The 71,368-nt window shown below is 32.6% G+C and overlaps 6 protein-coding genes and 1 long non-coding RNA gene across 14 annotated transcripts; 4 read left to right on the forward strand and 3 right to left on the reverse strand.

Moving 5' to 3' along the window:
• Positions 1–5,649: 5,649 nt before the first annotated feature.
• Positions 5,650–6,656, reverse strand: LOC133700768 (uncharacterized). The gene is made up of 3 exons (XM_062124424.1): positions 6,243–6,656; positions 6,116–6,160; positions 5,650–6,033 (listed from the first exon to the last, which is right to left on the reverse strand). Exons 1-3 carry the CDS (start codon positions 6,550–6,552, stop codon positions 5,876–5,878), a joined length of 513 nt encoding a protein of 170 aa, XP_061980408.1. The 5' UTR covers positions 6,553–6,656; the 3' UTR covers positions 5,650–5,875.
• Positions 6,657–12,664: 6,008 nt separating this feature from the next.
• LOC133701769 (uncharacterized) lies at positions 12,665–15,058 on the forward strand. The gene is made up of 2 exons (XM_062125850.1): positions 12,665–13,078; positions 14,260–15,058. The coding sequence occupies exons 1-2, from the start codon at positions 12,948–12,950 to the stop codon at positions 14,741–14,743; spliced, it is 615 nt and encodes a 204-aa protein (XP_061981834.1). The 5' UTR covers positions 12,665–12,947; the 3' UTR covers positions 14,744–15,058.
• A 450-nt stretch (positions 15,059–15,508) lies between these two features.
• On the forward strand, positions 15,509–16,835 carry LOC133701771 (uncharacterized). Its single transcript, XR_009843623.1, has 2 exons — positions 15,509–15,919; positions 16,481–16,835. It is a non-coding gene; the product is annotated as an uncharacterized LOC133701771 (long non-coding RNA).
• A 309-nt stretch (positions 16,836–17,144) lies between these two features.
• LOC133701770 (probable calcium-binding protein CML11) lies at positions 17,145–19,376 on the reverse strand. Of its 3 annotated transcripts, XM_062125854.1 has the most exons (3): positions 18,859–19,375; positions 18,100–18,709; positions 17,145–17,490 (listed from the first exon to the last, which is right to left on the reverse strand). In XM_062125854.1, the coding sequence occupies exon 2, from the start codon at positions 18,612–18,614 to the stop codon at positions 18,120–18,122; it is 495 nt and encodes a 164-aa protein (XP_061981838.1). In that variant the 5' UTR covers positions 18,615–18,709; positions 18,859–19,375; the 3' UTR covers positions 17,145–17,490; positions 18,100–18,119. The 3 variants fall into 3 exon arrangements, with proteins under 3 accessions (XP_061981838.1, XP_061981837.1, XP_061981835.1); XM_062125853.1 differs by having other exon boundaries at positions 17,145–17,441; positions 18,100–19,376; XM_062125851.1 differs by having other exon boundaries at positions 18,100–19,375.
• A 4,173-nt stretch (positions 19,377–23,549) lies between these two features.
• Positions 23,550–26,098, reverse strand: LOC133700367 (plastid lipid-associated protein 3, chloroplastic-like). The gene is made up of 3 exons (XM_062123873.1): positions 25,371–26,098; positions 24,307–24,502; positions 23,550–24,053 (listed from the first exon to the last, which is right to left on the reverse strand). Exons 1-3 carry the CDS (start codon positions 25,982–25,984, stop codon positions 23,742–23,744), a joined length of 1,122 nt encoding a protein of 373 aa, XP_061979857.1. The 5' UTR covers positions 25,985–26,098; the 3' UTR covers positions 23,550–23,741.
• Positions 26,099–33,355: 7,257 nt separating this feature from the next.
• LOC133701093 (homeobox-leucine zipper protein HDG5) lies at positions 33,356–39,357 on the forward strand. 5 transcript variants are annotated; one of them, XM_062124890.1, is made up of 12 exons: positions 33,356–33,551; positions 33,966–34,231; positions 34,346–34,515; positions 34,844–34,961; positions 35,467–35,649; positions 35,787–36,266; positions 36,465–36,563; positions 36,717–36,929; positions 37,116–37,284; positions 37,608–37,876; positions 37,986–38,081; positions 38,327–39,357. In XM_062124890.1, the coding sequence occupies exons 2-12, from the start codon at positions 34,091–34,093 to the stop codon at positions 38,813–38,815; spliced, it is 2,427 nt and encodes an 808-aa protein (XP_061980874.1). In that variant the 5' UTR covers positions 33,356–33,551; positions 33,966–34,090; the 3' UTR covers positions 38,816–39,357. The 5 variants fall into 5 exon arrangements, with proteins under 5 accessions (XP_061980874.1, XP_061980872.1, XP_061980873.1 ...); XM_062124888.1 differs by having other exon boundaries at positions 33,356–33,531; XM_062124889.1 differs by lacking the exon at positions 33,356–33,551 and adding an exon at positions 33,575–33,880.
• A 20,887-nt stretch (positions 39,358–60,244) lies between these two features.
• On the forward strand, positions 60,245–67,849 carry LOC133701439 (lysine-specific demethylase JMJ13). 2 transcript variants are annotated; one of them, XM_062125354.1, is made up of 11 exons: positions 60,245–60,707; positions 62,006–62,390; positions 63,192–63,348; positions 63,429–63,648; positions 64,469–64,522; positions 64,604–64,683; positions 64,788–65,065; positions 65,198–65,593; positions 65,712–66,118; positions 66,220–66,498; positions 67,015–67,849. In XM_062125354.1, the coding sequence occupies exons 1-11, from the start codon at positions 60,705–60,707 to the stop codon at positions 67,375–67,377; spliced, it is 2,622 nt and encodes an 873-aa protein (XP_061981338.1). In that variant the 5' UTR covers positions 60,245–60,704; the 3' UTR covers positions 67,378–67,849. The 2 variants fall into 2 exon arrangements, with proteins under 2 accessions (XP_061981338.1, XP_061981339.1); XM_062125355.1 differs by having other exon boundaries at positions 66,226–66,498.
• The last annotated feature ends 3,519 nt before the right edge of the window (positions 67,850–71,368 follow it).

Consider the following 71,368-nt stretch of genomic DNA (forward strand, 5'->3'; position numbering starts at 1 on the left):
TTTTTACTTGGTTGTAATTTTATAAGGGTTTTTTTTTTAATGTTGTTTAGTTATTGAGATATTTTAGGTTTTGTGTATATAAAAGAAGGTTATTGACGTGTGCTTGTCAGTTGTTCCGCCACTTTCGAATAACATATTGAGCTGATAAAGGTGGTTGAAATCAACCTCTCGCCACATCGTTTGATGTGTCTCAACGTCATTTTCCTCTCTAGGCGGCCCGTGTATAATAGTAAAGTCTGGTTTGGTGCCAATTAATTTTTTTTCCCTTTCTTTTCCTTCTCATTTTTCATTGAATTGCGTGTTGATCATATAAAAAATTATATCAGTTGTTCAATTTTTTTTTCTTTTGATTAAGTTATTTTTCTCTTTCTCTTAATTGCAATTGTTTTATTTACATTGATTGTTTCTAATTGGATTTTATTTTTGATTCATCCCTAGTTATTTTATTTTGTTAGTTTTTTTTTTAATCAAATTTGATCTTTATTATTTTAATTACTATTTATTTTTCAATTATTTTCTTGATATATTTGTCCTTCTTCAATTCAATTCTTGAGCATATCTTATAATTGAATTTTTATGTCAAATTCGGTGCCAATTATTTTAATTGTTATTTTTTTAATCATTTTCTTAATTGATTTGTTTTTTGTTTTCAATTCTTTCCCTTAACATTTAATTTGAGTTGGTTTTTATGTTGAATTTAGTCCTAATTCTTTTAATTTCTATTTATTTTGTTTTGCATTACTTTTTTATTTACCTTTTCCCCTCGAATTTCATCCTTAATAATTTTTTAGTTAAGAATCTTGCTTCTTTTGTTTTGTTCAGACTTGCCTTTAATGGGGTCACTTTAGTCTCGGGACCCAGGTCATATATTTAAAAGATTAACCCGGGTCGACCTTGGTCTTTTTTTAAAGTATTTTTTTCAAATATTTTTTGCTGGTATTTTTTTTCGCTTTGCTATTTATGGGGTCATCTCAATTTCATGTTTTAAGTCATATGTTTGATTTGTCCACCCGGGTTGCTTGACGGGTTCACTCAAAACTTTTTTTTATATGTCTCCATCATATCGGTAAGTGTCAATTCCTTATATTTTTATGATGTGTTCGGCCTTTTGTAATTATTTTTTTATGGTGTGGGTTTATTCAATCATTTTTGTTTGTATATATCATTTAATCCATGAGTTTTTTATGGTGAATTTATCTTTTATTTATTTAAATAAAAATATTTATTAAAAATAATTGGGTATATATGTCCTCTTTGTTGTTTCTTTCTTGGTTATTGTCAACAAATTTTTCTTTTACATAAATGGTTATCAATTTATTTAATTAGATGATTGCATAAACTTTTCAAATGATACTTTTTTATTTTTCATGTAAAAAACACATTGGAGCAACCTGATACCTAGTATTTAAAAAAAAAAAACATTTATCACATGCATGCCAAATTCATGATTTTAATGTTTTTTTAGTTTTTTTTCTTTACCCTTCTTTTTTGAAAAAAAAAATATTTTTATTTTTAATATTTGGCCTATTTATATCATTTTTTGTTTATTTTTTTTATTCTTCTGTGATTTGTTTTTTAATGTTTTTTTCTTTACACTTTTTGTTTGTGGAAATTTATTCTACACAGACTAAGAAAATGGTATTTAGCTGTAGCAATTGCAACATTGTTTTATTTTTTCGGCTACATTAAAAATTAACTTGAGATCTTACATATTTTTATTAATGCATGTGCTCTTTATTTTATGTGAGCGTTGACTTTGTGATTTATGATTATATTTTTTACATGATGTAAAAAAACACATTAATTAATTTGCATTGGAAAAAAAGTATTCGACATACAACTAGACAAGTTGAATGGATGCAATAACTCTTTGTTTTTTGTATTTATTGACACAAATAATTCTCATATGCCTTTTAATTTCTATTTAAAAAATTAAAAATAAATAAATTTAAAAAGCTTGCATTTTAAAAAAAAAAATTGACCTCATCCACAACGAAGCACATATCAGATAACTAGCTGGATCATTTGTAAGTAAAGAGACATTTGAGTGGATAGAGAAAGAGGGCGAGGTGGTAATTCACCTGTCTATCTCAAGCTTCTGTAAACAATATTAAAGTATTTTATGGTGATTTTTTCAATTTGAATAATTACATATAAGTTTAACATGAAGAAAATTAAAATTAAAAATAAATATTTTATATGAATAAAAATTATTTATTGTATTATTTTTAATTATTTTTTGAAAATTTTTTTTATTAAAAAATATGCTATTATTAAAAAACATGTTTTATCAAGATAAATACGAGAAATGAAGTTTCATCTCAAGAAATATTTTTTTATCCTGAATAGAGAAATATGTTTTCTCCTTTAGAATTTAGATCCTTCAAATATTTGCAAATATTTATTTTAATTATTATAAAATTAAATAAAAAACTAGTTTTCTATATAATGATTAGGATAATAATTATGGCTCTGAAAACAAGCGAATCACGAGTCAATCCCAATTCAAGAATGAAGATAACTGTTGATACAACTATTGACACCCGTGATAGCAGCTCGCCGGCAAAGTAGCTAGTTTATCTCTAATTAAGATTACGTGGTAGCACACTAATTGGGATTAGTGTCACCTTTTATAGTCTATTTGTTTTACAGGAAAAATAGTTTTGTAAAAAATGTCTTAAGAATTTTTTTTTTCAGTGTAAAAAAAATGTGAAAAAATAAGTAAATGAAATATATTTTCCAATCAACCCTGGATAATTTTAATTTGGAGAAAAATATTTTAACCCTGTGAAAAAGGAAAAAATATTTTCCCTGGTACTAATAACTTGTAATATTCATTATTAATGTAACCAACCCTTAATAACTCATTATTTAGGAAAATGTTTTTTCTTTGAATAATACTTCTCACAGAACAAACCAACCCTTAATGTTACATAAATATTATTGTAATAATTCATGGTTTGAATTTTTTTTATTAGAAAGTTATGAATTGATCATTCTTTAGTATTTGCTATACCATCTAAATTAGCAGTTAATCTTGGAGATTAATTGTAAAACAGGAGAAATACAAAGATTTAAAGCCGTTGATTAAGAATTTGATTTTAGATCTCCATGGTTTAAGGTTCACAGGGACAAAAATAGCATAGAACAGGGATGGAAAATATCAAGCTTATGCTATTCCATTCGTTTTTTTAATTTAACGTGAGTGTCCAGAATAACTTGGGTGTATTTAGACTAGTTTCACAGATTTTAAAATTAATATTTATATAAACTTTCAATGAATATCATATTAATAATTATAAAAATCAAAACTAAAATCATATGAGAAGCAACTTTTTTAATCCAAAATTATTATCACTGCACACCTGCTAGGGTATTTAAAGCTGGGTCTGGTGGACGAATGCACGCTCCAATTCGTGCATTCTCCTGTCGTTTGTAGTTTGTACTCTTCTTCCATTTTGGTAGCTGCAGTGACGAGCTGGGCTCCACCAAATAAAACAGCCTGTTAAACATGCACGAGAACGTGTCGTCAGGCTCCCACTCGTGACTGTAGAGCGGTAGAGCCCAATCAACGGGAATCACTTTAGAGAAGAACCCTTATCTGTTCTGTTCCTCGTGATAATGACGCCAACAATAGATATATAAAATCACTATCAATCAAGCTATTTATTCAGTGGATAAACACAACAATCTCCTATATGAAATTATAAAAACCGCCCGATATGTTTATTAATATTTTTAAAATAATTAAATTAAATAAATTAAAAACAGGAAAGGATATTGATTGAAAATTAAACTAAAAAAACAAAACTATTAAAAAAAACTAGACATTGCTTAACCATTTTTGGAGCTCTGATTTAAAAAAAAGTTTTAAAAAATATTTTCAACTGTAATTTTTTAAAAATAGATCTATAAAAATTATATTTAATTAAATTTGCTGTGAGATAGATTTTTGTGTACAAAATAAATAAAAAACCTTGTCTCCATAAATAAAAAAAATAAATTATTTTATCTTTTATAAAATCAAGATTTGAAATATAATTATATACAAAATACAATGTAAAAAAACAGAATCTATTTACGTAATCAAACAATTTTTTCCTTGTAACTGGAAAAAAAAATATCACAATACAATACGGTATCTTAAAGGTTACACAAGTTGATCAATTCCATCTGTAATCTGCAAACCCAATACGTGTTCTATCGTATCATAGAGATACCCTTAACTGGGACCCATATTTCATCGCCTTGGGGTCCCAGAAGAAGCGAAAAGCGATGCCGTTCATCACCTACATCTACCCCTTCTTTTCATGATGCATTATTATGTTGACACCTGTCATCAAAAGGCAGCCCGCGATCAGAATCGTCATCATGCGCCATCATCAATGTCGGATTATTCATCCATTTCCTCACCGAACGGGATGTCTAAAAAGAGAGGAGCTTTTCCGGGAAAAACAGAAAAATAACGTGGCACGACAGGTCTCATTTTTTTTTTACGAGGGTACAATGATTGCAATGAAGTCGACATATTTACATGCCTGGGAATTGGGATACGACAAAGCGGTCTTCACCCTTTCAATATCCACATTTAATTCTACCATTCTTCCAAATAACCTATGTTATTGTGATTGTAATTATATTTTAAAATATTTTTTTATTTAAAATTATTATTTTTATTTTTTAAAAATTATTTTTAATATTAGCATATCAAAATAATCTGGAAACAGTAAGAAAATATTAATTTAAAATAAAAAAATAAAAACATTTCAAATTTTTTCAAAAACACTATTTAAATACAAAAACAAATAAAACCTAGTAAACCTCAACAACAAAATTGTCTTTTAAAGATATTTAAAACACATTTAAATTTTTATTTTATTTTTTTATCCGCTTCAAAATTTTTTAATATTTTCAAATTATTTTAATAAGCTCAATTGAAAAATAATTTTTATATAATATAAAAAATATTATTTAGTACATTTCTAAACTTGGAGAGTAAGTTATCCTTTTGTTAAAAAACATCTTTTTATATCAAGTTCATTTTAAAAAAAGGTTGCCTAACTATTCAAAGGAAAAGGTTTATGCATATATCAAGTTGGCAACTTGTCCTTAACATGAAGATTCCCTTGCATGATTTGCTATTAATTAATATATGAGATTCCATTTTTAGATCCAGCCAGATGCAACTCGCGGTAACACCAACATGGAAAATTTAGAGCGGTGAAAGCTGATAGGAAGGGAGCTGCCAGCCATGGATGATGGATCATGAAACTACCATGAAATTGGGGGTTAGGTTATCAAAACAGTTTATTTAACAAGAATTAAGAAAAAGTCACGGGGACCGTGAGTATCCGATACTATCACAGTATCACTCACTACCCTACTTTCCAGCTGGCTTCCCTAAAATCCCAAGGCTAGTATTTACTGCTATAACGGTCCTCTTCTCCAGCTGGACTCCACCCACACACCCTTTAAGCGCACTCTAACCTATTTCATCCCGACAAAACTAACGTGCGCCTTTCCCAACGCATCATAACGATCGCAATTATGTCACCCCTCCCCGTATCTTCATGTTTTCTATATTTCTCTGTAAAAAATCTCTCGCTGTTTTGCGAGCCTCCATGAAAACAATCAAACAAGCGCCACGGATAGAGTCTCTCTCGCCGGATGTAGATAAAATATCATTTTAAAAAAAAATACAGGGAGATGGAATTAAATGCACACGTGCGAAAATATTCAAAAAGAAAAAAAGATATACAACGCACGTGCAAGAAGACGTCGCACGCGCATGCCACGCTGGGAGACAGAGAGGGCCTGGAGCCTGGAAGAGGCGGACAGCAGAGATGGTGAGAAAGAAAGAGGCAGGAAATGCGGCTTAAAAATGGGCGAATTTTCGGTGGGAGCGAACTTTAAGGGGCGCGCGCTTGTCGGCAGCAATCTCTTGCAAGTTCCTGAAACTTCGAACCGCCAGGACATCGCCTCGTCTGACCGCGCTGAGTCCACTGACGTCACCGACACTCTCAATCGCTTCTTCTACGATTACAACCCAGAAAATAAAAATAAAATACAAAGAACAATAAATGAAGAGAATAAATTAATTCAAACTGCATTATACCTATATGGTTGGAGACTCGCTTGAATCCATTAAACTGCGCCAAATCTGCGACAAACAGGCCAGGAGAAAACAGGTAAATAATTAAGAAAGATCAATAAGAGAGCTACTGATTCTGATTTATTAGTACCTGATTGAGAAGGATTATGGGAGACGAGGAAGAGGACAAGGAAACAAAAGAGGGTGAGGAAAGGAATAAGGTGGATGAGTTTCTCCGGGGCTGGAGCCGGGGATGAAAGTATTGATGATAATGAAGAGGTTGAAGAGGATGAGAATCGGCGTGGTTTTATTGATTTATGATCCAAGTCGTCGGCGTCTGGTGTGAGTGAACTAGAAGGTAGGTCTTTGAATAGTAGTTTATTATCGCTCGACGATAGAGTGTCGGCTCCTCCATTGGTGTGGAGCTTGGTTACTGGTGAGCCTAGAGATTGTCTTTGCATTGCCCAGATAGAGAGAGAGAGAGAGAGAGAGGTTGCTTTAGTTTGATTGATTGTTTAGAGAGGGGCAGCAGGCAACAGTCACGCTCTGAGTTTTTTAATAGGAGAGGTGGTATTTACTTGTCCGTTAATCCTCGTTGCTAAAAATATTTTCCCTTTCTTTAATGCATTTAAAAAGTGACGATAGAGACGTGGATTGAGTTTTTTTTGTTTTTTTCTACTGTCAGGGAGGGTCAAGGGTGGGTGTGGAATTTGTCAATGGAATGTATGGGCTCAGCGTTCCTTCTTTTCCAGGAAAGAAAAAGGAAAATGATAATACCTAATAAATATATTTAGTAAAATAGTTCTAGAAAATAGAAAATAAAGTCAAGCGGTTAAAAAACAAGAAAGGCAATCCCTGTAGATGCCTGACTTAAATATATTTACATATTTGATTCCTCGAATTAGTTCCAGAAAACTTCAGTTTAACTAACCAGTCTAAATTAGAGCTTCTAGAAAGTATGAGTGGTTTACTAGTTAGAATCATTCATCACTCACATGACGTGGAATTAACATTAACTTAACAAAATTATGAAAAAAAAAAAAGAGGATTTGTTATGTTCATCTAGTGTTCATATGAACCATGAATTCCCTTTATATTTAGAGTTTTTATTTTAGCTTGAAGTTTTATTTTATCTATTTTATAGTTTTTATATTATTGAAAAGAAAGGAAAACCTGTTGAAAATCAATAAAATTGTTGTTTTACCACTATTCAGCCACGAAAAATAAAGGTTTTTTTTTCAGTAAATTTCTCTTCTTAATAAAAGTTTAATGAAAATGATTTTTTTTTCTTTAACCATTATAGGAAAATTAGATTGAATTTGATTTTAATTTTAATTTTTCTTCAAATGATTCTAGGATTATTAGGTGGTTTATATATGTTTCATGGTGTTTTTTATATGTTTTATGTTTTTGATGTGTTTTTGATATGTTATTAAATATAATTAAGTCTGTAATTTGAATTAAAAACTTAACAGGTCTGATCAGTTAATTATAACGATTCTAGATTAATTAAGAAGGTTGTAATCTTAGTATTTAAAAAAATAACTTTACTTGTTATATATTACATTTTGAGTTTTTAAAATTTTACTTGTAAATAAAGAATACATTACGTATATTTGTTTTTTACATTTCAAAACAAAATTTTTGACTTCATGTAGAAAGAAGAAAGAGCGGAGAAGATTATCAATACCTTTAAACTTAAATTCATGTTTGGGGACATGTTCCCTCAAAGTTTGATTTTTTTATTTTTATTTAAAATATTTTTTTATATTTTTGAATCATTTTGATATATTAATATTAAAAATAATTTTTAAAAAATAAAAAATATATATATTTTTAAATAAAAATACTTTAAACCATCATCCTATTACAATCTCCCACACACCCTGTATAATCGTTGAATCTTAAATACAACAAGCCTGTGTCATCGTGTCCATGTGCTGGTCACTCACGGGCGAGTGAGTTAATGAGTGAGAGATGTATTGCAAGACAAGTTTCTATTTTGGAGCTTCTTCGAGGAGTACAAAAAAAAGAATCTATTCCTTGAGCTCGTTGTCGCCTCTAGACAAATTTCATTTTGAATTGACAAAATCCAAATGTATATTCTTTTTATATATATATATATATATATATATATATATATATATATAATAAAATCCTATTAAAACTCCATATAAGGCTAGACCTGGGTCGAAAGTTTAAAAGCCCAAATAATTGGGGTTTTAGGGCTTGAATGGATCTGTACTAAAACTGGCCCACCCTCGTTCGTGAACATTCTGATTTGTAATATACAAAATTTGAAAGGAAACAATGCACTCATGCAAATTGCAAACTATCATGCAAATTAAAAAAAAATTTAATTTTTTTAAAATAAAAATAAAATTATATTTTTAGATTGTTTTGATGTGACGATGCCAAAAATATTTTTTTTAATGTATTTTTAAGTGAAAATCACTTTGAATCGTCATTGCTATCACAATTCTAAGCATACCCTTCATCTAAGCTTGCGCTTATATGGGTTAGAACAAAAGTTTTTTATTACAAGAATAGACAATGATGACATTTTTAACATGTTTTATGACATTAAAGAAAATTTTAAATTATAAACCAATGGCTAAATGATCAAGAAATATATGCACAAAAAATATAAATAAAAAAATTAGTAGCGTTGTCAAAGTTCTAATATAGAAAGCTGAGAGAAAATTATAGATAAAAACATTTGATCTTAAAGTGGATCATAAATCTGGTTGTGTTTAATAATTTTTTTAATTAAATTTTTATTTAATCAAACAATAATTAAAATAAATATAGAAAAGTGATTGAATAAAATTAAATAAAATAAATATGTATGGAAACAAAAGCCCACTGATATTTAAAAAAAATGCTTCAAAGTCCCCCTAATTTTCATTTTTTTGCCCAAAATAAACTTTTGAATCGACACACAAAACTTCCATATTAAAAGGACCGAAACAGATATTTTTTAAATAAAATCCAGAGGAAAAGAATTCAAGAAACACGCTGACAAAACAGCGCGTGGGAAATGAAAATAAAGCCTTTTGCCCCAAGCCTCTCTAATTTAATTTTTTGTGCTAACAACGACATTTTTAAAAAAAATCAAACATCAACCCATTGACATGATGCTTTTTTAACACCGTAAGAAGTCCACACTAACCAAATTAAAACAAAATATCAATATCAGTCCCAATCGCAAATCACTTCGATTTAATTTTCTGCCTTCCACTTCAATTTAAGTCCCTCCATTTGTAATTTTTCACAAATAAAAAATTTAGATTCTTTTTCGCAAAATCAAACTTGAACCCACTGTCATGAAGCTGTTTTGACGATGTGATAAGTCCAAACTAACCTATTCAAAGTAGAATATTACTCTGATTTCAAAGAATTTCAATATGAAAAGATTCAATTGCAAAAAGAATAACACAATAAAAAAACAAAAAGGACCAAACCGAATTTTGTCCAAAAGACCAAGGAGAAAAATGAATAAAATCGCTGACAAAGCAGTGTAAGAAAAAAAAAAGGTAGATTTTCCCTTCAATATGAATTCAAGTCCCTCGATTTGTAATCTTTTGCACAAAAAAAAATCGATTTTCTTTTTTGTAAAATCGAATATGAACCCATGCTTTTTTGACAACGTGATAAGTCCACGCTAGCCTGAATATCAACTTGAATATTAACTCACTTCAATATAAAAGGAATCATTTGCCAAAAAAAAAAACAATTGAAATAATAAAAAACAATAAAAAGGACCAAAACTGATGTTGTCCAAAAGGCCAAGGCAAAAAAATTGACATAGCAAAAAAAACAATAAAAAGGACCAAAAAATCGATATAACAGTGTCGGAAAAAAAAGAGCCAAATTTCAATTCAAGTCCCTCCACTTGTAATCTTTGGCAAACAACAAAGTCAATTTTCTTTTCAAAATCGAACATGATCCCATTGTCGGTACGATGTTTTGACAATGCAATAAGTCCACACTAACCTAATAGAAGTAAATATCAACTTCAATTTCAAAATCACTTCAATATAAAAAGATTCAATTGCAAAAAAAATGATATAATAATTTTTTAAAAAAAGAAGACCAAGACCGATATTGTCCGCAAGGCCAGGGCAAGAAATGAAGAAAGGTTCTCACACAACAGTGCCCAAAAAAGAGAGAATCCATAATTTTGCCGACAATTTCAATTTAGGTCCCTCCGTTTGTAATTTCTTGCTAACAACAAATTTGATTTTTTTTTTTTTTGCAAGATCAGACATTAACCCGTTGTTGCAAAATCAAACATGAACAATGATTGTAATTTGTAATGTAATTATAATTACTGAACAGTGAAGCTCGGTGAACTTTTCCAAGTGTTTTAGAAATATAAGGTAATTATTACATTCATGACCCTGACCTGATCAATTTTTTTATATAAAAAAAATATTAAGAAAAAAAATTAAAACTCGAGTTATTGATACAGTTGGTAATTTAAATAATATAAATAAAAAACACAATAACAATAAAATAAAAATAGCCAAAAAAAATAATTAAAAAAATGACCTGGACCCATATGGAATATGAAAAAATCCAATACCGAAAGGAGAAACTAAAAAAAAAGAATCATAACAAAAAAGAATCCCAATTAAACCGGGTTGATTCCCAAATCTTTTGATCACAAACATAATATTGGGATAACCTTATTAAAAAAAAGCATGAAAAAATGTTTGGATACCAATCAAATGAGAACATGATAACTTTATATAAAACGAAATGAAAAGGAAAAAGGTTGAAGCTCAGTCTCTAGCAAATAAAATATTATATGACAAAAATCAAGAAAAAAAATAAAAAAAACCTTATCCAAACTCGTCAGAGTCAATATGCAAAATCTTTGACCGAATCCTGATACCATAGCAACCATGTTTAGAAGAAGCAAACAAAATAAAATCATAAAACTTAATTATCAAACAATGTTGTGTGTTAAGGGACAAATGTTTTTTTTTTAAAGCAACAGAAAAAATACAAGTCAACTCGGGTTAACTCTTTAACCTCATGACCATGAGCACAACATTGGGACAACCCATTAAAAAGAAAAGGAAAAAACGTATAAAGATCGATTCTAATAAATCAAATGTTGAAAAATAAAATTGAAATAAATCAATTTAAAAAAAGACAAAAAAAATCAACCTGTGTTGAGTTTTGAAATTAGTGACTCTGATCATGAACTCGAGACTAACCTCATTGAAGGCAAATTATAAAAAAACACAAAACTCTAAATTTTTTTTTTAAAAAATACAAAAACATGAGCTTAAAAAAAGAAAAAAAATAAGCAAACCCAAACCCGATTTATTCTTTAGAACTTGCACTCGTGAAATCCTGGACTCAGGTTCAATTAATAGGCTTAACTCATAATCAATTTAACTTTGAAGAATAAAATCATGAAAAAAAAATCAATCTAAAAAACTTGTCAAAGTAAAAAAGATAGCAATAAAAAAAAACAAGGATAAAATTTGATAGAAAAAAAAATCAAAGGAGAATGAAATTGTAAGAAAACAAAATCTAAAAAATGATCCAAAGAAAAAAAATAGCAATAAAAAAACAAGAATGAAATTTTAAATACTAAAAAATTATTGGGGTGAAATTGAAAAATATTTTTATTTTAATAGATTATTGAAAATTAAAAAAAATTGCAATAAAAAGGACAGGGATCAAATGCGAAGAAAAGAGAAATTGAAGAGGTTGGTTTGATTTTTGAAGGGTTGACATTGAATTTGAGGAAGAGAAAAAGAAGGAAGAAAAAAAAGAGAAATAATCGTTAGCCCAAATTACAGGCATGTTTGTTCTATTGTGTAAGGGGTGCCAGGATATTTCAAATGCCATCCTAAAAGCAGCGGTGGTTGAACGGCTCCGCACGCGTAGCATGAATGACATGGGAATCGTTCACATCTGGCGCGCGAACAATATATTTTTTTAAATTATATTTAATATAGGTCAATTATAATAATATTCTTGATTAACCTTTAAATTTACAACAAAACTAATGTAAGATGATATAAAAAAGTGTTTATGAGAGAGTTATATTGATTTTTTTCATTAAAAGTATGAAAAATTACACAATTTTAAAAAATTTAAAAAGATCAAAACACTCGAGTAATGAACATTATATTTGTTTATTTAAGAGTTAAATTAATAATTTTATTGTGCAATAAAAAATAAAATAATTAATCTAACTTCATATAATTTGTAAAAAATAATTATACCATGGTAAAAAATCTTACCTCAAATTTCTAATTACAAAGTTTTTGATCTATGAATAATTTAGTCAAATCACTATTATAATAAATAGTAAATTATTCCTAGAGCAACGTAACTTCTCCTTTTCTTTTAGTTTTTTCCGTTAAATGTTCCAGAATCCAGACCCAACTTAGCCGGGGCGAAGAATCCCGAGGGTGGAATGATACCGAATCTGAGTGAAACTGTGGGCTTGGCCCAATTATCTACATCTTTTTATTAGGAGCTGGCTATATCTCAGACCCAATCGTCTATGGTCCAGATTTTAATAACCTATCAACGGTTGAGATAAACTTCTGCTCCATCGGTACCGCTACTAGAATAGATAAAAAAAAAGAAAAAACACTAACGTCACTGCAATCGAGAATTCTGGCGTCTCCACAGCTAATCCATTTCTTCTTCTTTTTCTTAACTTGCCCAAAACGAAACCCATCGTTTTTCCACTAACATGTAAAAGAAATATAAGACCGCCCATGGTTTGATTCTCAGAGACCACAAAACAAACATTTCATAGGCAGCATACGTAAACAAAAGAGAGATTAGAAGTTTCTGGAGAGACAGAATTAAACACAAGATGGTGCTATGGGAGATCACATTGGGAACTGCGTATTTTTTGGGTCTGAAACGGACTTATAGACTGGCTGTAAGGATTCAACGTAGGCTTATAAGCCCTAAGTACCCTAGGATCCGTCAGTTTGTTCAAAGGTATGTGTTGTTCTTATTTTGTTGATACGATCTTTGATGGATTAGCTCTTTTGATGTATCTGATTTTGTTGTGATGGCACTGCTTGCAATAGGGGTTTAATCAGTTATTTGATCGATTCATTTCGATAGAAAATTAGTAAGTGGGTTGCTTTTTCTTTGATAAATTTGGGATTTTTTTAGCTGAACGTTTATTTATTCTTATCTTCATCTGTGGGATTTTATAAATGGACATTCACACGTTATTGAAATAGTTGTGCCTATTGTTTAATGATTCTGCTTGTCCATGTTTTGTTTGATAGAGAGTGCTTGCTTCGTGTAGACTTAATCCAATTTTCCCATCACATTACAAGTCCTTAACCATTTAATTTATATTTCCTTGAGTAAATTGGGATAGTTTGAGATGAGGTTTTGAATGTCGACACTCATGCACTAGCAGTATATCTACTTCATGTTGTCGATTAGGATGCCAAACAGATTTGCTTAAAACGTTGATCAGGAGCTTGCATCTGATGCATTGAGTTCCATTTTAATCATTCTTTCTGTAACTCTGATTTTGTAGTCTCTTGTATATTAGCTGGACAACGTCCATTGGCAGTATCTCTTTCATGACTTCCCTTGTGCTAGAGTTGTTTCCTTGCATGTATGCGCACTGTACAGTGTGCATGCCAAAACTGGTTTCATGTTCCCTTGCAAATGGTCATTTCCACAATGGGTATCTGTTCCAAGGTTGTGAAGAGTGAAATCATGCTAAGTAGATTTCTTTCTAGTTTGAATCCGGACATACCTGACTACACAAAGTTATTCCAGAACCACTACAAAATTTTGATGACTGATAAAAATCAACACAGTATATACTATTTGATGCCAGACAACTGTTTGGATGACTATTAAAGATATGAATGCATGAAGTCAATGTAACTGAGACATATTTGGATGCCTAAAAGGCTCGGAAGGTTCATTCAGCATGGCTGTAATGCCGCTCAGCTTTCCATTTCCTTACCAGCTTGGTTTGCTTGCTATTATGTACTGTTCATCTATTTCTCGTTGGTGCTACTATCATTGTTATTTGTTGCATATCATTATGCTGCCAGTATGTTGTATTTCTTTATGCCTCTTGGTTGAAACTTTTTCCAGGCCTTGAAATAACTTAATATGCTCCTTTCTTTTTCCCAACTTCATAGGCGAACACGTGCTGTTTTTGATGTTGCTCTGAAAGTTCACCTGAATATACAACAGAGAGACATAGAGGTTGGTCGGCATCTTGGTAACAGGATCCTGAGGTGGTTGGACCGAATGAAACCTTCTGCTCAGATTCGTGGTCCCCCACCTGTGAAACCCACAAATGGTGCTAGCTCAAATACAAATGTTACAAAGCAGGTAACCAACAACACTTCCCACCTGAAAGCTCCGAGCATTGGCCAGACATCCAGGCACCAGGAATCTGATAGGCATCTTTTCACCTCAGCAAGAAATATGTGGTCAAAACCATTTCCATCTATTGCAATGATGATGCGGCCATCGAGACCTGCTGGAACTTTTACACAGTACAGGCACTTGAGCATCCAGTGCCCTGAAATGTCAAGACCAAACTACAACATTGGCGGGGGAAGTGGATATCAGGGGGTTTTCCGGAAGGACATAATGCAGTATATTCTGCAAAACTAACAGTCGCAGGTATTTTCTATCTCGTGTTTGTTGTGGAGCCTGACTTGATTCTGAGATGTAACTGTACAAGAAGTTTTGTTGAGGTGTGATTTGAGGGGACACAACGCAGTCATGCGGAAACTGATAGCTGAAAGTCTGAAACCTTTGGTCCCAAGTTTCTTTTCCTCGTTCGGTTTATAAATCGCCCCCTTTTCTGGTTGATGCTTCTGAGCCTCTTTTTCCTCTCTTAGAATTTGCATTAGCTTGGCCTCATTGACATTTTTGTTCATTCAAGAAATAATGATATAAAAACCGGATGTTTTTGTTTTTGATTCTGATGAATGTTTATTGATTTATATATTTAGGCCAATTGTAATGCTGCACAAACAATGATCTATGATACCCATGACCTGTGAAAGGACGCACATAATAATACTAACAAGTCTCTGAACCTATCACCAATAAAACGTCTCTGAAACTGAATAATCAACCACCATTTCTCCCAGTATTAATTTTCAAAACAATTCAATTCCAAATTTACAACGTCACGTCACGTCCTTTTCGCAGCCCGGACCACATTGTGCATGTCTCAAACAAATCCTGCTCTGTGAAGCCAGGACCGTGGCCAGCTGCTCATCAGGCCTGGCATTATCCTGACTTACCGAATAGTGGCTTGTCCCGAACTAGCTGCAGCTCTCTGCAGCCAGCACCACATCGTGCTACTTCAAACTAGTCTTTGCTCCCTGAGGTCGCTCTACTAGCCAGGACCCAGCAGCAGCAGGCCTCCATACTAAGGTCAGGTTTATATGGACCTATCATGCTGGTTCAGCGAAGTCCCATCGCTTTAATGCCCCACTAGATCACAAACCACCGGTGATCTGGTCCTTCACTCTAATCACCACTAGCTTAATCATTAGCATAGCTTGTTAGAAGATCAAAGAAAACCAAAAGGGAATGCTTCGGTGAACCAAACCTTAATCATTTTTCCCTAAAGGATCCTTAAATACTGTCGTGGTTTTTTTTTTTTTTGTTTAATGCGAACGCTTTATAGAGAAAAAATGACAAGGCCGGTGTGGTAGCCCAAATACGTAGCGAATAACCATCTGTCCACTTTTATCTGTAATGCTCCGCCTTTGGAAAGAAAGCAACCGGCTCCTGCACTGCAGAATCCTCTACTCGTTCAAAAAAAGAGAACAGGTCCGAGACCATACTAAATCTTACTGCTATCTTACAAGTGTGTTCAAATGGTATTGCATTACTCTCTGATCGTGTTATAGAAAATTGGGATCTAATATGGTGGAGTGCAAACAGTGGTAAACAATTTGATTGATTGCCTTCATTTTTAAGTTGGTGAATTCCCACTTGATTAATTGAAATCTTGCTTGAATTTCATCTGGGTTGATTAGTTTTAATGACTGTAAGGGCATGAGTTTCTGGGCTCTCGAAGAATGTTCTGCTGGCTCTTAAGCTCCATAGTTTTATGACATCGCCAGTTGTTCTCTTCACTCGTGTTTAGCAGACTTAGACCTTGATCGTTGTACCAAGCACAATAAAATATTTCGAGTTTGCTGATTCTATTCGTTCTCTTAGGTGTACTCATTGCTTTCATTTCCTTGAATAAGCTCCATTGTATATGGTTTTGTATGTAGTATTGTGCCACCTTTATCTTGGTTTTTTAAGTACACCCTGCTTGTCTAAAGAGGGATTCTCTCTCCCTCTCTCTCTCGGATTTTGAATTAATATTTCTTGTTTTTACAGGCATAAACAACTGCAAACACTGGCATAGAGTTAGCAGACAGGGCAGTTGGGTTTTTGTTATCTTTAATCTGCATATTGATCTCCACTTAATATACTTTCTGGGCTATCCGTGGGCATTTTTTAAGCTTCCTTCCCTCCACCACCTCGGTCTTTTCCTCGGGCGTTTGTGTGCGTGTGTGCCTGTATATTTAGGCAGCTTACATAACGTTGAGACTGATTCCGTTTTTCCAATATGATCGAAGACAGGCTCTGTCCACACTCTTTTTAATTACATTTGTCTTCTTCTAAAAACATATCACATGTTTTTGTTGGTTTTGACTTTTCTGCTCTAATATCAAAAGAAAATTCAAACCTACCATCTACAGGGTTCTTTGCTTGGTTATCAGCCAAGGTTATTGTTTACTTGCAGCCATCACATTTAGTGTTTGAGATGCTGACGCATACAATTTTCTCCTCAATTATCTCTTCAGCATTTGAACAAGTCACTTCGAAGGTAATGAGCAGCGCAATCTCTCTGAATCTGACCATGTCAAATAGCATCATGTACTTTCCATGTATAATTTTTTTTTTGAGACTCAAAACTTGGTGTTTGTGTTGCGGGCAAGTTCTGGAACTCTTCAAACACAATCCAATATACACAGAAGTAACTCAAGACACCTGCAAGTTATTCATGTTCAAAATGGATATCTATTTCTCAAAAAAGATTGGGGAAAAAAAAGGTTTCTGCGACCCCGTTGATCATTATGCACCTGTGAATGCCTGAAGAGCCAACAATCACACATTCATATGAAAGGGAAGATCTCAAACCTAAAATCTCAAGCATGTCTCAAAGGGACAAGAAGAGAGACCTAAGATTAAAATGCATACATTATTCTGACTCGCCTGAAACACTGATACTTTTTCTGAACGAACTCGTGGCAGAATCATCCAGCCCTTCATGATCCGTATTGCGCTGTGGGTGCTGGAAAGAAGATAAAACTGCTTAAAACTGTTTTGGAACGTTGTTTAACCTGGCATCAGACAATACATAAATCGACATCTTACTCATCTTCAACATTTTGTTTTCTATGCAAGTTGAATGCTTCTATGTAAAGCACAAAACACCTCCAAATCTTCTTGTGTCAGGTAGGATTTCATCAATCAAATTGTTAAAAATAATTCGGCTAGGTCTTACATTTAAATGTTTCAGATTTTATGAGAACACAAGTTGCTGAATGTAATGCAGTTGTAAAGCAACACCTTCAAAGAGATGGCGGTACCTTTTTGCATGGTAAAGTGTCAATAATCACATTGATAAAGAGCTACGGTGGAGAAGAAAAGAAAAGAAAAAGGGTGTCAAGATGCACTCTGTACCCACTGAGATGATACATTCTTCCAGAATGTAAATTAACAAATCCCAATTCATCCTGTTGGTTTGTTGAATTAGATTAATTTCCAGGGTGCCTGGCTCAAATTTACTGAGTAAAAAAAAAGGCAAGGGACATTTCAAGCAGAATCACATTATTCAACCTGTAACCAACAATACAACATTCCAAGCCGTTCCATACAAACCAGAAGACTTTTTTGCCAAGAGCTACTAGCATTTAAGAGCGATATGAACCAAAAAGAACAGAACATACCAGAAGCAACTTCAGTGGCTTCAAACCCAAGAATTATCAAAAGCAGCTGATGTGATTGCCTGGGAAAACTCCTGGAAACTTATTCTTCCATCCCCGTCAGTGTCTGCCTCCTTGATCATCCCTGTCAATTCCTCTGCTGTAAGAGCATGCCCAAGTTTTGCCATCGAATGTGCCAACTCGGCTGCTGTAATAAACCCATTACCGTCTCTATCAAACATCTTGAACAGATGCTTTAGCTGCTCCTCGCTATACGGTGACTTCTCCGGAAGCAGTTCTGGTGCCACCAGAGCCACAAACTCTGAGAACTCAATTAAACCGTTGCTGTTTGTATCTGCCTTATGAATTAAGGTTTCAAGCTGGTCAGGACTAGGTTTTAGTCCTAAGGACCGCAAGAGTGAGCCTAACTCAAGCTGCGTTAAGCTTCCATCATTGTTTCGATCAAAAGAACGAAATATTTCCCGTAGCTCAGAAATTTGCTCATCATCTAGCTTCACAGCTGGTTGCTTGTTGCTCATATTGTTAACAAGAAGAAAAAAAACTCCCTTTTTTCTACTCACTTTCTTTACCGTTTCTATCTTTAAGTCTTTGCAAATATGATCAAATAACAGTCCTGATACATAAGACTAGATAATATTTGAACAAACAAAAAGCAAAAATATTTCGCTACTAAGGTATGAACAAGAATTGCAGGATGACAAATTCTGTGTTTGAATAAAATAACATTCACCTCTGCTCTTGACATAAGTATTTGAACCATACCTTTCTTTCTTTCATTTTCAACATTGATTCACTTCTATCCTCCCAGTGGCATATATCATCAGTTATAGATGTCTCTCTTTCTCAGCAAATCCTGGGAATGGATGACTTCTTTTTCCGTGACCAATAAAAAGAGATTTGAGAGATCCAAGATTTGCCTTGATAATCGTTCTTTCTCGCTTGGATCTCTCCTATTTACAAGTGATCAAACCCCAACCCAATTATCGGATCCAATATTGAAGAGAAAAGGATAAACAAAAACAGACATCCGAAGGAAGAAGCCAGGATTAAGAAACTTCGGTGATGCTTGAAAAGACGAACACGTAGTACAATGTTAAAGACTTTTTCGTAATTTTTGTCTCAGTTGATGCAGAGTCAACACCAACACCAAAGACAAAGAATGGATTTAATAAATGGTGGGTTACAAATACAATTCAAATATTCCATGAACTATTTATTTGCTTTTGGAAAGAAGAAATCCAGAGCGGCAAAAGAGGCGCCAGTTCCGTGATTGGTGCACGTCTTGTTTGCTACAGAGTCACCTTCTCAATGACTTTGTCAACCAACCCTTTTTTTTTAAAAAAAAAAAAGAGAAAAAAACAATGCTTCTTCCAATCCAACCAAGTGGGGTGTTTGCAGACAAATGGGAACGAAAACAAATCATGTTTTGCCATTTGGCATTTTGACCCATCAAGCATTTGCCCATTTGAAGAAGCACAAAAAAATAAAAATAAAAAAGAAGTTGAACCTCCCATTTGAAGAAGCACAAAAAAATAAAAATAAAAAAGAAGTTGAACCAAGGTTCTTTATTTTGAGTAACATACTTTACAAATAAAAAATATTTTATATGTAAAATTCTTTTTTATAAAATATTTTCTCATAAAATCATGTAAAATACTTTTCAATGGTAATAAAAGAGAGGGTGGTGATGTAGTGGTGTTGATAGAGAGAATGGTGATGAAACAATCATGATAATGGTGAAAGAAGAGGTGATGATGAGATGACAATGATGTTAATAAGATAGTCGTGGTTATGGTGAAAGAGATGACAATGAGATGATGGTAATGATGATGAAAGAAGAGATTGTGATGAAGGAGGAGGAGAAGGTGGTCATGAGATGGTGATGATTGTGAGCTGATGACGAAAATGATGAAGGAGACGATGATGAGGTGATGGTGAAATGGTGGTAATGATAAGATGATAACGGTGGTGATAGAAGAAACGATAATAAAATAGTTGTGAGATGATAGTAGTGGTAAGATAATGATAGCAATGATGGAGTAAATGATGATGTGGTGGAATAAAAAATGGTGATGATGAAAATATTATATTTGAAATAGTTGAATGATATTGTAAACATATTATTATTTATAAAATATTTTATGAAATTTAATGAGTTGGAAATATTTTTCAACAAATAAATTAAATTTAAAACTTGATTGTAAACTATTTTTTATTAACTAGTTTTTTTATAAAATATTTTATGATAAACAAAAATAGAAAAACATATTCTGAAAACAAACATAAAAATGATAAAAAAAATATTTCCCAGTAAAATATTTTATAAAAAAAAAAACACTGGTTTGGTTACTGTGAAGGATAAAGCATCCAAGGAGGGAGGATATGCAGAAGGAAGGGGAGGGGCATGCACTCACGACGGTGATGGTGGTGCAGTCCTAAATTATTTGGTTTTGACTTTTGAGCATTTTAGCATAATATTAATCGGTGGATTTTGAAAGGACAGATGCAAGAATCCAACCTTACTTGTCAGGATGACGGTCGAATTACTTCTACGCTAAAAAAACTTAGAAATGACTATGTAGCTTCACTCTTTATATGGATAAATTTTATAATATCCATGAAAAAACTAGTCTTATCCTATTATGTACAGTACAGTGGAGCGCTTCTTTTTTCTATTTTCTTTTCATTTCCCCTTGTTTTTTTTTTATTCTTTTTAACAATCTCCTGAGTTGTTTTTGAATTGAACAAATCAATATAATTATATCGAGATAATTTTCATATTATATAATTTTAAACTTGATATAAGTAAATAGTCAAGAGCATAAGGTTTTTTATGTTAGTTTTGGTTTTTTTCAATCTCATCTTTACACTTTTTATTATTGTTGATAACGTTGTTGTATTTGAACATGCCAAGTCATATGAATCATGTTAAAATAACTCTCACATAATTTAATTTTAAATCTAGATTAAACAAGAAGTCAAGTTAGGAGTTTCTTTCCCATGGTAATTTCATTTTTTTCTCAATTCTGTCTTCAAACTTTTTTAGTCGGTTGACTGGTTATCTTTAGATTGGTCAGGTTGACTTGGTTAAGAAAGAAAATCTCTATCAGATTTAATTTTAAACCTGGGTTAGGAAAGAAAACAGGTCAGGAGGTTTGTTTTATATAATTTTTATTATTTGTTTTTCAATTCCATTCTCGTATTTTTTTTCTGGCCGATCAGAATGTCTTTAGACATGCTAAGTTGATTGAGTCATATTGAGAAAACTCTTACACGATTTAATTTTTAACCCGGGTTAAGTAATGAGTCAAGTCAAGAGGTTTTTTCATGTCAGTTTTTTCCTCAATTTTTTTTACCATTCGATCAAGTTATTTTTAGACCAGTCAAGTCAATTGGATCATGTCAAGATAACTCTTATATGAACTAAGCAAGGAGTCATCTTGAAATGTTTTATTTCTGTTAATTTTTTTTTCTCAATTTCATCCTCATATTTTTTTTATTGGTTGATCGAGATGGGATGCCTTTGAACTAGCCAAGTTGACTTAGTCATGTCAAAAAAACTCACACGATTTAAATTTAAACTCAAGTTAGGCAATGAGTTAAATTATGAGACTTTAAGATTAAGTTGTTGGATTTGGTTCAATAAAAATATCAAATAGTTCTAGACGACCTAAATACTTTTTGACACATTCAATAAAATTTTGATCCAACCCACAATCTTGTGCGGGCTTGAAAACTATAAGAAATTTGTTCGACATCATCATTTGGTTAATACTAGTTTGTATGTTAGCGCTACGCTACAAGGAAACCGAAATTTTTTTAATTATATATATATAAAATTCCAGGTCTTAGGAAATTCTTCGGCATTGTCATTGAAGCCGGAAAATATAATTGTTTTGATTTTTTTCATAAATATAATTTTTTTATGAACGTATTTCTGTTTTATCTTATCCAGTACAATATTTTTAATTAGAATTATTGTTTCCGCTGATACACACACTTAGTTAAAATAAGTTATCAAAAAATATCAAGAATAGTATGCCTATATTTTTTATGATTGAAAACTAAAAAATATATAAATATGATCAAATCATGTTTAAAATATATTTAAACATTTTAATAATAAAAAAACTAATTTCAATTAAATTTTCATGAACAATTTATTATTAGTATTATTATTTTGAGATCAAATACGTAATAATTAGAAAAAAATTATTAAAATTTAAATAAAAATCTATAATAGTATTTAAGAGTCTTTTCAAAACTAAAGAGTAAATGGATTTTGTAAAAACAATTTGGAGTGTAATAAAAAACGAAAAAAAGGGGAGAAAAAAATCAACAACAGAGCAGGCCCGATGCTTAGTTCACCAATAGCAGGCTAGGGGTGCTTAGCCCTGGCCTGCGTGTCTTGTTATTTCATCTCTCTTTTATGGTTGCTTTTTATTAAAAGTTAAATTTTTTTATTTCAAAATTTTTTTATTTTTTTTATGTTTTAATATGCTAAAAATAAATTTTAAAAAATAATAAAAAATATTATTTTAATATATTTCTAAAAAAACATTTTAAAAAACAATCTCTATCATATCACTAAATCCATGGGCCCGAGTACCTCTTATTTGATCTTAAATCTACTCGTGAACAACGCAATGATGCAGTAGCATGAACTATGAAGAACATTCCATCTCACCAACCTACAAAAAATAGAATTTTCAATTTTCTACTGACGGAGTTAAATGCCAAATCCCCTGTGCGTGATCTGATAAAGAAAGAAACTGAAATCAGTAATAGATAAAATGACAGATAAACCATGCTACGAAATAATATTTGCTATTTTTCCTGTATGTTTGTCCATACTGTATTTTCGGTGTGATAATCTTCTTGTTTTCTACGGATGTATATTACACGCTAGTTGCTTCCCCCTTCTGTGGCTTTGCTAGCCTCCTACCTCACAGCTTTGTGCAGTACAATTTGCTCAAAGAATACAGAGTGAGGTCTAGATACATGGTTGAGGAGACTTCGAAGGGTATCAAAACTACAGTTGAAATATTTGTTGCATAGTTTAGATATAGTTCCATCTGTGTTTTTTGCCACCAAGAAAACTAAGAGCAAGTTTTAGCAAAGTACATAAAGTTTTGCTACCAGAACTTTAATAAAGACGCCTTATGTTGGACTCTCCTCCAAATGCCTTATGGTGGACTCTCCTCCAACTTGACTCAGTCATATGAATGTGTGATGCAATTTGTGTTCTGCAGCGTTAATTGACATCTTGATTTCATTTATCAAAACCGTAGTCCTATACACACATTGAACAGATAGGCAACCAATGCATTTGAATTCTGCCTGCCCACTTTCATCTTCATCAATCTTAATCTCTTAAAACTTGAGGATGTTACCAAGCACCTGCATTTTAATATCTTCCTTTGGAATTATAATTTTACATGTAGAAAAACCCATTAAAAAAATGTGTAATCTTATAATTATATCGGAATGTAAGGGTTTCAAAGTTTCTCTCTTTTCCTCTGCTGGATCTAGGCATCTTATTCACCATTTAAACCATTCCCTTTTCTACAAGGTCAAGTATAGAAGAGAAGACACTGTACATCCAATTTATAGATAGCACGTTGCAGGTTGCAGAATGCACCTGGCTAGAGTTCTAGAAGAGGGCTTCCTTCTTTAGCAAGAACGAAAAGACCACCATCCCCTCTTGAGATTTGGAGATCCTCATCAAGGTAGGTAATGAGAAGCCAGGTGCTTGCTCGGTTGCCTGGAATGGGTACCTTAAGCGGTGGCTGGCCAGAAATGGTTCTTCCAATATTTGCTGCTGCCTCCTGCAGAGGACCAAGAGATTGCTGGATGGGAGACAGATTGATCTTTTGCCCAAAAAGATCAACATTTTCTGGGAGTTCTACGCTGGAATTTATCTGTGGAGGTTGCAGCACGCTTTCCTTAAACTCCACCTGAGCATATTGAAAGTAGAGGAGACTAGTAAGGTTTAGTCAAATCCTAATGCCAGAAGTTCGAAGGGGAAATTTTGAGAAACCAACTCTTCGCAAGAGGGGCCACAAAGCTTAAACTAAAACAATATCTTTCCAATGCAATCATTTTTTCTGCTTTCTTAAGAAGATGCTATATTACTATATTTTTCTAGTTTTCTTTCCAATTTTTTTTACATAAAAAAGACAACATTGTTTCAACAGTTTTAAGAGGTACCTGTATTCTTGAAGGAGTCCGAAACTCAAAAGTAGCAGAAGCGCTAAAGGAGAAAGTAGCAAAAGGGCCTGACAATGTGGTTGAGTTCACTATAGATAGACTGCTAGCATCAATTGTTTGAGATATGCTTTTCACTTTCAAGAAAGGTGTAGCACCTGCTGCCAGAAGTGGCAACAGCTCTGAAAATGCAGTATACCTGTCAATAATAAATCCAAATTAAATAAAAATAATTCATATTTAAAGACAATATAAATGACAAAAAAATGATCTAATTTTTGTCAATTCACCAAGATGATTGTTACAATGTTTTCCATCATGCAACTTAAATCACCAGCAAAAATCTGCATTTTTCAGAAACTCTCTGGAAGCATAACCGCAGTTCCACCGAAATGTAATCCTCATGCATTTCATTTGGTATGTGCCAACATAAAGGGTGGCAAAGAAAGCAGTTTTATGTTGATAGTTTTAGGCCAAAATGAACACACATTTAATGTGGTGAACTTCCAACATAAGACAATGCTTCCTATTGATTCCATTGCAAATGGTCAAGCTGGTCTTATTGTGGTTAATTTTGCAGCAAACAAACCGAGTCCATGTAATTTTGTCAACAGAAACATTAAATATGAAATACAAATGACTATTTGTTCACTTCATTTTCAAGCATCACAGCAGTTTAAGAAACCAGTTTCCCGTAATATGATAATCCCAACTAAGTTGTTTCCATCGAAAAACCTATTCTATAACTTCAATCAAATTTCCAATGGTGAATTCATGGTGCCCCTAATCAAAATGCCAAAATTGAATTTGAGCATTTAAACAACAATCAATAAGTCTTGATATTCAATTTCATTATTCAAATGAATGCTCGACAATTTAGTTACTAAATCCTCAATCTCGAAAGTAAATACATAAAAACATAGATCCCAAAATCTCAAAGTTGTCTCTTATCAATCTAGAAATTCCAATTTTATTTTAACCATTTATAAAAAGACACAAAAATAAATTCACGTGATACGATCAGAAACTCAAAAGAGTGATCAAGTTCAAAAAAACAGCAAACTTACACCAAAACCCATTTGCCATCAAGCACCCCAGTAGCATCCACAGGTGCCGGAGTTGGATTTACAACCTCCAGCTGATTAACCAACTCCAAAGCCTCAGCCCGGATTTCCTGGCTGGCCCGAAACCCAAAATCAGTACCATAGACCGTATCTACCAAACTCCTCTTCAACTCCTCAACCCTCTCATCCTTCTCCACGACCACAGCACTGCTGGAACTCGGTGCCGCTGCGTTGCCATTTTCCACGGCAACAAATTCCCCACCCCACTCGTCATCATTTCTCGGAGGATCCAAGTCCGCAGCTTTCGGGTATTCAGGTTCGAGTTCGGGTTCTGCCTTCTCACCCCACTCGTCAGTGATACCTACCGGAGGTGAGTTTGGTTCAGGATCTGAGTCAGGTGTCGGGTCAGAGGAGGAAGAGGAGATGTGTGTGAGGAGGGTCCGGAATTTGGGTTTTTTAGTAATTTGAGTCAGGAAACGGAGGGTTTGAGGGGGTTTACGGAAGAAAGAGAGAGATGGTAGTGGTGGGGTTTTGGAAAGAGGGAGTGGGTTGTTGGGTTTTTTGGAAGAAGAGGGGGAGAACAGGAGGGAGGAGTGTGAGGTGTAGAGAAGTGCCATTTTGTGTGCGTGTGTCTCGGTGCGTCGGTGTGATTTTGAAGTAAGGCGTTCTGTAGTCTCAAGAACATCAAAAATCTGTTTTTATTTTTGGCGTTTTTCAGATTTTTGCCGACTTCAGTGTCTGAGATTGTCGTTTATGTTTGGATTTTGGCTCCATATAGCGTGCTTTGACGGATCAAATTTTTTTCAATTAAAGAAGATGATGTTTAAGTGCAATTAGTGTTTTTTAAAAGCATAAAAAAAATTCTGCAACTTAGTTATAGACTTTTATAGATCCTTTAAAAAAATTTAATTTAATTATATGATAAATAAATAACAACAATAAATATACCGAGTCTAAATAAAAAATAACAATGACATGCAGGAAAAAAAAAATTGTCAAAAGAAAAAAAATTTCAAAACAGAATTTCAAGATAATCCAATATTAAAAGTTAAAGTAAAAAACAATTGAAAAATAACAAAAAAATAAAATCTTGAGTAAATCAAAGTTAACATGGCAAACTAGTAATCTAGGTTGTGAGGTCAGACACCATTCTCGTACAATACAAATAAAAAAATAAAAAAACTTGATTTTTAATAAATTTAATATTGAAGGATGAAATTGAAAAAAAAAACAGTATAAAACTAAAAAAAATAATGATATCACCACATCAAAAAAAATTACGAAGCTCAAAGGCCCTTTCTCAATTTCATCATTCAGGCTATAATCATTGCACTGAAACAATTATAAAGCTTAATTTTTAACTAATTCGATATTGAAGAATAAAATTAAAAAATAAAATTAATTTCAAAAAGGGATCCAAAGAAGAAAAAGACATTTGAAATAATGAGAATAATATCTAATATAAAAATAAAATGACAAGAAATGAAATTGAAAAAAAATCAATTTAAAAAATAATTTTAAAAAAAATAACGATAAAAAAAATGATGACATATTTAATATAAAAATAAAATAAAATAAAATGATAATGGATGAAATTAAAAAAATAAATAAATATAAATAAAATATTCAAAATAAATAAAGAGGAATAAAAAAACAAAGATTATAATTGAAGAAAATAAATGAGAGGATAACTTTTATTTTTTACTAAACCAGCGTGAATCCTAAGAAAATATAAAAAAAATTTCATCACCGTCAAACCACATGAATAACACTACATGCGCCACCCTATTGGATGCACCTCCACCTGATGTTTCGAATGTCATGATAATTGGATATTTTTAGTTGTCAAAGGAGGCCACACATTCTGCTTGAAGGCTACAAATGCCTACCACCCGTTGGATTTTTTTGTTTGTTAAATTACTAGGTTGCCTTTCAGTAAAATTATAATTACAAAAAAAAAATCAGTGTAAAAAGTAAAAACGAAACCTTGGGCACAAGTTATAAAACTCGCTTTTAAAAGTATTTTAATCATTTTGTAAAAGAAAGTGAAATTTCAGAACCCTAAACTCAAGTTTAATTATTTTCACTTTCAAATACAATCTAGTATTATTATTTACAACAAAAATATGTAGAGTTTAAGATTCCTTCAATTAATTAGGTAATAACTAATTAAACTTGTGAAAATTACCGTATTTCAATATGGGAAGTAAGTGATGTGTTTTGAGAAGAACAAAGTGTAATGACCTAAAATTTCACATTATTTTTAAATGCATTAAACAATAATATTCATGTAAAATAGGCTATTTTTTAAAAAATAGGTTAATTTGATTGTTTTCTCCAAAGAGTCCAATACCATTTTAACTTATGTAAATAACCTTAGAAAATGGTTGGACTCTTTCTCGAAAACGGATCGACCGTTTTAGCCTCTTTCTTTTTATTCTGGAATTTGGATTCTTTCTTTGATTCATCATATCATCCTTTGGTCTTATTCGAGTCTGTATATGCTTATACCCTGATATAGAAGCAATTTGGTAAACGGAGTATTCATCATCATGCTTTAGTTTATCACGAGATGGACCGATGGATGTAATTTGATGAGCACGTAATTAGGAACAAGAGATGACTTTAATTGAATTGCTAATTACGAGGATGAAATGTATTTTTGGAGAATTAGTTTGATTGATAAGTGGGTAATTTATTCATCACCTTATGATCATTTAAAATTCTCTTTCAATTGGATTATATATATATAAAAGAAGTAAATTCCTGTAAATACACCTTTTAGTTTAAAATTAGATCATAAAATGTTCCCTTTCAATATGCAAAATTAGATGGAGTATGCTTAGAGGTGAGAAAAAAACCGATTAAACTGGAAAAAAAATAACTGAAAAAACTGATTCGATTTTTTAAAAAACCAACTTGTTCAGTTCGGTTTCGTTTTGATAATATTGAAACAGAAAAAACCGAATCGAACCGGTTCATTTAAAAAAAAAACTATAAAAGCCCTTTCTAAAATTAGGAGAACTTCCTTTCGCATCCTCACAAGTTACAACTCTCAAATCTCAATCTCTCACACTCTCAGCCTGATAAAAAATAAATTCTCCATCATTTTACAAAACTTGATGCCCCGATCTAGACTTTTAGTTGTCTAACAAAACTTCAATAAGGCTTCAATCTTTATCTGCATCTTCATCTCCAAATCTAACAAACCAGGGACACCTCCCTCCCCTGCATGGGCACGACACACACCACACCTAACCTTTAAATCTAGCAAATCAGTCATCTCCCCGACTCCCTCTCTCACATCAGACATTGAATCTTGCCACGTCTTGTATGATTTTTTTTTCTAACAATCTCTGTTTTTATTTTTTTAACATATGTTTTGTGGTACTGTGATCGATAGGCTTCATGGAAGACTGTCAATCTCTGGTTTTTTAACATGTGCTCTGTTTTTACTATCTCTGTATCTCATATGCTCTCACCTCAAGATCTAGCAGACTGATATCAGGGTAGATTAATATGTTAAGAAATAATTGTGTAAGATTAGATATATATTTTATTAATGAGTGTTGCTATTATGATCATTTAAAATTCTCTTTCAATTGGATTATATATATATAAAAGAAGTAAATTCCTGTAAATACACCTTTTAGTTTAAAATTAGATCATAAAATGTTCCCTTTCAATATGCAAAATTAGATGGAGTATGCTTAGAGGTGAGAAAAAAACCGATTAAACTGGAAAAAAAATAACTGAAAAAACTGATTCGATTTTTTAAAAAACCAACCGGTTCGGTTCGATTCGGTTTTGATTTGATAATATTGAAACATAAAAAACCTAATCGAACCGGTTTATTTAAAAAAAAACTATAAAAACCCTTTCTAAAACATGGAGAACCTCCTTTCGCATCCAGTAGCTGCTCCTCCCCCGCCCCAACCCTCACAAGCTATAACTCTCAAATCTCAATCTCTCACACTCTCAGCCTGATAAAAAATATTTTATCCATCATTTTACAAAACTTGATGTCCAGATCTAGACTTTTAGTTGTCTAACAAAACTTCGACAAGACTTCAATCTTCATCTTTATCTTCAAATCTAACAAACTAGGGACACCTCCCTCTCCTACACGGGCACAGCACACACCACACCTAACCTTCAAATCTAGCAAATCAGTCACCTCCCCGACTCCCTCTCTCACATCAAACATTGAATCTTGCCACACCTTGTATGATTTTTTTTTTCTATCAATCTCTGTTTTTTTTTTTTTTTAACATATGCTTTGTGGTACTGTGATCGATAGGCTTCATGGAAGACTATCAATCTCTAGTTTTTTAACATATGTTCTGTTTTTACTATCTCTGTATCTTACATGCTCTCACCTCCAGATCTAGCAGACTGATATCAGGGTAGATTAATATGTTAAGAAATAATTGTGTAAGATTAGATATATATTTTATTAATGAGTGTTGCTATTAGATTGTTTTTGTGTCTGGAAATTTTTTTATATAAAAAATCCTTGCCGTGAGATTTTTTGTTGATTAAGTAAGCATTTGAGCCTGATTTGTGTTCTCAGTTGATGTTTATGGATTCTCCAGAGCTCCTGAAAATGTTGATATATACATATATGTTCTATAATTAAACCACCAACCAGCCTTTTTTTATATAAAAAAAACAAAATTACTAACCAGTTTGATCTGGATTTCATGACAAGTCAGCCCCATATGATATGCTATGAATTAGGATTTTGTGGTGAAGCAATCCATGGCCTTGAAATAATTTTGATCTGTGCAACTGCAAACAGAAGCAGGAGATTCTGCAGAACTACAAAATAAGCAATATTTTTTTTTTTTAATTTTGACATGCCCATTTGAATATTTTGTAGAACTTGAATAATTGTTATAAATTATTTTGTAGCATGAATATTGTTGTAATTTTTTTTATAAACTTGCAACTTTTATTTTGTGATTTATTAATTAAAGTGTTTTCAATCATTTAACATGTCTAATTTTTTATTTTGTAGAATTTAATGGAAAGTTACATCTAGCAACATATGATAATTAGTTTAAAAGTCAATTAGATGATAAAATACTATTTTTTTTATTTTTATATCTTCTAGTTTAATTTATAATGTTATAATTCTAGATCTTGAATTCCAGGTTTTGATGTCAATAGTATTAAGAAATCGATCAAAGTGCAATGTTCTTGATGTGTTTTTTGATTGGGATGATTTGCACAATGAAAATATATATTTTTTGCATGAAGTGTTTTATGACAAGGTTATTTCTCATTTGTTGTTTTTTTAAGCCTTTTTAAAGGCAATGTTTTGTAATTTAAATTTGAACTTGGTGTGTGTTATTTAAATTAACTTTAATGTAGGAGTCTTACTCCAAAAAAATTATTATGAAGGCTTGCAGCATATTGAACACAATATTAGCACTAATAATGCATTATAAATGAATATTCAGTATAAAAAAATTAAATATATTATAGAATCTTGTAACAAAATTAGATTATATTAACATCAATTACAAGCCCATCAGAAAGCTCAAAAACAGTCCAAAAAACAATACAAGTTTTTTTTTCTGTTCTTTAGTTAAATAACCAAACCGAAACTGGTCGGTTGGAACTAGTTTTGTTTTTTTAAAATAATTTTTAATTTGGTTATTTTTGTAGGTAAAAACAGAACCGAACCGAAAATGATTACCCCTAAATATACTTACCAAGGTTTTTTTTCAAAAAAAAATAGAGATTTTTAAAAAATAAAAGAGATAATGATAAATAAATTTGAGAATATAATATGTTAGAGAGATTTTAATATTTATCTCGTATTATTTCGAGTCTCATTAAAAAATAAAAATTAATCACATTCCAAGACATGATGATAATGATGATGAACTACCCTCGAGTAAGAATTTATTAATATATTGTTATCTTAAATGACAATTATTGAAGAATACAGTGAAAAAAAATACTTGACAAACATCAAATTCAAGAAAATATATAATTATATGCTATTTAATTGTGGTGAATCAAGACATCCTGTTCAATAAGTAAATTTTATAATTATATAATTATAAATTTTTTTTTATATATAAACAACATTATCAATTATTGTTATTTTAAAATTCAAATACTATCAGAGTTTAAAATTTTCAATTAGAAAAAGAATAATTTATCACATGCCTTGATATATATATAAATATTTAACCATTTATAAATTTTAAGAATATATTTACTTATGTTTTTTCTTTTATCGACTTGTAAATACGTCCTTCTTGTTTAAAAAACTAGATCAGAAAATGTTCCATCACAATATGCAAAAATAATATACTTACCGAGTTTTTTTTTTCAAAAAAAGAAGAGAAAATGATAGATAAATTTGAGAACCATGTCGCTCTTTGTACGTACGAGCATCATTCTGAAACTTGTTTATTGTGGTAGCCTTGAAACGAGTCAATGACGCGCGCACAACGCCCACGTGGCAAACGACGTGCACAGGAAATCAAAGAGTGTACCGTAACAAAAATCTTTGTGATCTCAAGTGTATTCCCATTTAAATTTGAAGCATGTCCTGTACCGAGCAGGTATTTTTTTTAAAAAAATATTGATGTTCAGATTAATTTATTAATATTTTAATTAATTTTATGGGATTTTGAAATTAATAAAAGGGTATTTAATAGTGTGTCAATAATTATTTTTTAAAATATTTTTTAATTTTAAATATTTTAAAATAATATTATATTTTTTAAAATTGAACAGTTGGGTAAGCTTAGTAGCAACCACCGGCTACTCAATAACGATATATACCCCCCTGAATGGCATATTAGGCCAAGACGAGACCTTCACAAAAGAATGAATATATGATACCAAGGAGATTTTAGAAACAAATTAAAAAGATCCCTTCATTAAAATTGCACGCGAACCGAATCTAAGTTTCCTCGACAACTTCAATTCACCGAATCAGGATATTCCAAACATTATCCTCCCAAAATCCATATTTTCGGACAAAAAGGTCCATTTAAGACGAAAAAAAGAATCATGAAACCAAGAGGGAGACACCCAAATTCTCGATTTCATAAAAAAAAAAATGTCCACAGAAGAAAATCATACCACAAAGGAGAAAAAAAATCATAATCATGAAGTGCTCCGAAGAAAATGGGGTTTAATTCTTGGACCGAAGATAAAGGCTGGTCTGGTCCCTCCTAGCCCTCTTCCATCACACAAGAAACCATGTTTAAATGCAGTGTACGTTATTGGGTGTTATTTTTGTTTTGTTTTAAATTATTTTTTTATATTTTTTAAATTATTTTAGTATGGTGGTGTTAAAAATAAATTTTTAAAAAATAAAAAATATTATTTTAATTTATTTTTAAATAAAAAATATTTTTAAAAATAATTATTATTATGTTTCAAAATAATATTAAAAAATTTTGTTTGAAAACGTGTTCAAATAATATTTTTTTTAATTTTAATATATAAAAAGCACTTCTCAATTATTCGGGCACATAAATGTAGATCTCTCATGGGCCCACAAAACTGACGGCTATGATTTATTGACCCCTTCTTTGACTTTTCTACTAGCTTTTATTCTTTTATCATTTCCTCCACCGTCTCTAGCCATCTCTAGCCGTGCATCGACTCTTTTAACCCAATCCAAGCCCTTTCGGTCTTCCAGCCATAAGTGAAAAAGAAGCCCTGAAAACTACCATGAGACAAAAGTACAGAACCGCCCGTCGCTACAACGCGGATCGAATGTAACACACGGACCAATCACAAGACATAATCACAAATTTGGCGAGTAAAAGAGGAAAGGTTTGACTTAGGGTTCTTAGACTTGGGGAACGCATGAGAGCCCATCAGTAATTGGTGTTTTATTGGTTTCTGTCAAACCCAAAAAATTAAAATCCCAGTTTTAACCCTATACAGTATACACGGTGAAAGGAATTAATGGGCGCAATTTATGACAAAGAAGGAGAGATTATGGGGAGAGAGAAAGAACAGTTGCAGACTAGCTAGCAGTGATAAGAACGAGATATATAGAGAGAGAGTGGGGCTTGCTTTCGGAATAAAAAAGGAGAGATTTCTCTTCTTTTTCTCTCTCTTTCAAATTAACTCTTCAATTCCAAAAATTCTATAGATCACAACCAACATATCATTGTTGGTGGTATTAATTCTCACTACTATGTAAATATTTTCTTTTCCGTTTAACTTTGTTTGAATTTTGTTTTTTGCAGCTTCGTAACACACACACACACACACACATATATCCTCATGAGTCTCTCATGGTGGTTTTTGGAACTTTACAGGACTTTGAATTTTACCTTCTTCTTTTTTTCCCCCTTCAAGCCATAGGATAAGTTCGTTGTTGTGGTGTAAGAAAATCGTTACAACCTTTTCTTATTCTTCTTTCAGAAGATTTTAATTGTTCTCTTACATCTCAGCTTCTTTCCTTTCCTTTTGTCCTTGCTGTGAGGTTCTCCGTGTTTGGAACTCCATGTTTAGATTTGATTAAGGTTTTTCGCACAAGGATTTGTATTTTTTTCCCCATCACACTGATCTTTAATTTTTGATGCAGTTTTCTCCTTTTATGTAATGCAGGCACGATATTCAAGTTCATCTCTTTTTATTCCAGTGAAGAAGTAAACAACACCAAGACCTAGTTGGAAAAGAAAAACAGTACTTGGTTTCATCTCTTCACATATATCTCAAAGAACCAAGCAAAAATGTTTGGTGATTGCCAAGTTATGTCAAGCATGGGAGGGAATGTAGTCTCTTCTGATAACCTCTACTCATCGCCGATCGGAAACCCTAACTTCAGCTTCATGTCAAGCATGCCCTTCCACACTTTCTCACCCATCATCCCTGTAATCTCTAGAGTACTCTTTGATCTCCTTGTTTCTTTTATTTTTTTGTTTTCTCTCTAAAATCCCAAGGATAATAATAAGAAAATTTCGTACAATGTGGTTTCTTTGGTTTAGAAAGAAGAAAATGGGTTAGTGATCATGCGAGGGAAGGAGGAAATGGAAAGTGGTTCTGGCAGTGAACAACTTGAAGACAGGTCAGGGAACGAGCAAGAAAGCAGCGAGCAACCTCCAAAGAAGAAACGTTACCATAGGCACACTGCAGCTCAGATCCAAGAAATGGAAGCGTATGTCACTAATTTATTTTTGCACATCTCTTAAAAAATTATGAATATATGCCTCTTACACATCAAAATTGCCACGCAGAACCCTCTGTACTTTTTCTCTGTCAACAAAATCATTTCGTCAAAACCTAAAAGAGCACGCTCTCTTGATTTTCTATCTTCATGCAAAATCTTCTTATTTAGACATATGCAGTGATCAGCACATGTTATTCTGTTTTAAACAATCACATTATACATAAAATATTACTTCTAATGGAAGCAAACTAATTAATCACTCTATGATCTCTAACCTTTTTTAGCTATCTTATTCAAAATGGTTTTGGTTTTGCAGCATGTTTAAAGAATGTCCACACCCAGATGACAAACAAAGAATGAGACTTAGCCAAGAACTTGGTCTAAAACCACGCCAAGTTAAGTTTTGGTTCCAAAACCGCCGTACCCAAATGAAGGTAAAACATATTACCTCTCTTTTTTTTTTCCTCTTCATCTCTCTCTCTCTCTCTCTCTTAGATCTTTCACTTTCATGGTAACCCTAAAATGTCCCAACTCTTAATGAAGCCGTTGAACTTTTCTTTTTCTTTTTTTACACATGGTGAACGCGATTCCCAACAGGGCGCGTCGTCCATTGATAACGTTTTTACCTGGCCATCATCATGAGCATTGTAGCAAAAGGATCGCATTTATAACTTTGGGCGACTGCCTCATCGCTTGCAGTCTCACATACATATATATATTATCTACTAGATATACAGTCTGTCACCATTAATATCCCTCTGGGACATGTATTAAACCCTTACCTGCACATCTGCTTCCCAAAGAGTGCACAGCTTTCAATGCGATATGGGTGGCATTTAGGGTTACATTGACAAAGTAAGTCCGCTAGCTAGGTTTCTATGAGTGTAAGTACTGTTAATGTTGGTGTACATTTTTTGTTACCTACATCGAATTTAATAGGCACAGCAAGACCGGTCGGATAATCTTATACTCAGGGCAGAAAATGAGAGCTTGAAGAATGACAATTACAGGCTACAAGCGGAGTTACGCAGTCTTATTTGTCCCAATTGTGGGGGCCAAGCCATGCTTGGAGCAATTCCTTTTGAGGAACTTCGACTTGAAAATGCAAGACTTAGAGATGAGGTATATATATATTTTCAATTAATTGTTGCACCAAAAATAACAGTAGCAAGTAATTAAATGAAGCAGTCAATTAGATGTGCACTTTCATCTCAAATACATTGATCGATGAATCTTATTTATATTAAAATGTTGTGCAGTTGGAGCGTGTTTGCTGTATTACTTCACGGTATGGCGGCCGGCAAATCCACTCAATGTTACCGGTTCCTTCATTCGTTCCCCCTTCCTTGGATTTGGATATGAACATGTATTCAAGGCCGTTTCCAGAGTATTTGGGCACTTGCACCGATATGATGCCGGTGCCTGTGCCTGTGCTCGAAGAACCATCTTCATTTCCTCAGGCTGGTGTGGTATTAATGGAGGAGGGAAAAGGTCTTGCGATGGAACTTGCATTGTCGTCCATGGATGAACTTGTGAAAATGTGTCATGCAAATGAGCCTCTTTGGATCAGAAACATTGAAAATGGGAAGGAAGTGCTTAATCTTGAAGAGCACGGGAGAATGTTTCCATGGCCTTCCAATCTCAAGCAGAATTCAAGTGAGACGAGGACTGAAGCTACTCGTGATTGTGCTGTGGTTATAATGAATAGCATAACCTTGGTTGACGCTTTCCTGGATGCTGTAAGTCCCTCAAAATTTCAGAAGAATTTCTTTGAACTCCTTACAAAATTATTGAATCACTTTTCTTAATTTATGTGTAAGACATATTATATATTTAGAACATAATGTTTTTCAATCATTAACCATCTTACCATATCTTTTTTAGCTTTCATTTGGAAAGCTAATTTAAGCTGACTTTGATTTTGTATAAAATGTCAGAATAAATGGATGGAGCTGTTTCCCTCCATTGTTGCTAGAGCAAAAACTGTTCAAGTTATAACACCAGGCATTTCCGGTGCAAGTGGTTCTCTTCACCTGGTACGCATGCATTTGATGCTACAATTTTTTAATAACTCCTACATTATCTAGTGTTTAAAATCGAACTCTATAAACTATACTCTTTGATATATATAACATAGTTTTTTTTTGTTTTCTAGATCGATTAATTTTTTTTACTTGTTATTCGAGCAGATGTATGCTGAATTGCAAGTTCTTTCCCCATTGGTGCCAACTCGGGAGACGTATTTTCTTCGCTTTTTCCATCAAAATGTAGAGGAGGGCACTTGGGCCATTGTCGATTTCCCTCTTGATAGACTCCACGACAACATCCAGCCGTCCTTTCCCCTGTATAAGAGACATCCGTCCGGTTGTGTTATTCAAGACATGCCCAATGGGTACTCAAGGGTATACACTAGCCTCAATTCTATGTTTTCATGCTTTTATTTGTTTCTTGGAGGAGAGTCGGATGGAAAACTTTCATAAGTTTGAACCTCCATTAATTAATTAAGTAAATTTCTTTTCTTCAACTCATGCCTTCAGAATTGACTGTATGCTGATTTTTGAGACTTGTACATTTCGATCCTTACACAGGTGACATGGATAGAACATGCAGAGATAGAGGAGAAGCCTGTCCATCAGATATTTAGCCAGTATGTCTATAGTGGGATGGCATTCGGAGCACATCGCTGGTTAACAGTCTTACAGAGACAATGCGAGAGGGTTGCTAGCCTCATGGCTAGAAATATCTCTGACCTAGGAGGTAAGAGGTTACAATTCCATTATTTTTTCCATTATAATTCCAATTAAATAAGTATACAATATCAACTCAAGTATCGAGCTCCACTAAACCTTGTATTAATTTTTTTAATCTTAGCTATTTTTTCGACTGTAATATATGTTTGATACCCATACCAAAAAGAAAAAAAAATTATTTGATTCATCTATTATTATGTGATAACCATATTAGAAGAGCTGCTTGATCCTAAAATGCATGCATCCATTTTCTATATAGCTACAACTAGTTCTTGTACCAGCTTAACTGCCATCAATTTTAACGCTTCCAATCCTGGTATATATTCACAGTAATACCCTCTCCTGAAGCACGGAAGAATATGATGAGACTGGCTCAAAGAATGATCAGAATATTTAGCCTGAATATCAGCTCTTCTAGTGGCCAATCATGGACCGGTTTATCGGATTCATATGATGACACTGTTAGAATTACCACAAGGAAAATCACTGAGCCTGGGCAGCCTAATGGGGTTATTCTCTCTGCAGTATCCACAACTTGGCTGCCTTATCCTCACTACCAAGTCTTTGACCTCTTGAGGGATGAACATCGCAGATCTCAGGTTCTAGTGGACACTATAACAAGTCTTTTATAATCGATTATGAACTCTCAGCAATTAAAATAAATTGTTTATATTATAATTAAGGGTCCCTATGTTTTGTGTTGTCTAGCTGGAACTTCTTTCCAATGGGAATGCCTTGCATGAGGTTGCTCACATTGCCAATGGCTCTCATCCAGGAAACTGCATTTCTCTTCTGCGCATCAACGTAAGACTCTTTTTTCCTTCTCCGTGTTTAATTTGTTACTATGTACTTTTACATCATTATTATTTGCTCTCCTTTTTTGTTTAACTTGCTAGTTCTTATTACCAATTACATAAAAAGTAATTAGATACTGTTGAACTAAATCTCTATACTTCCTGCTCTGTAACAATTCATGCACAACATTGTGTGCATTCTCTATAATGAAAAATCCATGATATAAATGCACATATATATACATATATGTATAGGTTGCAAGCAACTCATCACAGCATGTAGAGCTCATGCTACAAGAGTGTTGCACTGATCAATCCGGCAGCCTTGTTGTCTACACCACCGTTGATGTTGAGTCAATTCAGCTGGCAATGAGTGGCGAGGATCCATCCTGCATTCCTCTACTTCCACTAGGTTTTGTCATAGTTCCAGTAGAATCCAGCAGTGCTGTCAGTGAAGGCAACTCAATGCCATCTAATTCCGAGGATGGAAACGGTCATAACAACGGCTGTCTACTCACTGTGGGGCTCCAAGTCCTTGCAAGCACTATTCCATCTGCAAAGCTCAACCTCTCCAGCGTTACTGCAATAAACAACCATCTGTGCAACACAGTGAACCAAATCACCGCTGCTCTTAGCAGCACCACCACAACCACCACCATCACCACCACTAGCAGCTGCCTTGACAACGGCAATGCTGTGGGCTCTTGCAATATCGAGCCTACAGCTGCATCGAAACAGGTTTAGAGTTTTTGCCGCGCAAATTACCTCAAGTCTGCCCTCCTCTATCCCTCTCCCAGAGAAAAACCCCTGGCTTACACCAAGGGCAATCTGGTAGTTACGGCACTTGACATCTGGGACCAAGGGATCTGTTTTGCTAATCCCTCTCTATATATTGGGGTTGGTTTTTCATTAAAGAGAGGGGAGACTTTAGGTAATTAGCAGGAATGCAAAGGGTAGGATTGCAAATAAGTTACCATTACTGTAATAGTAGTAGCAGCAGTGGTAATTTGGTAAATAAAAGACTGAAGTGAAGATAATTGGGTGAAATGTGAGAATGCATGGGGGTGTAAGAAGAAGAAAAAAACCCAGTAGTAGTATATGATATGTGTGATGAAAATAGAGGGAGTCAAGAGCGCACCACGACGTGACCCTTGCTTTGTGGTAAGACCTTTCTTTGTATTAGTAGTACTGTCATGAAGACGAGGCCTCACCAGGAAGCAAGGGTGGTGGTTCGGGTATTGACTTCTGCTTGTCGGTCTTTAATTTCATGTTGTTTCTATTTAATGGAGTTTTTATTTTTAAATTACTATTTGTTTGCAATTATCCATTTTATCCCTTCTCTCTTGCTCTTTTGGTTCGTCTTTTTGTTTGCAAATAAATTTTATCTATGCGGTCTATATATTATGCTTTCACTAATTCATTGACAATATAGAGTGTACTCTTGATTTTTTTTTTTAACCGTAGATGTGTGGGTCAATTTATATATAGTTAAATTAATTTTATAGTTTTTAAAATTAATAACTATATAAATTTTTAAAAATATTAGAAATACTTAAACTTGTAATCAATAAAAAGCAAACTCAAGATTTTATCATTTACATTACCTTTAAAATTTTAATATATTTCTCTCTGGATATAAGGTCATGGCATGCATATGCACTACTATAATATAATTAGATAGGTGGTACGTGATATGTTGTGATGTTATGGGATGTTTAAATTTTTTTTATATAAAAAATAATAATTTAAGTCTTAAACTAGATTGGATCTGATGAGATGACTTAATTCTAATTGCATGACTAAAAAAAAATAATAGTAGTAGTAAATGAATCGAATTAAAATATATAAAACGTGATCATGATATTTTCCTTCCCCTTGACCTCCTGTTAATCTTCTTGTTAGGTGTTTGTAACGTAATTGAGATATTTGTATAGAATATTGGTATTAACTATTAAATTAATATTACCAAATTTTGTATGTTGTTTAACTTTTATTTTTTTAGTTTAATATGAATATTCAAGCTAGCTTGTGCATACTTTAACTAATTTCACGGGACCTAAAATTAATGACCATGTAAGCCTCTAGTGACCATCATATAAGCAACCACATGATTCGAATATGAAACCATAGAAAGAATAAATCTTTTAATCCTAAATTTTTATTATTAAATCATCACTTAAATGATTTGTTGTGTAACTTTTTATTTGTTGTTGCTGCGGTTTTATGTTTTAAAAAATGCAATTGTACTTGTAACCGATAAACATTAAAAAAAAAAAAACAATTAATGAAATATCGATCAATGGAAATCGATATTCCAGAAGAAACCAAGTGCTCGGGTGGGTGGTTCACCCTTTTTCTCAGTTGCGTGAGATGTACTCACCATATTGCGAGTAGGTATCCCAATAGACGGGCAATGATGAATCTCATTAATTTCTAAGAATAAAACTAACGTATTTTGTCTTTCGAACATAAAGGTTATTATTTAAATTCTATATATAAGCACGTGTTCTTTAAGGAGTGGCCTCTACACACGTGTCATTCACTCTAAAGTCTTAGTGGATGTGTTTGGCTGCATCCTATCTTCATAAATTTGGCTTGTCCGAATTGGCTAGCAATTAATTCCTATTAACTATCCCATCTTGCAATTGCACGCCAACTGTTTAGTGAAGAACAAGGAACGTTTTTTTAATTTAAGGGGTGTAGTTTAATCGGTCAAATTTTAAATTTATTAATTTAAATTTTATAAATATTAGAGTTACTTGAATCTTATATGATCGTTCGTTAATTTTAAAATCTGTAAAATTAATCAATGTACATGCAAATTGGTCCAAACATTTAAATTAATAAAAAAAACAAATATGGTTTATCCCTTCTGATCAATATTGAAAGAGAAGATGAAACCACAAATTAACTAAAGAATATCTAATTAGAGTGAATTAAAACAATGAAAATAAACTACTTTTAGAAGAAAAAAAAGAAGAGAAATTACACTTGCTATTTTATTGATTGTTGAATCTCTAAATCCCTTTTACAAATATTGGTGTGGCCTATTCATGACAAATAATTATCTCTTTAAATTCTAGACAAATAACTACTTGGACAAAAGATTTTATGGTCTCAGCAAAAAGAGATGGATGTATTTTTTTAAATGGATTTATTATTTCTAAACTCAATGTAAATTCACTTAAAACTAGGTTAACATGCACGAATTGAAGGTTTGGTTTGACGAAAACTCTAGCATTAAGAAAGTTACGTGGATAATCATGGTAGTTTGTATGTATACTGAGATTAAGTTTTTCCTTGGAACGATCTTAATAATACAATATTCATAATATCAGAAAACTTTAATAAATTCGTAGCAGCTGAATTGATCTTCTTAACAACCAGTAGCCGATTGGCTAATATTGAAATCCTTTTAAGAAGACTTTCGGTGTCCAAAAGAAAACCATGAAGGAAAACCCATCACAACTGTCTCGAACCACAGGCCCATTTCTTGATAAGCTACTGGGTCTACTTTCTTATTTTAGTTTTCTTAGGGACCAACGGAACGCTTCTTCTTCTTCTTTTTATGCCAGCAGATGAATCAAACAGCTAAAATAGCAGCTTCTGGTTATCACATATGATAAAGTATTGTTCTGTTTGCAGGTTTTTTTTTTCCGGTAACCCATTAAAGCGTATCGGGGAGCTCTCACTGAATGCAGCAGTATTTGCCTGTTGATCGAGGAGCCCCTTTTCTAAAGATGGTCAACCGTGGCAATCTTGTTTTTCAAAGTTGTATGTTGTTTTGTTTTTTAAATAATAATTGAGTGTATTAATAAAAATACAGCTATTTAGAAGATCATCCGTGAGAATTTAGATTGCTGTTTACATGAAAATAAAATGTTGTCATTACAAATAATATAAAAAGAAACATATATAATAGGAAAGAAAGAGTCACGGAATTAGTGAAGTTGTGTGCTGTCCCTGCAACTGCTACATCAAATATCTCTTTTCCAGATCTAATTTGATTCACAGAGAGCATGGAATTTAATTAATAGTATAAAATACTGGGGATCAACTACTAGCTACTTGCAATATTATTTTATATATATATTTAAGTCTCAACAAGAGTTTAATTGTACCCAAGAAAATATATAATATATCAACAAGAGGGTAAGATGATGCGTGAGAGTCATGGATGGCTTGAAAGAGGCGAATCGTGATATCAAGAAAATTAAGGTAAAGGCAAGGAAGAATGCACCGTGTGTTTCTCCAATGATACTGAATCTTTCCCTTCAGTTTTTTCAAAGTATTTATAACAAGAAAGATTATCTCACAAGAACAAAACAAGGATAAGGGCAAGAAAAGTCACTGGGCATGAGTTTCACGTAATGCATGGTCTACAGATTTCCATCGAAGTCTTCATTGCGTGAGTCCGCTAGCTAGGTCATGTGGAGCTTATTTTTGTTCGGGATTGCCAGGAAAGGTGTTGTCCTCTATGGCGAAGATTCCATGGACGGATCGAAGAATCAGTCGTCTTGATGTAACAGTGCTTCGTTTTTTATTTGGACTGGTCCAAGCCACGAAGGGAAAGGAGCGCCAGGTCCTTTTCTGCATCGCTCTCTAGATACTAGTCAAGGCATGAAGAATTACCTGCCATTTGTTTAACTTTAGGCAACGGTTGCTGGAGCTGTTGGAACTTGGATGTGATTTTTTTTTTATTTTTTTATAATCGGATAGACTCAGATTGCAGTCTTCGGTGTGTTATCGCAAAATAAATAGATAGATAAAACTCCATGGAAATGATTGGAAATATACACTTGCCGCACCCCTTCTCCTTAAAGAACGTTATCCTTGATGAGAGAAATGTATTGGGCTCGTCTTAAATTCTTCACACATGAGCTGCCAGTTGGTTCGGCTATGGTGGCCCGGATTAATTAATTTCTTCGGTATTTCTAAGATCATGGGAGCCCCAATTTTAATGAGGTTTGTCTGAGAAGTTTAATAGAATTGGTATTGCCTTGTACCTGTGTTGAAAAAGTAGATTGAGATTATTAATTTTATTTATTTATTTAATTTCTTGTTCTTTAGAGTGATTAAAGGATGTTTTAATGTTAAAAATAATTTATAAGTTCTTTAGGTGGTTTAAGGTGAAAACAAGTTGGATGGTTTTAAAATTCAAAACTTGGATTCTGATTTTCTGGTCACTAGAGACTGATTGAAAAATTATCTAGCAGATAACAAGCTATCGATCATAACGGATAACGTATCTTTTATTTAAAATATTATAGAGCATGATATATCATTTATTTTTCAATAAATAAATAAATAAATTAGGCGCAAAAACAAAAAGTCATTTGTCTAGACCTTTGCATTCTTGATCCTAACATGCCAGGCCAAATAGCACTTGTCTTTTTTATTTTATTTTTAATTATTTATTTAAAATCTACTTACTATCCCCTCTTTTTTTCATAATCCTTTAAAGAGAGTGTTGTATTTTATTTTTAAATTTTTCTCTTATTTTTTTATATAATTAAATTGTATTTGCATTGCATGATGCATTTATTAAACTGAAAGATTTTTATTCTTAACAACTAGAACTAACCTTTAAAATAAAATAAATAAAAACATGTAAAATAAAAAGAACAATCTCCATAAAATATGTAAATATTTTTACTATTTATATTTTATTTTTACTAGGAAAATTACCCTTTTGCTTTAGTATTTTATTATTAATAACAATTTTTTTTATTTTATCAGTTTATATTTTATTTTATTTTATTAAGTGAAAATATATTTTTTTATTCTCAAATAAAAAAAATATGATAATTAAAAACACATTAATAAAACCTTCACTTTTTTTAGTTATAAATTATCTTGAAATTCTATGAAATGCAGCGTTTTTGACATTTGACATGACTAGTCTAATTTACAAGAGAAAAGATTGATTCAGAACATGTTGTCATTGAGCAGAGTTGACGGCCGATCATGATTAAAAAAATTCGAAAAGATGTTTGCATCATGAGGATGCATGTTCTACGCGATGGAAAGCAAATGGGGGACCTGAAAAAACAATTCCCAGATCCTCATATATTTTTTTCCAGATTCCAATGGTCCTCAAAATTGTAAGACGTTAAATTAATGGTTCAAAAAGAAATATTTTTTTCCAAATTCCAATGGTCCTCGTATCCTTACATAAAAATTACAAGAAGACCATTTTGAATATATATATAAAATCAACTTGCGTTAACTTTTCAAACTCATGATCTAAATCATTAATCTCGAATCATCTTATCTGAAAAATTAAGAAACTCAATTTATAATTAATTAAATATTAATTAATAATAAAAAATTTAGCATGAGAAGTGGAATCATGAAAACATTGTTCTACTCGTGAGCTAGGACAAAAATCCCTCTTGTTTTAGCTTTGGTTAATATAGTATTGCTCGTGGTTTTGTTTTATGGTTTTTTAAAAAACTTTATAAATCACTGAAACTATATTTACGTATTTTGTAATTAAATCTTAATATTTTAATGTAGAATAAATAAAACCAAATTTAATGAATTTATTGTTTCCAAATTGAAATTTCTCAATTACAAATATGAATTGCTTGTTTTTATGTAAATCACAAATCTCATCGTGGTTATTGAAATATGAATTTGAAATAAATAGGTAAGCATTATAAAAAAATTAGAAATCAAAAGTAATGGATTAATTGGTCAAGAATGAAGATATAGTCACGAAGATGACAAGCAAAAAAAATCAATGATAATGTTTGTATTCAAATAGTAGAAGTTAGATTGAACAAATAAAAAACACTGAGGATTAAAAAGAGGTATTGCATCTCCAACCTTTGAGAAAAATTAGTAAGTGGTTACACAACACTCATAGTCTCTTGAAACCCATACTTTAAATAAAAAAAATTGAAGATTAAAATAATACAAATCAAATTTATTAAGTGGTTTGTTTTTTAGTTCAATGTTTTTTTAAAATTATTTTAGGTATTAAATTGATGTCTTTTAAGTGTTTTTCCATTGATTTTTATATATTGATATAAAAAATAAAATAAAACTATAAAAATATTATTTTAATATGTTTCCAAATGGAAAAGCTTTTTCAAGAACATGTTATATCTCATCATCAAACAATTGCTTAAAATACTGTTGAATAAGGGGGGGAAAATATAAAAACCCATAAAAAATAAATAATAAATAATAAATGGATTGAAAAATAAGTTTGTTATTTTAAACTCTATATCTCTTCTGAATCTCCTTCAATAAAAGGAAATTGTATCAAAACCCATTTAACATCTCTTGTATTCCAAAACAACATGATCAAATGAAAAAATGAAAATGTAGTTTTGGTGACATTTAGCGAGAAGGTAGAAGAAAGAGGATAAGAAGGAAGTTAGTGTTTGGAGACACTGTTAAAATTATAGTTTTCAAAATTTTAAAATATTATTTTATTCTTAATATTTTTAATTTTTTAAAAATAAAAAAATATTTATTTAGTATTTTTTTTTAGTGAAAAACACTTCTAACTGTTAAAAAACATAACTAATAAACCCTGAAATAGAATAGTGAGATTTCTGACAAACGATGATGTCAAGAAGGAAAAACCGCGGGTCTTCAACCAGTATAGGCAGCGTTTGAGAACGTGGTTGCGGCTGCGTTCTTAAAAAATTTGAAAGTTTTTTTTTAATTAAAATTTAATATAGTTTGTACGTTTTGGATTGTTTTGATGTGCTGATGTCAAAAATAATTTTTTAAAAATGAAAAAACATCATTAACATACATTTTAGCACGAAAAGTTATTTGAAAAGCACCCGCAACCACACTGCCAAACACACTCAAAGCATCAGCAATTCATGCTTGTTGTCAACACTATTCAATGACAACAGCTGAAGAATGCTGTCAACCTATCATTACCGAGAACTCATCAAATTCAAATCTAATAACCTAACCGACTGTGTCGATATTTTACTGATTCCATGAAATAAAATATAAACCGAGAAAAGCAAGGGAGTAGTGGACCAATAAAAGGGCAGAGACGAGTTTCGAAGCACCAAGCAGAGGAAGGAGAGGCTGATGTGTGGTGGGGAATATTTAATCCCCAGAAATAATAGTAGTGTGAACGTAAGGAAATAGAAAATAAACAAAAGGTACAACCGACAAAGTGACAAAATGAGGAATCTTCGTGTTCTATTGGAACCTCGCATAATCCCACAAAGCCGTGGGACTGCCCTTTCATTCTGTGCGTAATCAACAAGAGGGGGAAAAAAAGAAGGAGGGGAACCCTTGCAAGATTAAAAATAAATAAATAAACATAAAAGGTACACCGAGATGTGGCTGGCGACATGCCCAAAAGCCTTGCAGAGCGGCCCGCAGCTGTACGCTAATGTTAGATGTGGAAAAACATGGTGGCGACAGGTGGAGGTTTTTGATTTCACAGCAAGGAAAGGGGAAAAGTTGTGCTTTGCTTTTGCCTCTTGTTGAGCTACGTGGTAATTTCTCTGCCATTGCCATGGACGGACAGGTGAACCTAACAGATGTTACCTCAGAGGCTGTAGAAGGAAAAGAATCATAATTGACCAGTGCAAGGACCCAAAATCTTTCAAGTGGAGAAGAATCATGTGCCGTGGAACATGTCAAATTTCAAATACTTGGCTACAACTTTTTTCTCATTTCTTGACTCTCTCAACGGCGCCTAAGTGGCCTTTTCCATGTAAAACTTGAGGACTGCTTTCGCGTGTGACTTGGTCATATCTTGCTGCATGAACTTTCCTCATGTGTCGGCTAGTTACTTTCATTATGGATCCATACATATTTGATTCAGACATTAAAAAAACAAAAAATTCAATGTTTATTTAGCCTTGAACGGGGTAATTTTGCCTTCTAATCGAAAATTATTTAGCCTGCACGGGATAATATAGTCTTTCTCTAATGATCAAAAAGTCATTTACGAATTGAACGGGATCAAGAAAGTCTTTCCACAATTTTTTAGCACAGGAAAATTATACATAGTTGAAATTGAACCAAACAGTCATCCTTCATCAGACCTAACCCTTTCGGCATCGAGAATCTAATTATGCGTGCAAGAAGAATAGATAGAAATTACAGGAGCCCGAACTCGATCCATTTCAGAGGAATTTATATATTCCTCGAAACGTCAAGAATGGAGTGGCTGTGAAGAATCAGTACAGGTATATTGTAGCTGTACGTATTCAATTGCTAGAAGCATCAATGCAGGGCACGTTATGTATATATATATATTGCTAGGAAGTTAGAGATGAAGATGAAGGCCATGTGCAAACACATGCTGTGACATCACAAGCCCACTTGGCCATACATCAATGAGAAATTCACCTCAACTTGCTTCGGAGAAAATGCACAAAATTGATGCTTCCCTTCTTCTGATTCTATAATGATCGATAATGTGGAGGAGATGCAGTGAAGCTCCTCGATCTCCGTTGTTAACAACAAAGTTGCTTTCATCGGACGAGTTGGTTTTTTTCTTAATTCCTAAGATTCGGCCTCGATTACGTGCGAAGAAAAAAATTACAGCTAAAAAACTGAAACAACATGTTATTTCACTATTTCAAGGCACCGTACACAAATCACTATGGACGACGTCGTTCGTTAAAGAAAAAATGTTGTTTTTTAATCACCTTTTAATCATCAAACTTTGTTTCTTTTCAATTTCATCCCCTAAGTTATGTTATTATTTTGTGTTGTAATTTACTTTTCTTTGCGTAAACTCGCTTACGCTGAGTGTGTAAGAAAATTCCCAAACTGAATTAAATAATAATTTTATAAAATAGAATACGTTTTAAAAAAAGAGAGCTAACTTTCCAAAAGACATGAAAAACTTCAATTTGTTGTAGTTTTAGTTTACGCATTACTTGGTCCTTGTAGTTTTTTAATATTATATTTTGGTTTGAAAAATTATTTTTGTCATATTTAAGCTCTTGAGTGTTGAGAAATGAAAGATAAAGTTGTTGAAAAATAAAAAAAAGATATACAGAAAGAAATTAGTCAGTCACATTCCTACCTTGAAAAAAATCAAACTTGATGTCAATAGATTTATCTTGTACAATGGAGTTTTATAGAAGTGGTTTAAAACTTTTATCTGGTTTAAGAACATAAAAATCAAACTTGGTGTCAATAAATTTATCTTGTAGAGTGAAGTTTCATAGAAGTGATTTAAAACTTTCATATTGTTTAAGAATATATATCAAAATTTAAAAAGGTTTTTTATATTAAATTTAATTTTGAGTTATTTGATAAGCTAACGAGTATTTAGGGATTGAAAATATATTCACTTAGATTACTATGATATGTTTAGGTGTTTTTAAATAAAAGTAAAGTTGAAAATAGAAATTTTTTAGTTCAAGAACTCAAATCCCGACTTCTCGAGCATTGGAGATGGGTGATCTTAAACAACAAGAACTTACACACTATATACATATAGTTTTCGAGGAGAAAGCCCTATTATTATTTTTTCTTTGTATATCGTTTCTGGTTTTACTAAGATAAAGTGTGTTTAACGGGAATCAAACCCATGACCTTTCGCCACTGACTTGTGCACTAATCAATTGAGTTACGAAAACTAATATGTTATCAGATAAAAAAAAATTAACCCAATTTATTATTCATATAAATAATTAAATTGGTCTCATTTGTTTTAGTTGTTTTACTAGATTATTGTCTCAGAGTCAAATCTTTTTTTTTTTAACTTAAAATAATGTATAGGTGTTACTAACGTGTTATTTAAAAGAAAAAAATTTAAATTATATGGAGATTAACCCGATATGATTCAGTTAATTTGACAGATCCAGAGACAACTTGAAAATTATTAAAAACATAGTTTAACTAAACAAAATTCAAGACGACATGTTTTTTAAAAAATATTAAGACGAAAGCATATTTGATTGACCCGGGTTAGCTTAGGTTAATTAACCTGTCAAATATACAACTTAGATTATGAGATCGAGATAATCCTATAGAAAGCAAATTAAAATCAAATATAAAACTCAATTCTCAATTAAATTAATGTTAAAAAATAAAATTAAAAAATCAAATCAAATAAAAAAAGACAAAAAAGCAAACAACTCGATTCAAATAAGATTAATTAGTCAAAGTTGCAACTCAGGTCATGTGACAAGGATAACTCTATGAAAAGAAGTTTGAAACAAATTATAAAACTCAATTCTTAATTAATCCAACGCTAAAGGATAAAATTAAAAACAAATATCAATTAAAAAAACTTAAGTCAATATGGATTAACCTGTAAAACCTACGACCTAGGTAATCATACCAGGATAATCTCATAGAAAAAAAAATCTAGTTCCAAATCAACCAAATGTTGAATGATGAAACTAGAGAATAAAACTAAACTAAAAAAAAAATAAAAAAACTCGAGTTAACCTGCAACTCAGGATAAACAATCTCAATATTAAAGAATAAAATTAAAAGAGATAAAAAAACAACTCGAGTAAACTTGAGTTAACTTATCAAACTCGTAACTCAAGTAATGATACCGAGATAACTTAACAGAAGGAAAAAAAATTATAAAATCTAATTTCAAATTAATCAAATGTTAAAAAATAAAATTAAAAAAGATCTAACTTAAATTGACTTATTAAACTCAAAACTTAAGTTATAATATTAGATAACCTCATTAAAAAATTATTAAAATAAAAAGTGTTTTGTACCAAGATCAACAACAAAATCAGCTTCCCTTTTAATTTATACTATAATAATAATTAAGTAGCGTTAGCACACAAACTTTCTCAGCAATGATCATAATTGAAGCTGATTTTTCAATACACACTAGCTAGCTAGGGGGATAGGTGATAATAGGCTTCAATAATGTCCCTGTTTTCCAGTTAAATATAGAGTTGACTTTTGGGGCATATATACTTGATTCTAACATCAAATTCCTTGAGCTTATTTGTAGACGACCGGAGGGATTAATTTTGTTAGTGAAAATGTACTTGATTGTGGTTCTTTGGCCTACTGTCCCCTGCCTTGCGACTTGTAATACACGGGCATCCCCACAACAATTACGAAAATATATATATGCTTACATATTATTGATCAAAAGCAGCGAAAAGAGATCATTTATCGTATTTTTGATACACTGTGCAGAGACATCATCATTGCTTTGAAGGATTCCCTCTGCTACAAATATTGAAAGCTAGATTTGTGCTGCTAAAGCTAAATTAGCCAAGCAAGACCGATCATTCAACTTAACTAACTTGATCCAAGTGAAACCTTCAAATGCTTATGCTATACTTCCGTCCAGGCTGCCGCTGCGCGCAGAGTCTAGCTAAAAGTATTAATGTAGCCCCAGAAAGAAACACCTCCACAATATATAGCTAGGGCAAGACATGTCCGATTCCAACGTCTCGTTTTCACCTTTTTTACACAACCTCTTAGGTTCTTTTTACAAGCTGGAGTTCTTCCCCCCCCCCGGGATCCTGGTGTCCTCCACACGCATATATCGTCATCCTACCTTGCGTCCCGTATGGCCTTGTCTGTGTCTAGAGGCACGATGCATTTTGCTGATTAAGACTTCACTAACCCCTCATTGATGTAATTAATATTTTGTGGATCACCTACTTTTCTCAATTGATTTAGCCTCCTAATTGGTTTTGAATATTGTAGGGGTCGGTCCACTTTTGTCCACATTAATTTATAGGACGAGGATTGGTTTAGGCCAAGAAAAGGTGGTGAATATTTATCTACAACATACCTACTTTGGAACCAAGTTGAAGAAAAGAAAGAAGACATTATCAAGAGTGATGTTGATGCTGTTGGAGACTCGGTGCTAATTGGATAAAACACGAGTTGTGTGGGTCTCCCATCACTACATTTGTTTATGTTGTGGCCAAATGGTGTTCGAATAATATTCCTTAAACAACCGGTCATAGAGAAGGTGACACAAGGAGGGAGAGCGATCAATGTCATGATTGTATTCGAGGACGGCAATTGGCCTTAATCTTTCAAAACAAGACTTTCCTTCCTTCTTTCTTTGCATAGAAGAGATGTTTTTGGATTCGGAGATCAATTCGAGTGGGATTTGCCGGATTGGATCTTTAATTAAAAAGGAATTTCAAGGAAATAAATTAAATATTCTTGAACACCATAACAAAACAAGGGCAAAGACAGAAATCGTGTGTATATATATTCTTGGCAATTAGAATCTTATTTTGTCTTGGAATAGTATTGATCCACCATCATCTATAAGATATTTGCTCGTCAATTTAATGTCTGTAAAATTATTCTTGACATCCAAACCAATTAATGGCTTTTTTCAAATGCAACTAGTATGCACGTACATGAGATTAATTATTTCTTTAATTCTTCATAAATGTTTGTGGGAGTATATAAATACACATTGGAGGCTCTTTAACTCCTCTCGTTCTATGTATCAAAAATTAATGTCGGGATTAGAGATTGATTTCATCTATATTAAATTTGATAATGAAACACTAAATTTCTTGTTTTTTCCGATATTGAAATATGTTTCCTTTTCTTCGATGGAGTAAATTCTCTCCAAACTATACGTCATCTATCACTTGCTGGTTGCTCGAATTGAGTTCGCCACCTATATATTTAGATTTTAATCAATCAATCCAATCATGATCAACATTTTAGCAATCCGTTAAAAAAGCATGTGATAGGCACATAGTGAGATGACTATTCTAGCCAAAATCTGGGCATGGAGAGTTTTTTTTTTTTTTATGCTAACAACTCATTTATGAACTCATGAGACTAGGTGCAGAATCTCTCTCTTTCTCACCGAAAATCTTGTGTGAAAAAACTTCTATGAGCCCAGATTTTGCCAAGATGTTGGATGGAATGGTTTATTTAAATAATTTTTTATTATTATTAACATGGGTGTCCGGGTCAGTTTGTGCGCACCTCGATTAATTTCACGGATCCTGAAATTAACGACCATGTAAGCTTACAGTGACCATTATATTAACAACCATAAGACTCGAATCTAAAAATACAGGGGAAGCAAACCTTTTAGTTCAAAACTCTTACCACATAGATCACAACAAATACTGGTTGATCAAATTCTAAATAGGTGGAGGATCAATCAGGACAATTGATAGTTGGAACACCCAGTTGGAATATATATGCATAATAGTTTGGATGGAAATTTGTCATTTCACCTGAAATTGAACAGGAACACTAAAGCATCGGAATCCCATTGGAATAGATTTTATTTTATTGAATTAATGAGTATATCTTAATTTTGGAGAAATTTGTTATACATTATCTAAAAATGGAATTATAACATTTTATGACTAACTAACTTCGCTTTTCAATTGAGACCAAATTTAACACTACCTAGAGCCGGTGGCTAAACTACTTTAGGAAAGGCTTAAATCACTGTGAATTATAACACTGAGATTACACCTTTGCTCTTAAGAAAAATAGAAAGGATGAAATTGGCTTTGAAGGGCAAAATCATCTTTTTATGGGTTTATTTGTTATTCTTGAGTTGTCAAGGGATATCTTGGTCTTTTCCAAAAATATTTTGTATAATGAAATTACTCAAATATTTTAAAGTAAGAAAATACTTAATTATGAACTAAGAATACTTTTAGTTTTTAACTTTTTAAAGCATAATATAATAACTTAATTAATTACCTTTAAAATTAAGATATTTGCTATAGGGGTTTTTTACATTATTTTAAAAAGATATTTTATAATTATTATTTGAGCTTAGAGATAATACAATAATTTGATAAATAAAATAAAAAAATAAAATAAAATTAGTCTTCCAACTAATTACAAGCTTGACTGAAATTAAACTCATTGGCTTGATTAGCTTGTAAAAGCCACACAAATCACTAGCCGATGATAAAACCATTGATTGTCTTGAGTTTTGACACGTGTCTTCTCAGCTATGCATGCCCGATCAGTCATATTTTTACTTTGATGTATTTCTAAATAAAAAATATTTTAAATTATTATCGCTACCACAATTACAAAGAAACCTTAAGTGTACTCTTCATGGAAATCTGGCAGTTCCACCTTAGGCAGTGTTGCATTGTGCCCTACTCTTTCTACTTCTTAATTTTCAATGCCATCACCTCATATATTGATTGATTCATCACTTGATTGGAAATTAACCCCCCATGAACTGTGTTAGCTCTATCAGCTTAATTATTGACCCCCTGTGTTTTTCTTAAGAATAATCTATATAGCCTGTAACTGTGAGTTGATTTGATCCAGCTTTTTATGCAATATTCAAGAGTTTATGCAATATTCTGCAAATGTTCATCGGATTTTTCTTGAGTTTCTCATGTAATGCCGTCAATTGTTTTATATAAAACGCATCCTTATTTAGCTAACTTCTCCGACTGTGATGGACTGATCTATTATTCAAGAAAGTATTTTTTTTATTTAGAAATAAATCAAAATAATAATAAAAACATTTAGAATTTAAAGTAAAAAAAATAAGAAATTATTAAAACTATAACTGAACCACAATGATGATCAATTTCTTAACTAACTCTCGTAATTGCCAACTAACTAGTAACAAAGCAAGCAATGCGAGATAAACAAGAATTCTTGTCAAGCCTTGATCACTCTATCCAACCCACAGCTCAACCAACCCTGCCTTTCTTCAGTTCTGCATGTGAGAATATTATCACATTGGTTTCGTGAATGTCCCTTCGAGATTTTAAAAATCATGAGAATTTTGATTTTCAAAACTTGGTTCGAACTTCGTAGAATAAATAGTTTCAGAAAAGAAATTCAACCAGTGATGTTCCTCGTAAACCGAGTCTGTGTACAAGAAGTTTCACCGGAATACCACCGCACTGGATAAAGCTCGGCGTATCAGCCTTTGCCTTGCACATGTCTTGCCTTTATTTATTTTTTACTTTGTTTTTTACATTTTTGCACCTGATGTAGACGTCAAGGATTGTATTCCAGGTTTGGTGATGTGAAAAGATAAAAAAAACTGTGCTCCAGACGTACGTATACCAGAAACGGAAAGGGCGGTGATAACGTATTGTTCGCTTGGGCATTTTTGTCAATACGAGAACATTCTAGAAACAGAATCTCGTGGCTTCCCTCTCTCGTCTCTTTAACTGAAACTTCTGTAATAAAACTACCGAAATGCCCTCAGATGGACAAGCGTCAGCCCCAGAGAGCGAGTTGCTGGCTCCATCCACACCAAAACGTACAGGCAAAGCAGGGAAAGCCTCCATGCGGTGGTTGGACCATTGCTATTTGATTCCACTACGAGGGTCGTCGTTCTTGAAATATTAAAAAAGAGCTCTTTTGTCACCACGCCAAGATTACTGCTTATTTTCTTTCTAAATAAATATCTCAATTTAATAATTTATATTATTAAATATATTTTATATTATTTTTTAATATATTTTTTTAAATAAAAATTATTTAAACTAAAAATTTGCATAGATTAACATTACGTTATGATTAAGTTTTAACAAATAGATAAAAATAATAAAATTCAAACTCATAATCGCTTAATCATTAAGATTTTGATATCATCTTAAAAAATTATTTCAAACTAATAATTTAATCTGTTATGTGAGATTTAATATATATTACTTGTTAACACCCACTAATGCCACCAAGCTTAATTATGAGATTTAATGTATATTACTTGTTAACACCCACTAATGCCACCAAGCTTAATTAAGGCTGCTTAATTGTTTTCTTTTTCCTTTTTGGGGGAAAATGAAAAATAGAGCTTGAATTTTCTATAATTCTTTTGTTCCATCAAGCTATATTCTCCCTCACACGGATCAAGTCAAACGACTAACTAGTGTAAAAACGTTGACTGAGTTCTAAAACTTTTCAAGGCTTCGTAAATTAATCAGTGGACAAAACCCTCGCTTGATAAAAAGAATCCCAACACGCCAATCTCATGCAGAGATAACTACTTTGTATTGCCGAGCTATACGCTACAGGGTGATAAATTTACAAAATCAAATATACATGTTGAGTGGATTTTTTGGCTTTATTATTAAATCCATTATGCCTGAAAACACTTCTTCTTTTTTTTTTGCAATCAAGATATATTTTTTTATTAATGTATTATTTTTTTTATCTTGATGAGCGAGGTTTATTGCTTGAATTATTATTTTTATTAAAAAATAAATATTTTATAATTGTCACAATATTTTTTAAAAAATATTAAAATAATATGTTCGTATTTTATATGTGATCAAAAATATTATAAATGTGATAAAATCATATTAAAAAACATATCTAGAAATTTAAAGGATAAAAAAAAGATATGGATTGAATTTTCATGAACTATTATTTTTCAACTAGGTAAATAATAATTACTAGAGAAATTAGTAGAATTTAAATAAAAATTTACAATAGGTTTTTAGAATCATGTAAAAAAATGAAAAGTAAGAATTATTTTTTTAAAATTGTTTTGGAGTGCAAAAAAAAGGACAGTAAAGGCAAAGGACTTCGCTTGGTCCATCTTTTTTTTAAAAAAAATATTAAGGCGGCAAATAATTTTTTTTTTTTACGTGATAGCTCTTGCTTTTAAAACAAACCGCACATTTTGAATGTTTGGTAATGCTAAAATATATTTTTATTGTTTACGTAGGACCCATACAATGATTGTTTAAACCACAGACTTGTAGAAAGCAGCCGAGAGCTGCTTCCCCACATCTTGCAGACACTGGAGAGCGAATTATAATTACCTCTCTACTGTTCACGTGAATAGTGGGGTCACTTTTCACTATTCCAGCTGAACGGGGTCCGGTCCAAAGCTAAATGCATTGAACCGGGTCCGATCTAATTAAAAGAATTTTTTTTTTAATTGTGTTTTATTTAAAAAATTAGAAGGAGATCGCTTGATGACGTAATATTTACAGAATTTGATCGCAATCCTAATTTTGTTCCTGATGTTGTTGCGCACTCAAGAAACCAAGAAAACTGTAGTCCTTGTCGGATGAATTTTGTACGTGATGAAATTGTAGATAATTTAATGGAACAATAAAAAAATATTTGATATAGGTATTATTTATTTCTTGATATAACAGCAATAGTTAAATCTACAATAATTAAATTAAAAGTCATCAATATATATTATTATATATATATATTAATTATTTTATAATCTAAATTTGAAAAATATTCTTTTAACCAAATACATTAAATTACCTTTTGTTCAACCATAATTTTAACCAAACATGTATAAATACCAAACCAATCTCAATGAAAAGTGCTTTTTATAAAACAATTTTTTTCAAACCACAACCACAAAAGTTACCACAATACCAAACACATTTGGATTGAATTTCCATGAACTATTATTTTTAAACTAGGTAAATAATTATTATTAGAGAAATTAGTAGAATTTAAATAAAATTTATAATAGGTTTTTAGAATCATGTAAAAAAATAAAAAGTAAGTATTTTTTTTTTGGAATTGTTTTGGAGTGCAGAAAAAGAAAAGTTCATGAAAGGGAAAGGCCCATCGCTTGGTCCAACTTTTTTTTTTAATAAAAAAATTAAGGGGGCAAATGACTATTTTTTTGCAAAAATAAATAAATACATATGACATTTCATCTTGATCTTGAAAAGAAATATTGCTAACGCGCAGATTCGAACCCGAGTGCTTCAGGCGTTGAATTGATAGAAAATGATTAAAAAACATATTAAAGTGCTTTATTATTATTCGTACGAGCAATAAAACAACACCCCGGTTTTTTTAGAGTATTAGGTAATTATTGTATCCTGTGCCGATATAATTTCAAGCTATATTATATTTCATTTTGGATATATTTTATATTTTGAACATTTTCTTTTATTTATCTAAGATGTTAATTTCATTCATTACATACAAATGATTTTAAAAATGAATTACAATAACTTTTTTGAAGTATTATGAAATTAAAAACAATTCAAAAGATTAACAACTATTAAAAAAGTTTAAATTAAAAAAATTTAAAAAAATAAGAGATATTAATTTAAATTTAAATTGAGAGTAATTAAAAAATTAAAAAAAGATTAAGTCGTGTGCTCATCCAAAAATTAAAAAGCCTAAACATGTCTAATTTAATTTCTTTTTTTAAAAAGCGGATGACAATGTTTTTTTCTCAATGAACTATACACAAGCCCATTTGGCAAGAACATGTCTCCTGTAACATTTTTTGATCATTTATAGTATTTTGAAAATTGAGGTTTGAATTTTTTTTTTGATAAAAAACCCCATTGTTTAATTACTTTTAACCTAATTTTTTTATAAAATCCTCGTTAAAATATTCTTTCATTAACTCAAAAATTTAAAATCAAACCGAATTAAAATAAAATTTACAGGTTATAATCTATTTTTCCTGAACATGATTGAACGACAAAACCATCTTCTTTAAACTCTATTTTCTATGACAAATCTAACGACGTTAAGTTTGATTTTTTTTATAGTTAGAAATTATCTGGTAAGAACTTTCTCTTCATTTTTGTTTTTTCTAATGACTTTGTGTTTTGTCTATAGTGTTGAAGGATTAAAATGTAAAAGAAATAATTTTTAAGATTAAAATATAAAAAACTCAAATAACAAGGACTAAATAATGTATAGTGTAAAACTTGAGGGATAAAATTGAAGTTTTTTAAAGTGTTTTTAAAAATCAGCTATGTTTTTTTTTTTGTCATTGCTTTTTCAATTTTTACTTAATAATAACCTAAAATTTTATTTTGTAAGATCACTTTAATTTAACAATAGAACATTTTATGACAGTCAAATATGCAAGAATATATAAATAGGGAATAAATCTCAACGTATTAAACTATAATAACATAATTTGCGAGGATTACACTGAAAAAAATAAAACTCAATAACTGAATTTAAAATATTCAAGGAAGAAAAAAATAAACACGAGTGGTGAGATGAGTAGCTTGACGTGCGGGAATAAACAGTGACGTACTGATGGGCATCAATTTCCCCTTTTTTTTTTTTTATTTACAGTTTTAATTTTAATACCACAAGAAATAACAACTTTACCTTATCCGCTACGGGTTTGCTAAATGTTCTGGACAAGTATTTTCTAATTTTTGTGACTTAAACAATACTGCTTCCCGTGATACAGAGAGAGAGAGAGAGAGAGAGAGAGCGCTAAGACTAAAAAGCTGGGACCGGTGATTTATGGGTCCGTGAAACCTGCTGTAACCGCCAGCTAATTTTGTCCTGGCAGTACCACCCACGGTAGCACACAAGACGCTTAAAACTGCGCTCCCTTTTCCCGCCACGTGTACATCACTGTACAGGGATATCTCCACGCGTCGAGCTCATGTCTTTTTTTCCCCTGAGGCACGACTGGTTGGGGTCCGGGTTAGTTCCACTTGGTTGACGGAATCCAGAGTGAAGGACGACCGTGTCCTTGGTGTTTTCGCCAAAAGAACGAACAAGAGCAAGGACATAAGTGTCATGTGAAAAGTAGTCCAACAAACTTAGAAGGTAGGTGATCATGATTCTTCGCAAAGTCGGCCGCCCGAAGGAAAAAAGTACAAACGGCTTTTATTTCACATCCTGTATTGCTGTCACCTATTTTCACCGTTCAGCTTACGTGGTTCGTTTAGATGAACGGTTCGATTTTCTCATTGTACACGAATCGTCGCTGTACATTTCTACACGTGAGAATTACGTCTTTCCAGCCACTTTCTTGTCTCTGACCAGAATACCTACCATAAACTCTTCGGTAGCACCGTCGAGCGAATTGTCTCAAATAGCCTCGCATAAGCATCCCTTTCACACGCTCTCTCCCTTGAAATACGTGGAAAATATTTATCAGTGTAATTCGTTCCTTTGAACAAATTTTGATTTGAATTGAGTTACTCCACTAATTATATTTAATTTTTCATTTACATCTTGGCCCACATGAAAAACATTTATTTATTAAAACATGAATGAAAATAATAATAATAAAAATTAAACTCGATCTCAAATTTGTTCAAGACGACCTTTACCAAATAATTTATCAAAGATTTTACCTTTTATTTATTTATATATCTATTCTCAATGCATATTAAATTATAATAAAAAAATTCATATCTAGATCAAATATTGTTATTTTCAACGAAATAATTTTGTATAGATTATATAGCATGTAAAATTACTCTAAATAATTTTGTTTTTATTAAAAATATTTATTAAATAGATCTTGCAACGAACCTAGTAAACTTAATGCTAGATTTTGTTTATAAAGCAATTTCATTTTTTTTTTTACTTAACATCAATATTACTATCTAAACAATGCATGAAAATGGCATATATGTGGTACGTATTTTTATCACATATATTTGTGACATGTACATACTATTTTCATCACGGGGACCAAATGTTATATAATGTTTTTAATCTTCTTACATGTTAATATTGACACAAATGGACTAATATAGCAACAATACCTCCAACAAAAAAAAATATTTTCTAATCAATCACTGGGATAGATATCGTATTTTAAGGCACCGTTTGAGAACGCGGCTGCGGCCGCATTCCTAAAAAATTTGAAAATTTTTTGTTTTTTTTTTGTTAAAATTTAATATGGTTTATACGTTTTGGATTGTTTTGATGTGCTGATGTCAAAAATGATTTTTAAAAAATAAAAAAACATCGTTGGCATGCATTTTGGCACGAAAAGTTATTTGAAAAGCACCCGCAACAACACTGCCAAACACGCTCTAAGTTAAATCATGGAAAAAGTTAACATCTTCACCATATTTTTACTATTAGGGTTGTAAAAGGGGGTAAAATAGTAAAGGTGTCTAAAATGGAAAGCTTTAAAAAGAAATAAAATGGAAAAAAATTGGAGTCTTTATTGTTAAAGTTGCTTTTACAAGTATTTTTTTATTAAAAAATATATTTAAATATTATTTATTTTTAATATTAATAAATTGAATAATATAAAATTATTAAAAGAATAATTTAAAATAAAAAAATTAAAACAAAATTGAAAAGCACTGCCTGGCCGCACAAAAAACAGTGACAACAAATGAAGCGAGCAAAAACGCGTTTTGGCCGGCAAGGCGTTTGGTTGAACCACCTAACAACTACCACCACTTTCCTCCATCCTTCTCTCTCTTTCTTTACTCAATTCCATTTTTTTTTTCTAATTTAAAAAAAACTGAAAAGTAGCTCTAGTAAATTTTGTTTTTTCACTATAAAAATACAAGTTATCCTCTTTAAGGCCTTTTCCCGGTTTTCTAAGCCATTCCCTTCTTTTAACTTTCTCTCTCTTCCTCTCTTCCTTTTCTTTTCACTCACTGCCTTTTCTTTTCTCTCTCCACACCTTCCACCGTTAAACTTCCGTTCTCGCCGGAAACCGCTCATCTCTCCGGCGTATAGCCTCCGTATATTGCCGGCGAATCCGAGAATTCGAATTCACTGATTTGTTTGGTTTCGTGTCTCTGTCTCCGTTTTTGACAACTACTTTTTCCGGATCTTCTGAGATTGGCTCTGTTTGTTCGTTCTTGGCGCGTTTTGAGAGAATGTGGCGTGCTTGGTTGTGATAATTGTTTTGTTGAAGAAGATCTTGATCTAGGGTTTGGAATTCGTGTATTTTGTTGATTTCAGTTTTGTTTTTGTTGGCTACAATTTGACTAAAACGGAGGCGTATAGTGACCGTCCACGGAATGAAATGGTATGTGGTTTCTCTTTGCTAATTTAAAAATTTCTTCCATCCTTTAAATTTATCTGTTGATGCTTATAACGCTGTGTTCAATAGTTATGGAGTTAATTTATTCCAGTTTCTATTGGACAGATCTTTCACATTGTTCTACCATGCAATGGTGATTTTGATTTCTGGATTGTATTTTTTGGAAATTTAAATATTTTTTTTGAGCTTCAGTTTGATTTATTAACCCTTGTTTTTGTAGTTTTTTGATTCTTCCAACCTCTGTTTTTGTTGCATTTTCTGTTACGCTTCAAAGATTAATTTTTATTTTTATTTTGTGAAGATGTTTAACTATTTTTCTTTTTTTCTAAATGAGTTTTATAATTTATTTTTCGGATTTCAATTTAATTTTAGCCGGCTAACAAGCTGCACGCAAAGATGACAAGATCATGCTTCCATTTTTTTTTAATTCTCTCATTTTTCATGTGCCTGTAAAAATTGTGAATGAAGTGTGTACGCGTGTATTTGTTGAACGGTAGCTTTGACCATGCTTAGAAGTTCCGCGGATAAAGATAAAAAGAGTTATAGAATTGAAAAAATGACCGTAAAGAGTTGATATGGTCATAGACGTAGTTGGTTCAAGTTGTACTTTTATTAGTTTGAAATATTCCTTGGATTTATTGAATTTTTGACTCTCAATTCAACATGGGTCCTGTGGATACTCTCATTGTTGGCTTTGATTGTGGTGATAAATTGATTAATTGATATGACCACAAATGGTTGACTCTGTATTACTTTCTTTGGGGTGGAAAGAAGCGGGGCAGTATTGAAATTTCTTTGGGGCTATACAATTAACATGAATGCAGGGTAATTTCCTGTTGGCGACTTTCTACAGTTTTCACTTTAGGTGAATTTTTTTTGTTTGTTGTCTTTTTATTTGATAATTTGGTCGTTCATTTCTGAACTTTGACATGATTTCTTTAATCATGCATTGAGTGTTGACTTGCTGTAGCCCATTCTGGATTGTATTGAACATAAATGTTTTTGTAGCTGAACTCATTATCAGTTGAAATAAACAATGCAGATGCTTAGTTTCGTGTCTGTGAAACTGAAAATGCTTGATGAATTTGTGTTTTATGCTAGTTGTATTCTTGAATTAGAGCTTTATATATTCTCATATCTTCTATCAAAATACATACTGCACCCGATGTTGATGCTTTGCTATCTAAATATAAGGTGGAAAGCGCATTATTTATCATGCATTTCTTTTCTTTTTTTTATCCATGTGTTGATCGGATTCTATTGTACTGCCTTTTGTTTTGAAGGTGGAAGGAAGGGTATGCTTGTCCAAAGAAGCTCGGAATGGGCTAGAATATTTGAAGCGCAAAAGGCTTCAAAAAATGAAATTAGAAAGTGTCACAGAAACTGTAAGTATTCCCAGTATGATGAGTAGAAGCGGAGGAGATGCTTTAAGGGCTTCAGCATCGTGTGGTGTTAGGATAAATGGTAACATGGAATCATTCTCTAGGTCTGCTGGTGCTTCAAGTGGGGAGGATGTGTTTTCAAAGCGGAAAGTGGAAAAGTTTGACACCAGTGATTTAGAATGGACTGAAAAAATCCCAGAATGCCCTGTCTATTGTCCGACAAAGGAAGAGTTTGAGGATCCCTTGGTGTACTTGCAGAAAATAGCTCCAGAAGCTTCAAGATACGGTAATGGATCAACTCAGGTTTATTTTTTCTTATGATGTTGGTTGTATTGACTAACATGAAAATTGAACATGTAGGGAGTGTAAAATTCGTCCAATTTTTGTCTCAAATTGGTCTAATTTATCTTATAAAAGTTATTCCCAAACATTGTTTTGTTAAAGAGGTAATGTAGTCTTGAAACAGGGTCTCCTATAACAATTTCTTTAAACCTTGTTTGTAATCTTGCTGGTCTATCAGCTACTGTAAATCACATGGAAGACACCTGCTTAAATTAGGGTTCATGTAAAAATCTTAAAGTCCTACTTTTGTTTTTGGTTGGCATATCTACTCTGTACTAAGCCTGTATATGTCTATGCTAAAAGCAAGCAGACATTGCTGTCTAATAATCTCTTTTGCCTCTTTATTGGTTATACAATCTTCTTGGTTTTACTTAAGGTTCTGCATGGATTGGAGTATTTCTGTTTCTTTAAAATTGAAGAACATTTAATTCTCAACATCGAGCCACAAGAATGAGAACCTGGGCATGTCTAATTCACGCATTCCCTGCTTCATATAAAAGCATATTATGTAGTGTAATAGACATCCTTATTATTCTTTGTCAGTATTGTCTCGGTCTCATTGGGAAACATTCTTTGTTTTTCTCATAATACGATCTTCCTTCAAGTAACATTTGTGGAAACTGCAAGACTGAGGGAGTTCTTTTGCTTTCTTATTGCCAATCACAAGTTTCTGCTGCCATGTTTTCATCAATCAAATTAATGCAATTTGCATCTTCATGTTATTATTCTTCTTCTGAATTTACAGGTATATGCAAGATTATTTCTCCTGTTAGTGCATCTGTTCCTGCTGGGATTGTATTAATGAAAGAGAAAGCAGGATTCAAGTTTACAACTAGAGTACAACCTCTTCGTCTTGCTGAGTGGGATAGTAGTGACCGAGTCACATTTTTTATGAGTGGAAGGTTAGTTTTATTACTTCAAAGAGATATAAGTTCTTACTTGATTGTTTTCTCGGGTTTTAAATATGAATGATGATTTTCAGAAATTATACATTTCGTGATTTCGAGAAAATGGCGAACAAGGTTTTTGCCCGTAGATATTGTAGTGCCAGTTGTCTTCCTGCGACGTACATGGAAAAAGAATTTTGGCATGAAATTGCGTGTGGAAAGACAGAAACGGTTGAATATGCATGCGATGTTGATGGCAGTGCCTTTTCATCGTCTCCTAGGGACCCGCTTGGAAATAGCAAGTGGAATCTGAAGGTGTTGATTTTGCTTTTGCATTTATGATTTCCTGTTCTTTATTCTGATGGATAACATCCGCCTAATTTTACCCAAGAAAAAAAAATATTATTTCAAGTACTGGAGTTGGTCAGATGTGCAAAATAAAAACAAAAAGAACCAGGAGAATTTGCAAAGCATCCAGGGAGGGGTAGGGTGGTAAAATGTGTAATATCATGATCTAATGGCTAAAATCAATCCAACTGGAGAACCCAAATCACAGTATGAGAATTTTTTTCACATGAGTGTGCAGCACGAGAAACCCTCACTATTCTCAACATAAATCAGTGTGGCAAAGAACGGAGTCTTTATCTTTGGAAGGGTGCGCCAGAATTCTGGCAATTTGGTTTTCCTGAGCTTCCTGGGTTGAAAAGTGGGAACCATACGTGAGATCTGCTAATAGCCTGATACATGTTTGTTGCCACCCAAGATAAGATTGTTTTGTTTTAGAATGGAGAAATCCTGTTCCATTAGGAACAGGGTAGTGTATAGTAGATTGAATATAAATTTTTCCTTCGCAAGTAAAGTGAAAAATATTTCAAAACAAGGTAGTGTATACCCCCTTTAATCTTATGCCATTCATCAAATAGCTAAAAAAATAATCCCCTTTAGCATCCCGCCTAAAATCTCTTCCTCCCTTATTTTTTATTATTATTCTACTGCTATGGAGAAAGAGTTGCTTGTTGGGAAAAAAAATAGCTCATTGGTTACTGAAATTTATGAATAATGTCTTTTGTATCTGTTTCTTGTATTGCACGGACAGCTACCAATTATTATACTTTATCTATGTTTGTGATTTCAGAATCTTTCCCGGCTGCCGAAGTCCATTTTGCGCCTTCTGGGAACAGCTATTCCGGTAATTGGTCAATATATTTCTTGTCATATTTGTTAGTTTACTTGATGTCTCTTGTTGAGTTAGATTGCGCACTTATTTCAGGGGGTAACTGATCCTATGCTTTACATTGGAATGCTGTTTAGCGTGTTTGCTTGGCATGTAGAAGATCATTATTTGTACAGGTATTATTCATATATGTATCCTTTTGTATCCTTTGCTTTGTATTGTTTAGTAAATTTTTTTGTTAACATTGATTTAATTGTCAATTTAATTACCTTACTGGCAGCATCAATTACCATCATTGCGGAGCATCAAAAACTTGGTATGGAATTCCTGGTCATGCAGCTTTAAAATTTGAAAAAGTGGTTAGAGAACATGTGTATAGCCATGATATTCTATCAACTGATGGGGAGGATGGAGCTTTCGATGTACTTTTGGGGAAAACAACTCTGTTTCCACCAAATATATTGTTAGAACATGATGTCCCTGTGTACAAGGCTGTGCAAAAGCCTGGGGAGTTTATAATCACTTTCCCGAGAGCTTATCATGCAGGATTCAGCCATGGTAAGAAATTGTTTCTTTCAGCTGAGATGATAATAGTTTTGATTTTTTTTTTACTTACCCATCTTAACTGGATTTTGGGATATTTGTTACAGTATAGCGATAGTAATTGTATTTTCCCTTGTCTATTTGTAGGTTTCAACTGTGGTGAGGCTGTGAACTTCGCAATTGGTGACTGGTTTCCTTTGGGGGCTGTAGCTAGCTGGCGCTATGCACTACTCAACAGGGTGCCTCTACTTCCCCATGAAGAACTTCTGTGCAAAGAAGCAATGCTTCTTTATACAAGTCTAGAACTTGAAGATTCAGATTATTCCTCTGCGGACCTGGTTTCCCATAATTGGATTAAGGCTTCTTTTGTGAAGCTGATGCGATTCCACCACCGTGCTCGCTGGTCTATAATGAAATCAAGAGCATGCACTGGCCTTTTGCCAAATACCAATGGGACAATCTTATGCACCTTATGTAAACTGGATTGCTATGTGGCATTCCTTAACTGCAGCTGTGACTTGCATCCGGTGTGCCTTAGACATGGTATGATTTGCTCCATATCTTCCACGGACAACATACAAAATATCTCTCTTCTTTCTATGATTAGTCATTTTCAATTGTCTTATAATCACTTTATAATTGTGCTGGTTGCACTGTCCAGATTTCAGTTCACTTGACTTTTCATGTGGGAGAAATCACACACTGTTTTTGAGGGAGGATATTTCTAATATGGAAGCTGTAGCTAAGAAATTTGAGAAGGAAGATGGAATATTAGAGGAGATTAGACGGCAAGCAAACACTGGTGATGATTTGTATTCTTATCAGTTATCAGTGAAGTTTCATTGTGTTCCCGAGGATGGGTACTTTCCTTATTGTGATATAAGCTTTGATTTCAAGGCCGAGACTCCTGCGATAACCAGGGAATGTTCACAAGAGTTTAGCAAATCCACAAACAAGTATGGTATTGGAAATTTTAGACCTGAATACTCTGAAGCTTCCATTTCCTGTGCTGCATCCACTCTATGTTCTTTTGGAGAGCCAGTTGAAAGCTTTTCTGCATCTGACAACGTATGATTCCTTTCTTATTCCTACTTTAGACAAATGTTGAAAAATAAGTTGTTTTTAACATTATGGTTAATGGATTTTATTTCCATCTTTGGCGGGTAAAGGTGCAGGCTGACTTTAATGCAGGAAAACTTGATCCGGAAAGGTTATTTGAGGAAGGATTGCACAGCAAGCATGAGTACTCAGTATCCTCTCAATCACATGATGATGAATTCTTGAGAATCCAGAAAAGTAATCCTCGAGGGTTAGAGGTTAAATCCAGTGTTGATGAACAAAGTGATGATTCTGACTCGGAGATTTTTAGGGTTAAGCGCCGGTCTTCTCTGAAAGTTGAAAAAAGAGTTGTGAATGATGCTGCATCTTCAAAGAACTCTGAACACCAGGTATAGTTGTATATTGCTACCTTGACTCTATTTTGGTCACTTAATTTTGTACTCTTAATTTTGTAAATTGCTTTCAAGTCCTGCTTTTCAATGATTTGTATGTTATATATGGTTCTTGTCTTATTTGATTGTGTTTTAAGGATTCTCAGGTGGTGTATCTTTGAATCTTACCATTTTTTTTCTCTCTCTTTTGCACTCTGTGTTTCCCCTATTTTTCAATGTACTCTACCAGTAAAATGCAAAGAGTGTTTGAATTAAGCATTATCTTTCCCTAATGTAATTTTCTGGTGTCTTAATGAAATTTGTCTCTAATTAGTTTCTCATAGTAGTGATATTAGATTATTTTGAACTATATGGCAAGTTATTCATAATGCATGCTGTAGTGTCCGTACTTGCACTCATTTGGCTACCATAATGTCAAAGGATGAACTTTGAAGTAGTTGTGCTGAAAACTAGTCTTCCTGAACTATTGTTGTACTCAGATTTTTCATGCTCATATTTGGTCACCTGATACAGGGGCTTAAAAGACTGAAGAAGCTCCAACATGAAGGAAGATATGGGCAAACGACATCATCAGAATACTGCAGAGCTGATGAATCAAATCATGGTTCCACGTCTTCAATTTCAGATTATAAAGAAGCACCAGAGAGTGCTTCAAAGGACAGGGTTGCCAGGGGAAGTACTATTCCATTCTCGATTAAGTTCAAGAAGTTGACTTCCAAGGAAGAAATGGGTAGACAGCGAGAACACCACAGATTGGACCGCTTCCAGCATGAACTGGGAAAGACTATGAGGGAACCACCTCCTATAGAGATTGGGCCAAAGCGTCTTAAAGTCAGAGGCCCGTCATCTCTAGGTTCAGAGAGCAGGTTAGATTGACTTTTGGATCACATAATTGACGAGAAAACTGGCTGGCCTGCCTCGGGAGTATCATCTAGAGCCTGACTTTGCTAACCTTTTCTTCTCTAATGGGGTTCTAACCACACGGAATATCAAAAGATTGATTGATTCTGGGAGCAGCGGCAAAGATTAACCAACTCTAGGACATACTTTTATTCTTTGTGCAGGCCTCGAATTGGGGCGCTTTGCACGGATGGTGATTCTTCAGGTTCTCATGCCGGGGTGTTTTTCCGTCATTTGGCAGGAGAACCTTCCTGCTAGCTGAAAGTAGAAATTTGATTAGTAACTTTGTAAAATTTTTTGTAACAGTCAGATTAATTCTTGCAAGGAAATAGTGGGTATTCCACTGCTCCTTCATTTAAAACCAGTCTGCTGCTTCCGCAGGTTCTTTATTCTTTATGTAGCAATGGACCACTTGAATAAATGCAGAGAAATACCTCTTTTCTCTTTATGTGCGATCATGCCTGCTTCATTTCTTATGTTTATTTAGCTCATACCGTCACAGTACATAGCTATTGTACATGCAAGGATTGTTATGGGATCGGCACGCCATTAAACCGAGTTTAAATTGAAAGGCTTGGCATGCACTGAACCAGAGATGAGAAAACTTGAGCTGTTCCCCCCCCAGTGTTGATAATGTTGCAAGGTGCAAGCTCGTCTTAGAAAAGCAAGCTGGGGATAGATGAACAGTGGGGTATGCCGTTTATGCCTTGTATATGGGGTGATTTCCTAGTGGACATGCCACTGGCAGTATGCATGCATGTGGCTGTCACTGCAAGGTGCGAACTTTAATGGCTTACGTGCTTTCCCATTCTTGAAAGATAGCATAGGACTTCCATGGGGCTTTGTTACTGCTGTCTTGTTCACGTTAATGGCAAGCACTAGGGTCATATGTTCAGTGGTTGGGAAGCTGTTTTGACACGAACCAAGTTTCCCTGTGGTCTGTTTGGGTCGTTCTGCTCCTTTTGTAGCCCAGCATTTGCAACATTATTGACAATAGCGTGTAGCCATTTTTGTTGTGCATGGAGAAAGATACCTGACACAAATCACAACGGTTTCGCTGTTTATGTTTTGATTTTATTCAGAAACAGGTGGGCCGCAATGGTCATATGTTGTTCCTTCTCGTCTCAGAAAACATAAAAGATTGCTGTTTCTTCACGAGAGCTGCTAATGCTCGGGAATCTTAGGCACTCGAGAATTCTTTGCAGAGAGGCAGCCCGACAACAAATGCACAAGATGGGAGAAAAATCTCTTTTTCGGCCTAGACTGCTTGCTTACATAATTAAAATGAATGGGAATTACGGGTATGCTATAATGCGACGATTGGTCGTGATCTGATGACTAAAATGAAACCAATAATCCTGAACTTTTCCTCCTATTTCTTGCTTCCTGACTGTGTTTTGCGACTTGTCCATCTCAAATCTCAATCCTTTTACTTTGAAGATCAATGTATATATATGGAGCCCGCTCGTTTGACATGAGTCATGAGGTGTCAATGATACACCCATGCATACTCGAAAAATTTAAGAACAAATTTCTTATCCGTTAAATTCCTCACAAATTAAATCTTCCCGAGGAAAGAGAGTAAAAAATCCCTTATCTAGTATCTGTACAATGAAATAAAATCTTGAAAAAGACGTGAGAATTATCCTCAGACCTTTAACCACCTCTTTCTTTGCTACTTACAAATTATCTTTTCTATGCCCTAGGGTTTTTTTGTTTTAAGAATACTAGATCTCTGGAATTTGTTTTCCCCGGAAGATGAATCCTAGGATCTTATAGATATGGGCCAAGCTTGCATGTACAAGCAACAAAGTCCAACATAAGGCCCTAGGAGTCTAGTTGAAGAAAAACCCTAAGCCCAATAGATCTTAGATACTGATCCAAAAAGAAAAACTTGCAGTTTGGACTTTGGAGGATGTCTTGTCCTGCTTCAGACGTTGCCCTTGTAGTGTCCTTAGGGCACAGATCGATCGCCACTGCAATAGTAGGGATGGCATGGGAGCACCATGGAGTTAGAGGATACATACATTAACATTTTTCTGATGCTCTTGCTTGTTTATAAACAATGCCATCATCTAAAATATAATCAAGGGAATCACCTCTAAGAAAATAGTTGACATTTAATTTTTTCCTTCTAGGTAAAATTTATATTCCGAACATTATTTCAGCATGCAACGTAAAAATACAAGAATAACAGCAATTTCTGCTCACAAAATTGACAGGATGATTCCATTTTTTTTATACTGACATACGATCATGATTCTCATGCCTGCAGCGAGCTAGGTACCACACCCAGGCTTCTTGAACATGGCTTGCCACGTTAATAAATCTAAATAAAGTGAATATCTATGCATTTACATTATATAAATAAACAACTATATAACCATAAGATTACAAAGGATTCACAGTTATGCCGATCATGAAGACGATTATTTGTAAGAGAATGATTATAGGATTTATGTACAGTAATAAACATTGTGGAAGTGGTATGGTGCATTGTTCGACCACTAACTTTTCTGTGGAAGAGAGAGGAGCGATGAGGATGAAGGTGGCGGCGTTGAATGTCGTAGGCGGCGGGCATGGGAGAGAGGAGCGGTGAAGATAAATTGAACTGATGAGCCGTTGAGAAGAGTGACTGTGAAGAGATAGGCTTGACAAAAGATCAAAGCGGGCGCCAGAGAAGAGAGGGAGTCGGCTAGCTATGACATAAAGTCAGCTTTAGCAATTCGGCTTGTTCTTATTTATCATATTTATACATAAGTATATAGTGGCATAATGATAAATTCATTAAATTATTTTTATTAATATAATCGGGCGCGCACAGAGCTCTATCGGAGCATAAGATATCATCGATCTTAACTCCACACCCCCAGTCCAGTTTAGGAATTTTCCCCTAAGTTAATTGTAGGACAACAACAATGATAAAGAAGATTTAGGCTGTCACATGAGCTCTACTTGGCATTGATTCATTTTTATATTAATAATCACTTTATGATTAATTATATATTAACCTAACATGGAGAATTAGTTCTTAAAAACTTTGCTCATTAATATTCAATAAGAATGTAACATTTATTTTGTTATTTTTTATTATATATTTTTCTCAAATTATTATTTTTACATTTATTCGGTGCATAAAAATGATCGATTCATGATTTTTTTAATTAAAAAATATTTTTAAGATAATAATAAGTTTTTATTTTAAAAACAAATACTTATAATAAAAAAACATATTTTTTTCACAACAAAAAAAGAAATACATGAATAAAAAAATTGAATTTTTAATTATAAAGATACATGTTTTCCTCTTTAATTCAAAACATTAGAGTTTTTATGAATATTTTTTAAATACTATTATTTTTTATTACATAAATCATGATTCTAATAATATTAAAAAAAGACATGGTGTTGTAAAAACAAAATTACATGAATATTGAGAGAAGGTAATTTGAACTAAAATAATACTATTTTTTCTCCACAAAAAGATGATAAAATTTATGGTGTTTAGAATGTAATTAGCAACATCATATTAGTAACTCCATGGTACCATGACAATAACATCAAAAATAAAATAAAATTATTTTCTCTTTTCATCAGGAAACCCTAGCTATATATAAAGACATCATAACTCACCTCCATCTATCCCATGTAGATGTTGCAGTTCCTAGCTTGTCCTCCAAATTTAATTTCTTCTCTTTACCCTTTTTAAGGTTAGATTCAGGTGATTTTGATATATATATAATTTTATGTTGTTGACATGTGTTTTAACCATAAGTAATTAATAGAATATTACTAATTACTATTATTAATACCATTTTTTTTCTTCTAAAAAATGGATTTTCATATTTGAATAATGTCATTTAAATGACATCATTTTAGGTAGAATGACGTAGTTTTATAAAAGGAAGCTCTTTTCTTTTTGCCTCCCTTATGCGCTGCGTTTTGTCTCTGTCAGTCCCGAAGGTCC

Source organism: Populus nigra, chromosome 8, assembly GCF_951802175.1.
Source record: "Populus nigra chromosome 8, ddPopNigr1.1, whole genome shotgun sequence".
In the NCBI taxonomy this organism is placed as follows: domain Eukaryota; kingdom Viridiplantae; phylum Streptophyta; class Magnoliopsida; order Malpighiales; family Salicaceae; genus Populus; species Populus nigra.

Coding starts and splice junctions, on each gene's coding strand:
- LOC133700768 (XM_062124424.1), bottom strand. CDS start 6,552: ATGCAAAGACAATCTCTAGGCTCACCAGTAACCAAGCTCCACACCAAT. Junction 6,161..6,242: donor CCATAATCCTTCTCAATCAG/GTACTAATAAAT, acceptor TGTTTGTCGCAG/ATTTGGCGCAGTTTAATGGA. Junction 6,034..6,115: donor GCGAGTCTCCAACCATATAG/GTATAATGCAGT, acceptor TTGTAATCGTAG/AAGAAGCGATTGAGAGTGTC.
- LOC133701769 (XM_062125850.1), top strand. CDS start 12,948: ATGGTGCTATGGGAGATCACATTGGGAACTGCGTATTTTTTGGGTCTG. Junction 13,079..14,259: donor ATCCGTCAGTTTGTTCAAAG/GTATGTGTTGTT, acceptor CCAACTTCATAG/GCGAACACGTGCTGTTTTTG.
- LOC133701770 (XM_062125853.1), bottom strand. CDS start 18,614: ATGAGCAACAAGCAACCAGCTGTGAAGCTAGATGATGAGCAAATTTCT.
- LOC133700367 (XM_062123873.1), bottom strand. CDS start 25,984: ATGGCACTTCTCTACACCTCACACTCCTCCCTCCTGTTCTCCCCCTCT. Junction 24,503..25,370: donor GATGGCAAATGGGTTTTGGT/GTAAGTTTGCTG, acceptor TATTATTGACAG/GTATACTGCATTTTCAGAGC. Junction 24,054..24,306: donor GGACTCCTTCAAGAATACAG/GTACCTCTTAAA, acceptor CAATATGCTCAG/GTGGAGTTTAAGGAAAGCGT.
- LOC133701093 (XM_062124890.1), top strand. CDS start 34,091: ATGTTTGGTGATTGCCAAGTTATGTCAAGCATGGGAGGGAATGTAGTC. Junction 35,650..35,786: donor ATGCAAGACTTAGAGATGAG/GTATATATATAT, acceptor AATGTTGTGCAG/TTGGAGCGTGTTTGCTGTAT. Junction 38,082..38,326: donor TTTCTCTTCTGCGCATCAAC/GTAAGACTCTTT, acceptor ATATATGTATAG/GTTGCAAGCAACTCATCACA.
- LOC133701439 (XM_062125354.1), top strand. Junction 62,391..63,191: donor TCCAGAAGCTTCAAGATACG/GTAATGGATCAA, acceptor CTGAATTTACAG/GTATATGCAAGATTATTTCT. Junction 65,594..65,711: donor TCCGGTGTGCCTTAGACATG/GTATGATTTGCT, acceptor TGCACTGTCCAG/ATTTCAGTTCACTTGACTTT.